This window comes from Microcebus murinus, chromosome 4, assembly GCF_040939455.1.
Source record: "Microcebus murinus isolate Inina chromosome 4, M.murinus_Inina_mat1.0, whole genome shotgun sequence".
In the NCBI taxonomy this organism is placed as follows: Eukaryota; Metazoa; Chordata; class Mammalia; order Primates; family Cheirogaleidae; genus Microcebus; species Microcebus murinus.
The window spans coordinates 102,183,797-102,244,744 of NC_134107.1; the positions used below are offsets into that span (position 1 = coordinate 102,183,797).

The window sequence follows — 60,948 nt, forward strand, 5'->3', positions numbered from 1 at the left end:
CTTCGGTATATAATATTTTTTCTTATGTAAATAGCTTTGAAGAAAACTAGGAAACTGCAAAGAAGTGAAGTGAAAAGAAACTACCCACTAATCTCACCACTATAAGACAACCACCATTAACATTTTGGTATTTTTTCTACCTTTTTCATTAGTGAGTAAATTGAAACTAGAGGTTCTGACTTCTTGTTTAGAATTGTTTCAACTATATGTTATCTATAACTATGTTTATATCTATATATGTATATATGAGATGTACATAGTTGTGATCATATTTTCTATATATTTTCCTATATTAATGGTCTAGTAAGAATTTTCAATTGCCACAATTTTTTAAGCAGCTTTGAGATATGATACACATACCAAAAAAATTAACCAATTTAGAGTGTGGAATTCAATGTTTTTTATTATTTGTACAGATATATACCATCATCACCATAATCAATTTTAGAATATTTTCATCACCATTAAAAGAAGTTCTGTACCCTTTAACTATCATCTCCCTATTCTCCCATCACTCCCAATAAGCAAACACTAGTTTACTTTCTATATCTCTAGACTAACCTATTGTGAACATTTCATAAAAGTTGAATCATATGGCATTATATGTGGTCTTTTTTCACTGGCTTCTTTAACATAGCATAATACTTCCCAGGTTAATCTATGTTGTATCATTTTTTAGAGCTAAATAATATTTCACTGTATGGATATATCATAATTTGTTTATACCATTCATTAGTTGATGGATATTTGGGTTGTTTGTTTTGGGGGGTATTATAAATAGCACTGCTATTAACATTTTTTGTTCATGTTTTTGTTTAAACACCTATTTTCATTTCTTTTGGGCATATACCTAGTAGTAGAATTGCTGGATCATATGGTAATTCTACATTTGACCTTTTGAGGAATCATCAAACTATTTTCCATAACAACTGCACAATTTTACATTCTTATCAAGAAGGTAGAGACTTCCAGTGTTACCACGTCCTGGCCGACACTTTTACCACATTCTGGCCAACACTTTTATTTTATATATATTTTTTTATAGCCATTCTAGTGGTTGTGATATTTTGATTTGAATTTCCATCATGACTAATGATGTTGAGGATCATTTCACATGCTTTTTGGCCATTTGTATGTTTTCTTTGAGAAAAAATCTATTCAAGTTCTTTGTCCATTTTTTTTTTACTTCAGCATATTATGGGGATACAAATTTTAAGATTGCCCCCCTCCCCCACGAAGTCTGAGCCTCAAGCGTGACCATCCCCCAGATGGTGCATGTCTCACTCATTATGTATGTATATACCCGCCCCCCCTCCCCCCTCCCACCCTCCCATTACCCAATTAATGTAGTTCCTATGTGTTCACTTAGGTGCTGCTCAGTTAATACAAGTTGGCTGGTGAGTATATGTGGTGCTTGTTTTTCCATTCTTGGGATACTTCACTTAGTAGTGTGGGATCCAGCTCTATCCAGGAAAATACAAGATATGCTATATCACCATTGTTTCTTAGAGCTGAATAGTACTCCATGGTATACATATACCACATTTTATGAATCCACTCATGAATTGATGGGCACTTGGGTTGTTTCCATAGCTTTGCAATTATGAATCGTGCTGCTATAAATATTCAAGTGCAGGTGTCTTTTTCATAGGAGTGACTTTTGTTCTTTTGGGTAGATGTTTGTCTTTGTGTGGTTGCCTTGTAAGAATATGCATTCTCAGATACTAGACACTTATCAATTATATGATTGGTAAATATTTTCTCTCATGCTGTGAGCTGTCTTTTCACCTTCTTGATAGTGGCCTTTATGCACAAGTTTAAAATTTTGATAGAGTTCAATTTATCTATATTGTCTTTTGTTTGTGCTTTTGGTGTCATATCTAAGAAACCATTGCCAAATCTGAGGTTATAAAGATTTAACCATATTTTCATCTAAGAGTTTTATAGTTTAGTTCTTAGATTTTAGATTTATGATCCGTTTTTTAGTTAATTTTTATAAACAATGTGAGGGAGGAGGTCTAAATTCATTCTTTCGCTTGTGAGTATTTAGTTGTACCAGTATCACTGAGTGTCCTTGGCTCCCTTGTTGAAAATCTGTTTGCCATAGATATACATAGGTTGATTTAGTTCTAGAGTCTTAGTTCTATTTCACTGACCTGTAGTCTGTCCTTATTCCAATTCCACAGTGTCTTGATTACTATGGTTTTTTGTAAGTTTTGAAATTGGGAAGTGTGACTCCTCCTACTTTCTACTTCATTTCAAGATTGTTTTGGTGGGTCCTGTAATTCCACACAAACTTTAGAATCAGCTTGTTAATTTCTACAAAGAAAATAGCTGGCATTCTGATAGGGGTTGTATTGATTCTGTAGATTAATTTGAGGAGAATTGTCATCTCATTAACATTAAGTCTTTTAATCCATGAACATGGGATATTTTTCCATTCATCCAGATCTTCTTTAGTTTTTTTTTTTTTTTTTTTTTTTTTTTTTTTTGAGACAGAGCCTCGCTTTGTTGTCCAGGCTAGAGTGAGTGCCGTGGCGTCAGCCTAGCTCACAGCAACCTCAAACTCCTGGGCTCCAGTGATCCTGCTGCCTCAGCCTCCCGAGTAGCTGGGACTACAGGCATGCGCCACCATGCCCGGCTAATTTTTATATATATATATCAGTTGGCCAATTAATTTCTTTCTATTTATAGTAGAGACGGGGTCTCGCTCTTGCTCAGGCTGGTTTTGAACTCCTGACCTTGAGCAATCCGCCCGCCTCGGCCTCCCAAGAGCTAGGATTACAGGCGTGAGCCACAGCGCCCGGCCTCTTCTTTAGTTTTTTTTCAGCAATTGTATTATAGTTTTCAGAGTGCAAGTCTTTTACTTTTTTGGTTAGATTTATTCCTGGATATTTATTCTTTTGGATGATAAGAAGACAAATGGAATTATTTTCCTAATTTTCTTTTAATACTTTTCATTGCCAGTATATAGAGATTGATTTTCATATATGGATCCTGTATCCTATCTTGCTGAAATCCTTTATTAGTTCTAACAGGTTTTTAGTGGATTCTTCAGCATTTTCTATATGCACAACCATGTCATCTGCAAATAGAGATAGTTGTACTTCTTTCTTTTCTATATGGATGCCTTTTAGTTCTTTTAGGTTTTTTTTCCCCCTTGCCTAATTGATTTGGCTAGAAATTCTAGTACGATGTTGAACATAAGTACTGATGGCAAATATCCTTATCTTCTTCCTCACTTCTGAGTAAAACAGCTAGTCTTTCACCAGTACTTATGATGTTGGCTCTGTGGATTTTTCATAGATGCCATTGATCATGTTGGAGGAGTTGCCTTTTACTCCTAGTTTATTGAATACTTTTATCATGAAAGGGTGTTTATTTTGTCAAATAATTTTTCTGTCTATTGAGAAGATCATGTGGTTTTTGTAGGTTTTTTTGTTTGTTTATTTTTTGATATGATGTGTTATATTAAGTGATTTTTGAGTCAACCAAACTTGCATACCTGAAATAAATCTCCACTTGGTTATGGTGTATAATTCTTTTTATATGTTGATAGATTCAGTTTGCAAATATTTTATTGAATATTTTTGTATCCATGTTCATAAGAAATATTGACAGGCAGTTATTTTCTTTCTTTGTTGTGCTATCTTTGGTTTTTGGTATCAAGTAATCCTGGTTCTATAAAATAAATTGAGAAGAGTTACACTTTTTCTTGTTTTGGAAGAGTTTTTGAAGAATTGATATTAATTCTTTAAATATATTTTTAGAATTTAGTGGTGAAGCCATGTGGGAAGTTTTTTGATTCAGTATCTTTATTTTTTATGGATCTATTCAGATTGTCTAGCTCTTATTGTGTCAGTTTGTGTAGCTTGTATCTTTTTAAGCATTTTTCCACTTCATCTAAATGATCTCTTTTGTTAAAATACCATTGCTTATACTGTTGTTTTATAATCTTTTTTATTTCTGTAAGCTTGGTAGTAATGTTCCCTTTTTCATTTCTGATTCTAGTAACTTCAGTCTTCTTTCTTTTTTTCTTAGTTAATCTAGCTAAAGGTTTGTCAATTGTGTTGATTCTTTTAAATAACCAGTTTTTGGTTTTATTAATTTTTCTATCATTTTTCTATTCTTTCTCTTTCTCGTTAATTTCCATTCTAATCTTTATTGTTTTCTTCTTTCTTCTTACTCTAGATTTAGTTTGCTCTTCTTTTTCATTGTTTTAAGGTGGAAGTTTAAGTTATTGATTTAGCTTTTCTTTGTATAGGCATTCAGAGTACCAATTTCTTTCTAAGCATGCTTTAGCAGCATTACATATGTTTTGGTATGTTGCTCTTTATTTTTTTCTAATTTCCCTTTTTATTTCTTCTTTGATCCATTGGTATTTATTGTGCACCGTTTAATTTCCAATTATTTATGAATTTCTCAAATTTCCTTTTGTTATCAGTATCTAATTTTCTTTCTTTGTGTTTGGGAACATAGTTTGGATAATCTCGATTCTTTTAAACTTCTTGAGGTTTGTGTTATAGATTTGCATGTGGTCTATTCTGGAGCATATTCCAAGTGAACTTGAGGAGAATCTATATCCTGTGTTGTCGGGTGTAATGTTTTATAGATATCTGTTAGTTCAAGTTGATTTATAGCGTTAAGGCTTCTATTTCCTGTTGATCTTCTGCATAGTCATTTTATTTTATTTTTTTTATTATTATTTTTTTTTAAATTTTTTAATTTTTTTTATTTTGGCATATTATGGGGGTACAGATTTTAAGGTTTCAATAAATGCCCATTTCCCCCCCTCCCCCCTGCATAGTCATTTTATTCATTATTAAAAGTTGAGGTTGTTGAATTGTCTATTTCCACCTGCCAGTTTTTGCTTCATATATTTTGCTGTTCTATTATTAGATGCGTGTGATTATAATTTTTATATCTTCTTGATAGATTGACCCTCTCTATCAATAAAAAAATCCCTCTTTAACTCTGATAATATTTTTTGTTTTAAAGTCAATTTTGACTATCATAACAGTATAGCCACTTCAGCTTTCCAGTGATTGCTGTTTGCATGCTATATCTTTTTCCATGCTTTTATTTTGATTCTACTTGTGTATTTGTGTCTAAAGTGTGTCTCCTGTAGACAGTATGTAGTTGGATCATAATTTTTTGTTCAGTTTGATAATCTCTGCCTTTTCATTGAATTTTTAATCCATTCACATTGAATATCATTAATATAGTTGGATTTACCATTTTACTTTTTGTTTTCTGTATGTCTCATGCCGTGTCTTTTTGTTCTTCTATTTCTTCTTTACTTTTTTCTTGACGTTAATTTCAAATGTAGCATTTTAATTCCCTTAATTATAATTTTACCATATTTTTTAATATAGGGTATATTGTATACCTTAATGGTTGCTCTAGGGCTTACCATGTTATATCTTATTACAATCATCTTCAGATTTATAATAACTTACTTCCAGAGAAATGTACAAACATTACTCCTATATATTACTCATTTCTTTTCCTCCCTTTTGTGTTACTATTGTTATACATATTACATATATGGATGGTATAATTCAACAATGCATTATTATATTTATGATTTCATATAATTTTATGTCTTTTAAAAGAAGTTGAGAGAAGAAAGGAAAGCAAGTATGTATTCATAGTTTTTGTTATAATAAACTTCTTGCTTATTATTTCTGGTTCTCTTCATTTCTTTCTGTGGATTCAAATTACCACATGGAGTCATTTCCTTAGCCCCAATACAGCTTTGCTCCCACCCACCTCCCTTTTACTATTTGCTCCCACCCACCTCCCTTTTACTATTATTGGCAAGAATATTATATTTATATGTTATATGGCCAATAATGCTTTACATACATATTATTTTATACAACTACTTTTAAATCACTTAAGAAAAAGGACATAGCCAGGCGCGGTGGCTCATGCCTGTAATCCTAGCTCTCTGGGAGGCCGAGGTGGGCGGATTGCTCGAGGTCAGGAGTTCGAAACTAGCCTGAGCAAGAGCGAGACCCCGTCTCTACTATAAATAGAAAGAAATTAATTGGCCAACTAATATATAGAGAAAAAATTAGCCGGGCATGGTGGCGCATGCCTGTAGTCCCAGCTACTTGGGAGGCTGAGGCAGAAGGATTGCTTGAGCCCGGAGTTTGAGGTTGCTGTGAGCTAGGCTGACGCCATGGCACTCAGTCTAGCCTAGGCAACAAAGTGAGACTCTGTCTCAAAAAAAAAAAAAAAAAAAAAAGGAAAAGAAAAAGGACAAAAATGTGCATTTATACCATATTTATAATTACATGATTACCTTTTCTGGGCTCTTTGTTTTGCACGTGGATTCAGACTGCCATCGGGGGTCACTTGTTTTCAGCCAGAAGAACTTTATTTATTCTTTCTTGTAAGGTAGATCTGCTGGAGACAAATTCTCTCCACTTTTGTTTACCTTAGAGTGTCTATTGCAGCTTCATTTTTGAAAGACAGCTTTGCTGTATATAACATCTTGGTTAAATTTTTCTTTTTTTGAGCACTTGAGTGATGATTATCCCACCACTTTCTGGCCTCCATTGTTTCTCATGAAAAGCTAATTGTATTGGAGTTACCTCATGAGTGATGAGGAGCACGTTTTCTCTTGATGCCTTCCACATTTTTTCCCTGTGTATGGCTTTCAGTGGTGCATTTGTGGATTTTCTTTGTGTTTATTCTACTTGAAATTCATTGAGCTTTCTCAATATGCGGAGAGTTGATTTTCAATAAATTTAAGATGTTTTTAGCTACTATTTCTTCTAATATTTTTAATGCTTCTCTTGCTCTCATGTGCTTTCTCTTTCTCTATCCCTCCCCTCACTTCTGGCATTCCCATTAAACATATGTTGGGTTGATGTACTGAATGGTATTCTACATTTCTAGGAGTCTCTGTTCATTGTCTTTATTATTTCTTCCCTGTGTTTTGGTTTCATACTCTGTTGATTTATCTTCACATCTGCTAATTCTTTCTTTTGCCAGTTCAAATCTACTTTGAGCCCCTCTAATACATTTTCCATTTCAGTGATTGTTCTTTGCAATTGCAGAATTTTCACTTGAGCATCAGATAACTTCCATCTCCTTACTAATATTCTCTATTTGGTGTGACATTGTCATCAGACCTTCCTGAGCTTCTTTGGTCATGGGTTCTTTTAGTTCTTTGAACACATCTATAATGACTACTTTGAAGCCTTTGTCTGTTAAAATCTGACATCTGGTTGATCTCACAGGAAGGTTTTATTTTTTTGTTTTGTTTTGTTTTGTTTTACTTGATTCTTTTCTTGATGTATAGGCCATGTTTTCCTGTTTATTTCTATGTCCAATAATATTTTTTTTGAAAACTAGACATTTTAGATAATATGTTTTGGCAACTCTGGATACTGGTTCCCACTGGATCTGGTTGGGAGCAGAACTCAGTTCAAATACCACAAACGCTCTATTATTACCAAGTTATGGGAGATTTTCTTAAATAAATGCTTCTTTATTTGCTGTATATACATAGGACCATTTTCAGAGACTTTAAATGGTTCTTTATTATTAATATGATTTTGATCAGTGTTGGGTTTACAGAGCTCTTCAAGCTGTCATGTCGGAAACTCGTCATCGCCACAAAATATTAATAAGGAAGGGTTTTAAAGCTGCATGATATTCCATTTTATCAATTAGTACAATCATCCTTATGATTCCTACATTACCAAGTTTTAATTTGATTCTAAGTGTTTCACCATTAGCCATAACCCTACAGTAAACCCTACCATATTTGTGTTAAAAGATTTTTCCACCTTTCAATTATATTTTTAGCTGTGGTATTACTGAGTCAAAGAACATTAGCTTTTTGTTCGTTTTATGCATGCAGCCAAAATACTTTATGGAAATGTTATAGCCACTCCTAAAAATAGATGTTCTCGTTCCTTATGCAAAATACCATCATAAAATTTGTTAAATTAATAATTTGTTGTTGAAATGATTGTTTTTGCTTCAAATGAAGTAACATGTTTTATTTATTTGAATATCCTCGTTAGTATAAAATCAGCCATTGACTTTTGTCAGTTTTTAATGGGAACTTAGGACTTTCTTATTTTATGTTCTTCATAAATGAATTTAACATGTTAACTTCTCATATGTGTTACATTTTCATTCACTTTTTAATTTATCCTTTGCCTTCATTAACGACATGTTATGTGTAGAAGTCTTTTTTAATGTAATCTAACATCAATCTTTTTTTTCTCTTTCTTTATTGCTTATATACTTAGGAATTCTTATAACTCCTCTCTGATGAATATTTAATAACAAGTTTTCAGGTTTTTTTTTTTTAAATAAACTCATTAAATTACCAAAAAATTTTATATACTTGATTACTATAATATAATATAGTGGAAATATAATTTATGTCTCTTTATAACTAAACTTTTGTCTTGTTTAATATTTTAATCCATTAACAATATTACTCTATTGGTAAATTGCTAGAACAAACTAAATAGTTATTAGGATCATACTTTTTAGTATTTGCTTGGATTTCATTTGCTTGAACTCTATTCAGAGATTTATAACTATTTTTAATTACAGATTAAGTGATGTTTTTGGAATTAATTTTAGTCTCAGATTTGTTGCCTTTATAAAATGAATTGGATAAACATACTAATTAAACTTTGTGTACTCTAGAAAAAAAACTACAAGAGGATTACCTGTTTCTTGAAATAGCCTATAAAGTCATATGATTCTAATATGATTTTTATAAGTAATTCTTGAAAAATACTTTTCCATTTTTCATGAACCTTAATCTATTGAGATTTTCTATTTCTTCTTGAGTTGCTCTTGTGACTAACACATTTCTAATGAAAATTTCCATTTTATTTAAATTAGTGGCTTTCATATTTTAGTTATATTAAATTACCTTGAGTCTGTGGGGCTTAGAAGCTATAAATTAGAAATGTAGTTTTCAGAGTGTCATCCTCCTGAGATTCTGATTTGTGAAGTCTGAAGAAAGGGCCCCAAATCTGCATGTTTAACAAGCACATTCAGGAGATTAATTTGGGGTCTTATATTTGTCAAAATAAGGACATTAATATTTTTCCTTTGTATCTGTTATCATATTCTCATCTTGCTGTTTTTTTTTCCACTTTCTCCATTTTTACATAATTAGATTTGTAGAAAGTTTGCCTTTATTCATTTCTTTCCTGAAAGAAAAACTTTTGAATTTATTTATCAGTTCTCTTGATGTTTGATTTTGAGGTAAAAGATGTCTGCTTGTATCTTGGCTATTTATTTCTCCCACTGTCATTGATATTTGTCCATCTCCCTATCCTGCTGGGTCTTTTTCTTTGCATCATGTTATAAAAGCATTTATAATATTTTCATCCAAATGGTTAATTTTAAGGAGTTTTAGATTTTTTTAACTCTTTAATGGTTAGAAAACACAGATAACATATTTTAAATTTTGGAATTGGTTAAAGATTTTCTGTATCCTAATACATGATCAAGATGTGTCATTGTCCATATATGCCAGGATAAAAAACAGACTTGTAATGTACCAAATTTTTAAAACCAATTTAAGTTTTATAATTAAATTTACAAAAAATTTCACAACTTATTTCTTTTCCATTGCTTTATCATTTAGCAATACACCAATACTACAATGTTTAATTGCTTTAACTTCCTAAATTAATATATATATTGGTAATTTGGAGCATGTAAACCATTAACACTATTGAGGGGGAAAAGCCTTTAAATTTTATTATTAAAATTTATGTTTCTTAAAATACACCACAAATTTATATTTGTTAATCTTGATATTAGAACATTTCAAACATTTGAACATTTCAAACTACATAAAAATATGATAAACAATATAAAACAGAGGGAAATTTGTTGACAGCTGACCTATAAAACACTATTTCTTATATTGCAATTTAGCAATAAGACAGCTTACACAGCTCTCCAGAAAACATACAGTGTTTTCAGTGGAGTGTTATCAACAAAAATCAGCACAATCTCACACAATGTCTCCACATAATTGTATTTCTAAATGAGTATTTTTTTTAACCAATTGTTTTTTCTCTAAACCTATTATCTCTATGACTCTCTTTCCTTTTACTAGAGACCAGGTCTTTCTCACCTTTATTATTCACAGTACATTATTGACAGATGTTTTCTCTTTGTTTGTCCTATATGCCTAAGGGGCCACCTCCTTTCCCCACTCAATCTCCAGCTTCTAGCTGTGTTATATATAAGGAGCTGCTGTCCCCAAAGGGCTGTAGAAAGAGACATTGGTGAAAAGAGTGAGTATGGGAAGAGGGCACAGTGAGGGTGGGGAGTAAGGATGGATTTCAGGGGTAAATGATAGGTTTTTCTTCCTTACTCTTTCTTCCTCCTTAACTTGCATGTTTGACCAGAGGTCCATTCATGCTTCTGTCATGATTTTCTCTCTTTCAATATCTCTTTGTCTCTCTTTCTGCATTCCTATCATTGGAAATTTTCCCCGGACCCTTTTTTCACAAAACTATATATTATTATTGGTTATATATTATTGGTTTCTGATATTATTACAGGTTTTGAACATCCTTATAGGAATTTTAAGTAGGTGAAATTTTATAAGACATGGTCAGTCGTCAGATCAACTCATAACTTCACCAAATAGAAACATGTTATGGTAAAATGTACTTCCTCTTTGTAGAGTCTCACTTTTCAATTTATTCCATGTTATTTTTGGGGAGAAAGATGTCAGAGTGTAGAAAGCTTGCTATTATTAATATTTAGAGAGTAGTTTCCCTGAACTCCCCACCAGATGCCCTGTGTACAGTATACACTATTCACTTAAAAGAATGAAAAGAGTTACTTATTTATTTTACAAAATATTATTTTTGCATTATTTGTGTTTTAACATATCAATGAATTAAGTGCAATAAATGAAATTAAATTCACTATAGTTTATTCTGATGAAAATGGAATTGGAGGAGCTACATGACACAAGCTAGCCTAATCACCCTCTCTCAATTTGTGAGTATCAATTTGAGAGATAAGAATCTCGATTCTAGTTTCTCTTCTTTCCGAAGAAGAAGCCTCGCGGAGCCCAGCGAGGGAACCTCACCCTCGCCCAGCCCAGAACCGGGAGGGAGGAGGCCAGCGGGGCGTCCCCGGCAGATTTGCCCGCGCTCCTTCCCTTCCTTTCCACCCGACTGCGGTCGCAGTGACTTCCCATCTGACGCAAGGGCCGGGCGGGCGAGAGCTGACCTCTCCACCCGAGAGCCGAGCGGGAATCCGAAACCGCGCGGCCCAGCTACCGGCGGCGCAGGGCGCGCCCAGCAGCAGCACCGCCCGCGCGCCTCCCCCGCGCCCCGTCCCGGACACTTGTAAGGTTCGAGTCTCCTCCCCGCCGAGTCCCGCGCCCCGGCGGAGCCTGCACGTCGCGCGCGCCACGGCGGACCCGGAGGCGTGCTGTTTCATCGCCAAAATCCTGTGCGCCCACGGGGCCCGCACGGACCTGGACAAGCTGCTCGAGAAGATCGCGCTCCCCGAGGCGCAGCTCCGCGACTGGCTGGAGCAGGCCGGGCCGACCGCTTCGGAGTGTTGGAGACGGGCAGCAGTGCCGGGGTCACCCGGACCGTGGCGGCCAACACTCGAGCCCGGGTCTGCCGTGGCGAGTACTGCCAGAGACCCTGCGATAACCTGCATCTCTGCAAGCTCCGTCTGCTCGGCCGGTGCAACTATTCGCAGTCGGACCGGAATTTATGCAAATATTCTCATGGGGTTCTCTCAGCAGAGAACTTCAAAATCCTAAAAATGCATGAGCTCTCTGGACTTAATCAAGAGGAATTAGCAGTGCGCCTCGTCCAAAGTGATCCTTTTTTTATGCCTGAGATATGCAAAAGTTATAAGGGAGAGGGTCGCAGGCAGATTTGTAACCAGCAGCCTGGGTGTGACAGACTCCACATCTGTGACCACTTCACCCGAGGTAACTGTAGTTTCCTCAGCTGTCTCAAGTCCCACAACCCGATGGACAGAAAGGTGCTGGGGATCATGAGAGACCACGGGCTGAACGCAGACGTGGTCCAGAGCACCCAAGACATCTGCAACAGCAAGCACATGCGGAAGAACTCCCCCGGGTTGAGAGCTCCCTTCCATCGTAGAGCTGGGCGGTACAGAGCTAGAAGCAAAAGTAGAGAGCGATTCTTTCATGGCAGCCAGGAATTTCTGCCATCTTCCACTCAAAGGTCCTCCACGCCCAGTCCAGACCAGGGCTCCCGGGGATGACGTGCCTGTGGATGGCGTCACCCACAAGTTCACCTATCTGGGGACTCAGGATCGCGCTCAGCCCTCCTCGCCTTCGGCTAAAGCAACCAATCTCGGAGGAGCAGCCTCCAACTGGAAGGACCCCACACCCTGGCCGAAGGACCAAGGCACCGGGAACGAGAGTGTGTTTTCCCCAATCCTGACTGCCACCCGCCCTCCTCTCGGTTCTGCACCAACACCTGAAGCTGTGACCACCGGAAACAGCACAGGCATGCTTTACCCCAACCCGAGGGACGCGGAGGGCAGAAGTGGAACTCAAGACCTCCAGCATGTTTCTCTTTTCCATAATAATGCTGATGGAGGGGCCGCTGGTGTAACTTCCGCAAGATATTTCAATTACAACAGCACAACCAACAGTCAGAGAGAAACATCACTCCCTAGGGATCGAGATGCTGGACCTGCTTCCCGGGATCTCCAGACCACCGGCCAAATTACCGAAGGTGATACTGCAGCAGTGGCATTTGTTAACGGTACCATGTCTTCTTGGGTACGTGATCCTAGCTTAGAGAAAATTTGTCTTGACCATCTGCATGAGGGATGTCAACTCAATGAGAGCTGCGACAAAGACCACTTCCACCTGCCCTACCGGTGGCAGAAGCTCAGCGGAAAGAAGTGGGAAGACTTCGAGCACATGGAAGAGATTGAGGAAGCCCTATTGCGCCCCCAAAACTGTGTCTTTTTAGCAGGAAAGGGCAGAATCGATTTCGAGAACATGATTTGTGATTCCATGCCCATCCGACGCATGTCCACTCCCACATCTATAGGGAAGGCGGCCGACTCTGTCTTTACCACCAAATGGATCTGGTATTGGAGGAATGAATATGGCAAGTGGATTCCATACAGGGAAGAGAAAGATAACCAGAAAGGTTCGAACATTGACTCTTCATACCTGGAGTCTGTCTATCAACGCTGCCCAAGAGGAGCTGTGAGGTTTCAGGCGGGTCCACGGAACTATGAGCTGAGTTTCCAAGGGATGATTCAGACAAACATAGTTTCCAAGACTCAAAAGAATGTTATCCGAAGGCCAAAGTTTGTGTCTTCATGGGATGTGAATCAGAAGAGAAGGTGGCCCGACTATCAACCGGTGCAGACCACATCAGAGCCTTTATCTTCGACATTTCTTCCTCAGCAGGACCCTGGCTTCCTACCCTCGAATGAGTTTAAGTTGTTAGAGCTCAATAACCAGCATTCGGAATATGCCAAAATAAGTAAGCATTTTGGAGCCTCCATGAAAAATTTCAAGATTGAAAAGATAAAGAAGATCCAGAACCAAAATCGCTTAGATAATTTTAACAGGAAGAAAAAGTAGATGAAGAAGGAAGAAGAAAAACTCCTATTTTATGCAACGAGGCACACCCATGTGGACTCTATCTGTGCGAAGAATTTTAACTGGACCATTCATGAAACTCATGAACCCAAATATGGAACAGGAAATTACTTCGCAAAAGATGCCATCTATTTGCACAAAAATTGCCCGTATGATGCCAGAAACATCATTATGTTTGTAGCCCGCGTCCTGGTTGGAAATTTTATCGCAGGAGATAAGATGTACACAAGCCCTCCACCGCAGTACGACAGCTGTGTGGACACTAGTTTGAATCCCTCCGTTTTTGTCATATTTGAGAAAGATCAGATTTACCCAGAGTATGTGATTGAATATACTGAAGCAGACAAAGCCTGCGTGATCAGTTAGAACTGATGAATACAGTGTCCTAAGGATGCCATCGCCATTCTATTCTCTTACATAACCAAATTTTCCCAGATAGTAGTTAAACTTGTATATTTCCTTGCCCAGTTATCTAATGTCTTAGGTCAGTGATTCCCAAACTTTGTTATACATTGGAATAATCCAGGAAGTTTTAAAAACATTCCGGTGCCCAGGTTGCACCTCATGCCAATTAAATCACTATTTCTGAGGGTAGGTTGTATTTTTTAAAGCTTTCCTGATGATTCCAATGTGTTGGAAAGTTTGCATTCTTTTAGATGTAATTGGTAAAGGCTGGTTTCTAAATTTTCTATAATTGCAGCTACATGTCTCCCATCTACTCATTTAGTGTACAGTATGGCATGGTTTTTTGTTTTGGTTAAATTGAAAGAAAATTAATTTGGGAAATTCGAGAGAAATCTCACAATGCATATTGAAATAAGGACATAAGAAATGTCTTTCATCCTTGGATGAAAGATTGTGAACAACTGGGGAGGAAATGCTTGGGCACATGCTAGGGAAAAAGTGAAAAGTGAAATTTAAATGTTATTGTAGACATGGCTGCAGTACTATACCTTATCTCTGTGATGAAACTGATTTGTATCACACATTTCGTTATTGCTACACTTATTTGGGGGACAAACTCCATCCAGGTTGACTCCTTCTGTAATGCCAAGTGTGGCTCAGCGAGAAGCAACCAACTGGAGTTAATTGCCCATTTGGGCTCTTTATATAATTATGGGAAAGTAGACATTTTGTTGTAATTGATGTGATTACAGAGAAGACTTTTATCAGGTCCGGCTTTCATGAAATTGTCTGTATTTTGAGGGAACAGAATTGCAGTAACCAAATTTACACAAGCATGACTGATAAATATCAGTGCTTTTATAGTTGTTTGCTGCAGCAGATGAACCTCGCTAAGAAAATAGGAGCATCGCCATCCCTACTGAAGGACCGGCCTCCTAAGGACATGAGATTTGATTCCTGGTGAACATAGAATCAGAACTAGGAGAACAATGTCGTAAACCTTGTGCCTACTAAATATCTTTTATTTAATGTGACGAATTTCTAAATGTAGTGGATTATATGGAATTGTAGTATAGTTTTTAGAGAAGGGGAGGTGCTTGGACCAATATCTCTTTCCTTATTATGAATCAGGTTTTTTCTTCCAGTTTTCCTTTTCTAACATTCCTTGCCAATTAATTGTCAACATTTCCTGTTATAGTTCCTTCCAGCAGACATGTCACAGATAATTAATTAGCATTAGAGTTGATTTTATATTAGGCAGATTTTGGACCAGTAGTACAAAGATCTCCACAATTCTTAGTTTAAAGGGCTCCACCAGTAACAAATGTATACAGATTTTTTTAGAGTAGGATTATTTTCTGGGAGTCTTGCCATAAATGGTTATTCTTGGTCATATATTTTTTCATGGTATCATCCATTTTGGAGGGTTCATTTCCTGACCTTGACCCTCACACTGTAGAAGTGCATTTTATCCAACTCTTTCCAGCTGCGTTAGGCACCCGTAGGTGGATAGTTCACAGACATCATCGACTTTACACATCCAAGATGGAACTCTCAATCTGCCTCCCTCACACGTATCATTACCTGTATTCTGTGTATAGGTAAATAGTGCCACCATCCACCCATCCGCACAAGCAGAAATCCAGAAATCACCCTTAACTCCTTGTTGTCCCTCAAATACACATCTAAACAGTTCCCAAATCCACTTTTACCTCTTAAACATCTCTTTTCCCTTTTAAGTTCTTCTACACAAGCCACTCTGGCTTTCTTTCAGCCATGTGGCTCCTATTTTCACCTAGTTCAGTAGTTCTCCATGAGCACTTTTGCCTTTTATTTTTTTAAGGGCAAATACAAATATGTCTTCTTTATTATCCTCCAACACCACTTCAGGTAACATGCTCTACCTATGCACAATTTTAGAAATAAGTGAAAAATTAAATAAAACTAATATTAACATAAAAGGGAAATAAAAGGTATATAACCTGGGGACAACTATGTTAGAAGATCTAATGAAGTAGTCAGATGTTTACACCTAGTTATAATGAATAAATTTGAACTTAAAAGAAGGTAGAAAATCAGAAACTAGTTTGTGCAAAGAAGCATGAGAAAATGAAAAAGCAGAAATATGAGTGGACATCAGAATAAAAAGTAGGAATATAACAACTTACTTGCATATAATAATATCTATTTGTATATGATAAGAGACAGAATGAAGTTACCTTAATTGAAATACAGATAGTATGCAAGAAAATTTGCAGATTGCCAAAGTGGAGAAAATGAGGAAATATTATATTCTTGCAGACGAGCTGTCGTCATACATGAATGTCTCGTGAGACATTCAAAATTCGTGTAGGGTGCAAAATAATTTCTTATTGTGAGGAACTGTCCAACGTATTGCAAGATGTTCAGCATACTTGGCTCTCACATGCTAAATGCCAGTAGCACCCACGTCCCCACCCCCAATCATGGTGATAACCACAAACACCATCAGACCTATTCAACCTTTGTAGAGGAGATAGTTTGTAACATCCTCTTTGCTGTCCTGATATTATTCATAAATGATAAAATCTACTTGAATTTCTTTAAAAATCAATTTAATGCCTTAACTCTATTATAATGGAGAAATAGAAGGTAAGAAATTTGTAATGAAAATAAAATGGATTTCAATATTTAAATGCACAGGCATGACTATGCCATATAAGACCTGAAATAGATTTACTCTTGCTTACAATGAATAGGTTTGGACTTAAGAGCTGATCAGAGGCTGCCTCCTGTGAAGAAGTACAGGAATATGAATGATTAGAGGTACAGGGGACACTAGAAATAAAACTAGTTATTAGGATAAATCACAACATACCATATACCTTATCTGTATGTGGCAAAGGAAATAAGAAAATGTCCTTACTTAAAATAAGAATAATAGGACAAAACCAATTACAGGTTGTCTCAGAGGAAACAAATGAATGAAACTCTCTCAGACAAGCTGTAGGGTCCTACATAAATGTCCAGCAGGACATTAGAAAGTTGTTTGGGGTTCAGAATAATTCATCCTCGTGTGGGACAAACCCCTCTGCAGGACATCTCTTGTCCCTGCAGCATCCGCTCAATGCCCATAATAGTCCCCCACTGTGATGGGAGCACCACCAACCCCTCAATCTCCTAAATACCATCAGGATAATCACTGACCTAGTTGATGTGTAGCACCCTCAGATTAGGCAAACTGTTATCTGTGAAGAAATAGAAAAACTTAAACCGTTGTGTTTTGTACTTTACACCTTGCTTTGTTCATTTTAAGTATCTATCCCACCTGAAATTTCCTGCTGTTTGCATTGGAATGCAAGCTTCCGAAGGGCCAAAGCTGTCTTGTCCACTGTGCCACGCCTGATGCCCAGGCTCGCTGATCCATTGGCTAACTCTGTTGACTAAATTAAGCTCAACTCTGTATATTTCAGTTGAGTTGTATTGCTTCTTGTTATTCACCTGAATTTGAACTAATAAAAAGAAAGAATGAAAAAAAAAGAATCTCAACCATTTGCCACTGTTTAGCAGTAATACAACTAGTTTCTTCTTATTTTCTTTTTAAATCATAAGCAGAACCAGTAACTGAATATAAAATGAATGTGTTTTTTTAAGCCAACAGTACTCAGAAGCTCATAGTATAATATTTATACATGAAATGGGAAGTTTCCACCTTTGAGAAGCACCTGAAGTATGACATTGCAGAGATTTCAGCTTCTGTTAACTTCAGTACTTATCAGCCTATTTTATTCTAGCTTTATCAGGAGTCTAATATCGCCTGTTTGCATCTGCATAAATCCTTAGTCCCTTTAATCCTACAGTGGCTCTCATCCTGGTTAGTCTCAGTCACCACCTTAAATACAAGCCCTCCCCTAACTCCATCCCTAAGTTCTGCACCTTCTTCCATACTCACATGTTCAAACTGCTCCGTGATTCTTCCACAGGGATTCTCCCATGCACTAATATCCTCTTTCTTAATCCTTCCTATTATCTTCCGCAAAAGCTCTTGGGACAAAGGCAATGCTGTCTATATATACACCAAATCCTGTTGTGTTTCCTTGGACCCAGGTGAAGAGGGTATGTCTGAGTCCTCCATAGCTGCATCAGAATCTTACTACTGGGTTCCGGCGGGTGGGGTGTGGCCTGAGGTGCTGCAAAGCGCTCTGGAGGAGATGGCTTCTCAGAGCAGCCTGAGTGACCTTCCTCTCCCCTCTCCCTCTGACCTGGGGACTCTGGAAGCCACTGGAGCAGTTTCCCATTCCATGTAAAACTTGTCATAACCTAGAAATAAATCTTTGTTGCGCTTATCCACTAAACTTTTAGATTTACTTGTTATCATGGCATAGCCTATTCCATATTGGACTAATATAATTCTTGCATTTTTTTTTATAAATAGAGATTCATACATACCTACTTTTTAGAATGTCATCTACACTTTCTACTTTAACTAAAAGATTCTTCCTTTTAGCAGAATTTTTATTTATTTTATCTGAAAATTCTGTATGTAGCAAAAAATTGGATGTGATATTGCTAGGCAAGATAATTGTTGATAGTATTAATAACCTCTGGTTTTTCAAATAACCCATAAATGCAGATGTTTATGTAAAGTTTACCATTTTTTAAATTATTGTGACTAACATAATAGAAAAAATAAATATATTATCCATGCCCCACTTACAGAGAGTCAGGTTTGAGCTTCTTTAGTTCATGACTCCTAGTCTTCAGCAAAATCTTTTCTCCTGTGGAAGTCCAAGCACCTCTTCTATACTAATCCCTTCAAATCAGCTACTTTCACAATGATGCATGAATATTCACTGAAATATCTGGAGCAAGAGAACATTACTCCTCCAACCCAAGCCTATTCCAACCTTAGGTGAGTTCAGAGTCTTCAGCAATGACCCATGAATCACCCGAGCCTCAAAGCTCTCACCCACGTGCTTTCCCTCTACTTCATTTCAGGATCCCCCACCCAGGGCCGTTCCCTAGATCCTGCCATCACTCTTCCCTGCCCCAGTCTGAAGTTTCAAACGTGAGCATCCCACTCTGACTACCACCTTGTCTTCCAGATCTGTCATTCCTTTCTCTCACTAGACTTTCTCCCCTACCTCCTTGACATCTCCTGCTCGTAAGTTTTTTGTTTTTCACTGTTTTCTCCTGACTTCACCTTCTTCTCTATTCAGCTTTGAATATGTAACTCCCTTGGTTCCAGTTTCTATGTATTAGGCATAGGTTTATGGGCCCAGTCCCCTCTGTCCCATCCCTTCAATGCCCTCAGCCTAATATCTCTCAAGAACATGCTCTCTGCCAGCTGTTCACATACTTACCACAAAGAAAACTCTGACCAAAGAAAATGTGTTTAAAGCCCTTAGTAGAAGAGAGTCCTGTTTTTCTGTCTGTTCACATGTGTGATCACTCCTTTCATACACAAACTTTAGCCACATCAAAATACTAAATCTTTGAATGAGCTATTTTATAATTTGTGTCTATATATTTTTCCATATGTATATCTTACTTCCCCCTTTTTAGGCTCCCATAAATAGATAAGATACAACAATCAAAAAATGGGGCTTGGAGACCAGAGATTGTGGCTGCAAATTCTAACTTCATCACTCTTAGTCTTAGTTTCACCATCTGTAAAACAAGCATGATAATTCATAGACTTCTGGTTGTTGTAAGAGTTAAATGAGATAATTTGCACCAGGTATCTTATAGACTATCAGGCCTATGGTAGACTCTCAAAAAGAGACAACTTTCTATCATTCCCATTCTTACTAGCACAGCTTGATTATCTTCTATTCTGAGAAATTTTCCCTAATCCAGCCTAACTGCTTTAGTTTCTTCTTGCTTTCTGTCATTGTGTCTAGTACATAATTATTGTTGAACTTAAAATAGCAATTTTAAATTTGTTGGTAAACCTTCCCTAGTCCACATTCACATAAACACTATGCTCTGAGCTCCTTGCGGACAGAGAGCTACATTAGAACTCTGTATCTGAGGAGTCTAAGTTGCTAAATACATTTCTAAATTAAGTGGAATTAATTGTACCTGTATATAACCATCCAGCTTTGTTTTGCTTTTCCATTTCACATTTTTTCAGGTCCAATACTCACTATCAATGCTATCCTTAATAAATTAAATTGCTCACAGTGCAAAAGTACACAGTACACACCTTCACACATTTCTTTCAGTTCACAGACCAAAGTCTGAGACCTTACATGAAACAGTGGGAGTAACCAAAACTTTGTCTAGCCACATTCTCCCGATCCCAGGGTTGCATTTCCAGTGCCAGAACTCATTGGTTCCCATGTACACATTTAGCTCTGTGTCACAGCTGAATCTGAGGTTGTGTCGAGTAGCTTTTCCCTGCTCCTTGACCCCAGCTCAGGTATCCTGAGTGGTGGTGGTGGGTCTACATATTAAAGGGACTGGCTCCATGCCAGGGTTCTACCTTGTTTGGGAAACAGAGTAGAAGGGAATAATCTGATATTCTGAGGGAAGAAAAAGGTAGAGCAATGATTTCCATTTCTTGTGTTAATACTATTCTTTTTTTTAGCGTATTATGGGGGTACAAGTGTTAAGGTTACCTATATTGCCCATGCCCCCCCCACCACCCTCGGGACAGAGCCTCAAGAGTGACCATCCCCCAAACATTGCACATCTCACTCATTGTGTTTCTATATACCCATCCCCACCTCCCCCCTTCCACCTGCCTGACACCCAATAAATGTTACTCCTATATGTCCACTTAGGTGTTGATCAGTTAATACCAATTTGATGGTGAGTACATGTGGTGCTTGTTTTTCCATTCTTGAGATACTTCACTTAGTAGAATGGGTTCCAGCTCTATCCAGGAAAATACAATAGGTGCTATATCACCATTGTTTCTTAAAGCTGAATAGTACTCCATGGTATACATACACCATATTTTATTAATCCACTCATGTATTGATGGGAACTTGGGTTGTTTCCACAACTTTGCAATTGTGAATTGTGCTGCTATAAACATTCGAGTGCAGGTGTCTTTTTTGTAGAGTGTCATTTGATATTTTGGGTAGATGCCCAGTAGTGGAATTGCTGGATCAAATGGTAGATCTACTTGTATCGCTTTAAGGTATCTCCATATTGCTTTCCACAGAGGCTGAACCAGTTTGCAGTCCCACCAGCAGTGTAGGAGTGTTCCTATCTCTCCACATCTACGCCAACATTTATTGTTTGGGGACTTTTTGATAAAGGCCATTCTCGCTGGAGTTAAGTGATATCTCATTGAGGTTTTGATTTGCATTTCCCTGATGATTAGAGATGTTGAGCATTTTTTCATATGTTTGTTGGCCATTATTCTGTCTTCTTCTGAGAAGTTTCTGTTGATGTCCTTTGCCCATTTTTTGATAGGGTTGTTTGAGTTTTTTCTTGCTGATTTTCCTGAGTTCTAAATAGATTCTAGTTATCAGCCCTTTATCGGATGTGTAGCTTGCAAAAAAATTTTCCCATTCTGTGGGTTGTCTGTTTGTTCTCTTGACAGTTTCTTTGGCTGTGCAGAGGCTTTTTAATGTGATCAGGTCCCATTTATTTATTTTTGTTGCCGCCGTGATTGCCTTTGGGGTCTTCTTCATAAATTCTTTGCCTAGGCCAATGTCTAGAAGAGTATTTCCAATGTTTTCCTCGAGAATTCTAATAGTTTCACACCTAAGGTTCAGGTCTGTTACCCATCATGAGTTGATTTTTGTGAGAAGTGAAAGGTGTGGGTCTTGTTTCAGTCTTCCAGATGTGGCGATCCAGTTTTCCCAGCACCATTTATTGAATAAGGATTCTTTTCCGCAGTGTATGTTTTTGTATGCTTTGTTGAAGATTAGTTGGCTATATGAGGATGATTTTGTATCTGGGTTCTTGGTTCTGTTCTACCGGTCGATGTTCCTGTTCTTGTGCCAGGCCCAAGCTGTTTTAATGACTATATCCTTGTAGTATAGTTTGATGTCTAGTAAGCTGATACTTCTTATTTTCTTTTTATTGCCTAGGATTGATTTTGCTATACATGGTCTTCTCTGATTCCATACGAAGCGTAAAATTATTTTTTCTATATCTGTGAAAAATGGTGATGGTATTTTGATAGGGATTGCATTGACTCTGTAGGTCACTTTGGGTAGTATAGACATTTTTAACAATGTTGATTCTGCCAACGCATGAGCATGGTATATTCTTCCATTTGTTTACGTCCTCTGCTATTTCCTTCTTCAGTGTTTCATAGTTCTTCCTGTAGAGGTCTTTTACCTCCTTAGTTAAATATATTCCTAGGTACTTTATTTTCTTTGTTGCTATTTTGAAGGGAATTGAGTCTTTGATTTGGTTTTCACTTTTACTGTTGTTGGTGTATATGAATGCCTATGATTCCTGTGTATTGATTTTGTATCCTGAGACTTTACCAAATTCATTTATCAATTCAAAGAGTCTCTTGGTTGAATCCTTGGGGTTTTCTAGGTATAATATCATGTCATCAGCAAAGAGTGAGAGTTTGATCTCTTCCGCTCCCATTTGGACACCCTTAATTCTGCTCTCTTGTCTGATTGCTGTAGCAAGGACTTCTAGCACTATGTTGAATAGAAGGGGAGATAGTGGGAAGCGGATACTTGATATTGATACTTATACAAGTACTTGATATTTGTCTGTTCAGGAATTCTATTTCTTCCTGTTGAGCCTAGGGAGGTTGTGTGTTTCTAAGAAATTGTGCATTTCCTCCACATTTTCCAGTTTGTGTGCATAGAGGTTTTTGTAGTATTCATAAATTATATCTTGTATCTCCATGGCATCCGTTGTGATTTCTCCTTTATTGTTTCAGATGGAGTTTATTAGAGATTTTTCTTCTCTGCTTTTTGTTAGTCTAGCCAAAAGTGTGTTAATTTTGTTTATTTTTTCAAAGAACCAACTTTTTGTTTTGTTGATCTTCCATATGGTTTCCCTGTTGTCAATTTCATTTAGTTCTGATTTGATCTTGACGATTTCACTTCTTCTGCTGGGTTTGGGGTTGGTCTGTTCTTCTTTTTCCAGCTCTTTGAGACGATTCATTAGGTTGTCTATTTGTGATCTTTTCAACTTTTGGGTATAGGCATTTATGGAAATGAACTTTCCTCTCAGGACTGCTTTAGCTGTGTCCCACAGGTTTTGATATCTTGTGTCTCCTTTGTCATTTAGTTCAAAGAATCTTTTGATTTCCATCTCTTTTGATTTCCATCTTGATTTCCTCGTTTATGAAGTGATCATTCAGCAGAAGGTTGTGTAGTTTCCATGACATTGTGTAGAAATGAGAGTTTCTGTTAGGGTTGATTTCTACATTTATTCCATTGTGATCTGAAATGATACATGGCATGATTTCTATTTTTTTAAAATTGTTTGAGACGTGCTTTGTGTCCTAGGATATGGTCAATCTTAGAGAATGACCCATGAGCTGATGAGAAGAACGTATATTCAGTGGTTTGGGGGTAGAATGTCCTGTAAATATCCATTAGGCCCATTTTTTCTAGAGTTCTGTTTAAGTCCATTATTTCTTTGTTGATTTTCTGATTGGAGGATCTGTCCTGTGCTGTCAGTGGGGTGTTAAAGTCTCCAACTATTATGGTGTTGTTGTTTATTCATTTGCTTAGATCAAGTAGAGTTTGCTTTATGAATCTGGGTGCACCTAGGTTGGATGTATATATATTTAGAATTGTTATGTCTTCTTGTTGAACTGTACCCTTCACCATTATATAATGACCTTCTTTGTCTTTTATTACTTTTGTTGATTTAAAAACTAAGTTATCTATAATCAGCACCACCATGCCAGCTTTCTTTTGGCTTCTATTTGCTTGAAATATTGTTCTCCACCCCTTTATCTTTAGTCTAACTGCATCCCTGCAGGTTAGATATGTTTCCTGAAGGCAGCAGATTCTTGGCTTATATTTTTTTATCCATTCTGCCAGCCTATGTCTCTTGAGTGGGGAGTTCAAGCCATTCACATTTATTGAGATAACTGATAGGTGAGGCAGATTTCTGTTCATTATGTTGGGTTGAACTTTGTTTTCTCTCTTGAGCCATTGTGTTTCTTGGCTTTGATCTCTAGCTTTTGAGTAGATTTGCATTCGTGAGTGTTTATTGAGCTGATCCAAATGGAAAGCACACGCCCAAAGAGGAACACCAGCCCCTCAGAAATGGACATTATCCAAAATCAGACCACTAAAATGACAGAAGAAGAATTTCGAGCATGGACTGTAAGAAAATTCAATTATTTGCAAGAAAAACTGGATAATCAACACAAAGAAAATGCAAAGGATTCCAGGACCTGGAAGAAAAATTCACTAAAGAAATTGAAACAATGAAGAAAAATCTAACTGAACTGGAAATGAAGAATCAATTTAAGGAACTACAAAACACAGTGGAAAGCCTCAAGAACAGGGTAGATCAAACAGAAGAAAGAATCTCAGAGATTGAAGATAACACCTTCCAATTAAATAAATTAGTCACAGACATAGAACAGAGAAACAAGAGAAAAGATCCAAGCCTACAAGAGGTGTGGGAGTATGTGAAGAAACCTAATGTGAGGGTTATAGGGTTACCTGAAGGAGAAGAAGAAAACACTGAAGTGTTGGATAAGCTCTTTGAAGAGATAATAGAGGAAAATTTCCCAGGAATGGGTAAAAATCTCGATATATAAGCTCAAGAAGCTCAAAGGACCCCTGGGAGACTCAATGCAAACAGGAAGATGTCACGACATGCAGTCATCAGACTGACCAATATGTCAACCAAAGAGGCCCTTCTATGAGCTGTAAGGTGAAAGAAGCAAGTAACATGCAAAAGAAAGCCAATCCGAATAACGTCAGACTTCTCTACTGAGACTTTACAAGCAAGGAGAGACTGGGGCCCCATTCTAACTCTCTGAAACAAAATAACGCCCAGACTCGAATCTTATTCCCTGCAAAACTAAGTTTTATATATAAAGGAGAAGCCAAAACATTCTCAGATAAGTAAAGACTGAGACAATTCACCAAGACAAGACCAGCCCTTCAAGAAGTACTCAAAACAGTGTTACCCACGAATCAGCATAGTACTATTCTTGATTTTGAAATCCCAGCCTTCAGATTGAGCTCTGAATCAAGGTGAAATACCCAGTGTTGGCCAGCAGATGGCGCGATTGGGCATCAACAACTATACTCATCTGGATACTGACTAGGTAGCTTTAAAGATCCTGTGACTGAATTGTCAGGGTAAAGAATGGCTGAAATAATAATTAAAACTCGTGAGACAGGTCAGCGATGCTCATTATTTCTGATGGCATCACCATGTGCTAACCTCTTTCTAAAGAAACAGCTTCAAATAGCCAGTCAATTACTATGATTTTTAATTTTGGTGCCAGTAGATGCACAGCTCTGTGTGCGTAACAGCAGACGGCGGATACATGAGGTAATTCAGGCAAGAGACAAAGTCTTGATGGAAATGTGGCTGGCAAAGGTCACAGGCCCTGCATTATGTTTACAGACTGCAAAAGAGCCAATGATGCTAAAGCATGTGACGTCTTTGCTCACACCTTCACTATTCCCCCTCTCAGCTAGTGCAGAAGAGAATTGGACATTTTTTTTCATCATGGGAAGGGGCTTGATTTCCTTTATTAAGAAGTACTAAGGATTAATTTTAGCATAGGAAATTGAGCTATCATAACATGATTCAAGTTTTATTTTTAACAAAATGAAACAGAATAAAGAAAATTCCCTAGCTAGAGGATATTATGACGATTCCTTGACATAAAGGTTGATAAAATTTATACTAAATCTGACTGAAAGTTTTATGATGCAAAAGGAAAGAGAGAAGCACATGTCTTTTTGTCTTATTTAGTGTCACAAGAAGAAACTGAATTGTTTCTACCTTTTTCACACCCTTTCCTTTTTCTGTCTTCTATATCCTTATAACCCATACATTTATATTTTGTTTTGCTTTTCCTAAAATATCTCTGACATGTATTTTTCCTTCTCTTCTCCAAGCTCAAAATGCTAAGTAGACTTTAAATTGATAGAGGTAAGAAACAACTTATTTTCTCCTTCATTTAAATTCCTGGTTGTAAGTAAAAATATGCTTTTATGGTCCTCATTTTTAATTTGTAGAAATTTTTCCTGCTTTTTTTTATTTTCTATATTTAAAGTTGTAAGGTGCTTTCTGTATTACCTTGCTAAATTCCAAAACTTACCCTTAAAAATTTTACCTTTCTATTAACAATTTCTAGTTAAAGGAATTTCAGAAAAATGAAAGGAACAAAAGGTTTCCTCTTCCTATAATGGTGGTGATAGATACCATTAAGAATTGTCAGATCTCTTTTGCTAAAATGTTAAATAAAAACATCCACAAAACTCTGAGGCTTGAGAAAATGTACTATGTTGTACTTGGGTTTTCTTTTCCTTTTTATAAAATTGTTCTCATAAAAGTTGCCTTAATAATTGATACTTCCATGTCACTGAAGGAGCTCATGGAATTTCATCCCAAAATATGACTCATTGATATAAAGAGTATTTTGAATTAAAGGCCCTTAGAAGTCAACAGGCATTAGAAGGGGCTTTCCCTGTATCTACATAAAAACCAGACAGACCCATAAAGAACAATTGTCTTTTCTTCCCCTCCAGGTTATTTCAATATCTATTCCAGGAAAGATGATGAAGTTAGCAACCATGGCTGGCCCAACCCATTTTAATAATAATACCTGTCTCTAAGGTTAATTTAATTTCCAAAGAAAATCATTTACAAGTCAATGTGTTTTCCACATCCATTCATTCTCCCAAATATTTATTCACCATCCTTAGTAATGATTTACTGCCCCTCAACAGAATTACCTATACTCCTCATCTCCTCTTCATCTCTAAAATGAGGGTATATAAACTTCTGTGCCCAACTGGAATATTGGATAATCCCTCTGTGATTCTCCCCATGTTCACAGTAATAAATTCATGATCTCTCTTATTAAATCTGGCTCATTGTGAGTTGATCTTTCAGTGAACCTTGGGGGAGGGGAGGTAAAGGGAAATCCCCCCCACATTACCCACCTGGATTGGAAAAATTGCTCTATGTCTTTTGAAACGTAACTTTGTACCCCTAAAATGTGTTTTGCTATCTGGTTGCTTTAGTTCATAATTCACTGCCTTAGTTTCATTATTTACACATAAATTTGCATTTTTCTGGAAGTATAAATACTCCAAAGAATTTTTAGGGATGGAATTCTTTTCCTTTTCTCCCTTTATTATAAAGTTAATATTAATCTACCAGACCAATGTGTTTCTTATTTAAACAAAGGGTGTGGAAGTCTTTGTCCCTTTTATATCAACAAAAGTCATAATAAGTGACTACTGGGCCTCACAATCCCTTCTCCTTTCTCTCTTGGAAGAACATGAGTAACGGTGTGAACAAAGCTCCCACTGCCTTCCCCTAACTACCCCCCCCCATAATGTCTTCTTAAATATGTATACCTATGGGAAAAGCTACATCAATGGGAAAGAACTCAAACTCTGTAAAATAATTTAAAGAGGTTTATTCTGAGCTGAATATGTGCCACCATGGCCTGGAGAGCCAACCCTAAGAAGCCTTGAGCAAGTGGTCTTGCCATGGTTGGGTTACAGTTTGGTTTTATACATTTTGGGGAGACCAAATGACTACTAAATTGTTATCAGTGGTTATTTCTGAATAGAGGGATTTTCAATGAATTAAAAATGTTTTTATATTTTCCTTTATTGTTTATCTTTACAAATTCACCATTAGCACATTCCAATATAAAACATTAAGTAGTTTAGAAAAGAAAAAACATAATTCTCTTGACTGAATCTTCTAGTAATGATTCTCACCTTATGTAATTGGAATCTACTGAGCCTACATGACAGACCTCGATGAAAGAAAGACAAATTTAATGAGTTCTCAAAATACTATTAAAAATAAAAATTACAGAATAAAAAGAAAGACTTCCAAGGGACCATATAAGATTGGAATTGCAGGACGGAGAAACAATAGCACACCTAGCTCTAGAATTTCATAAAATTAGGATATAACACCTAAGGAAAATGCTGAAAATTATCAATGTTTTTTAAAAAATTGGTCTTCTACCTCTGAATGATTTTCAGAGCTAAATAATCTCAGCACTTGTCCTGGAGGCTGCATCAGAGGAACAAGCACAAGTAGGTTGAGTAGAAGGAAAGAGGAGTTTATTATTTTGCCAAAAAATGAGGAGGATGGAGACTCCTGTCTTAAAATGCCATTGTCCTAATCATAAGTAGAAATACAGAGCTTTAAAGGGAGGGTTTTCAGTTCTAGACCATTGTCATTCAACTATAGTTAATGATTCTGATCATCCTGTCCCACTTTGTCCCATCTCTACCAAAGACAATCCTGAAAACAGTCCCATGACCTCTGTAAAGGACCTCAAAGAGTTAAATTCAGCCTGCCCTTCAGCTAAAATACCTGTAGCAATGGACAATAATTCTTAATTAACCTTTGATTGTTTCAATCGTTTCAATCTGTGTAATGTATCGTGTAGTTAAAATTTTACCATGATTGCTGAATCTATAAGAATAAATAAATGAAATAAAAGACTGAAATAAAATAAAAGAAATGCTGAAATAAAAGAATGTATTTTGGTTTGGGCTATGGGCTAATGCTTTCTGCTTCTGTAAACCTGCTTGCTTAAAGATTGTTATCGAGGAGGGTCCCAGACCCTGCAGCCATGGAAAACATGATGTAATGCTGTTCCAACCCTTGTGACTAAAGTCACGTAGCTCCTAACTTGGGTCTGTTTAAAATCTCCCTGCTTTTTCAGCTTGGGATTGCTATCTGTTCCTCTTCTGTGCAGGGCAGGAGTAGTCGCTGGCCAGCTAATAAAGACTCACAATTTGGCTCAATTTGGTCTGAAGTGGTCATTTCTCACACTCTGCACCATAACATTTGGGGGCCCCAGCGAGATTATGCCCCAGTACAGGCACCTGGTGACCACCGGTGTCCAGCGACTGAGTGCAGGATCAAGTGTTTAGCCTATGGGAGAATGAGAGACATTCCTCAGCCCCAGGCAGTGGCCAGATCACGCACTGGCCACCACCACCTCAAAGGCAATCAACATTTTTCTGGACGAGTGTTCTGGTTCTGCTCACAGGTGTCTGGTCTGTCTGTTCTGTGGTGGGGCCTCTCTGTTTACCCTTGGGAGCCTGGATGCAGCTACAGTCCCAGGGTCTGGTTCCAAGGGGTGAGAAGTTACCTGGAGCCTTGGGTTTCTGGTTCAGAACTCTGATCTGAGGTTCGGTCAGTCCCTACCTGGCAGGGACACACCGGGTAGCCTGTTGTCTGGAACTTGGTCTCTCTCTGTTGGTTCTGTGTCACGTCTGAGTTTTATGTGTAGATTCTGAATTTGAATGGATTATAAGGAGGGTGGTAAGGAGTGGGCCAGGTGCCAGGTGCAGGATAATCCAGAACAGGAACTTGAATAGGGCCGGCCTTGTTGCCCCTATTGCCAAAGGACCAGTGGAAGGCTGAGTTGGAGAAGTTGGAGAAGTCCCACCAGTGGCACTGGTGGCCCTCCAAATAAGCCCTCGAGAGCCTAAGGTAACTCAGTAGAGGCCCTACTAAAAGCCCGTCTGAAAGATGGCTTTCCAACTCGCCTGTATCCCTGTACCAAGTGCTATTGCCAGGTCCCCCCAGGATTTGCTTCTTAAAGACAGCCTCCTTCAACCCTGCCATCCAGCTTCTGGACGATGCCGTCAGAGCCGCTGCATAACTGCCACGGGATACTGGAGTCCCTTATTAAGGACAGATCTCACCGATCATCTCTGGCCAGACCCTGATGAGGAACTGTACACAGATGGAAGCAGCTGCCTGTCTGAAGGAGTCAGGTATGCAGATGTGGCTGTAACTGGGTTATTTGGACACAAGCCTTGGGGCATGGGACTTCAGCCCAACAGGTGGAACTCACAGCCCTAACCCAAGCCCTGCAGTGGGGAAAAATAAGACTGTCAACAGCTACACGGAAAGTAGATATGCATTTGCAACAGCACACGTATATAGGGCGCTCTACCAAGAGCCGGGCTTTTTAACCTCAGGGGGCAAGGAGATAAAAAAAATCTGAGTACTAGCCTTACTAGAAACCATCTATTTACCAAAAAGGTGGCCATTATCCACTGCAAGGGACATTAAAGTGCTGACTCCCCGGAAGCAAGAGGCAATGCTGTTGCTGACGCAACAGCTAAGGAAGTCGCACAAAAACCAGCCTCTCCAGATCCTCCTTGTTCTGCCAGAACAGCTCCTGCTGAATTCTCCGAGCTACACTGAAAAAGAAGTTACAACAGGAAAAGCCCTAAAAACTAGAACTGATTTGGGAGGTTGGAAAATCCTCCCGGACAATAGGGTCTTAGTCCCTGAGCACCTGGGACAAGACCTAATCAGGCAAATACATCAAAGACCCGCCTTGGTAGCACCAAGTTGACTGAACTTTTCCAGAAGGACTATATTCCCCGGCTCCTCCAGATGGCCCAGCAGGTGACAACAAGATGTCTCACCTGTGCACAAGTTAACTCAGGTAAAGTGACTAATCCTTCCCCGGGATCAAGTTAAGGGGGCAAGCCCCGAGAGAGCAGTGGGAAGTGGGTTTTACAGAAGTCAAACCAGGTAAATACCATTACCTGCTTGTGTTCGTTGACCCTTTTTCTGGATGGGCAGAAGCTTTCCCTACGAATTCAGAGACAGCACAGAAAGTTTTGGAAAAGTTACTGACTGAAATTGTCCCCAGATTTGGCCTCCCGCTAACACTGGGGTCTGACAATGGCCTGGCGTTTATCGCTAAGACAACTCAATTGTTAGTTGAGAAATTGAAAGTTAAGTGGAAGCCACACTGTGCTTATAGACCCCAGAGTTAAGGGCAAGTAGAGAGAATGAATAGAATCATAAAGGAAACATTAAATAAACTAAAAAACTAGAGACTGGCGAAGACTGGGTGAGACGCACTCCTTATGTTAAAGGCCTAACCCCATATGAAATCATGTTGGGCTGACCGCCCCTGCTTATTCCCAAGCTGGGGTTGGACAAGATAGCAGAGTTAAATAACCATTCCCTTCTTAAGTCACTGCAGGCCTTTCAGTCTGGTGCCCAGCAGACCCGAGACCTTATAAAGGCTGCTCATCATGGACCAACTAATCTTCCCCCAGAAAAAGCATCCTTCCAGGTCTCCAGCCCGGGGACCTTATCTGCATAAAGAAACTGCAACCAGCTACCTCGGAAGGCAGGGGAATTGGACCCCTAGAAAGTTGCTGGAGAGAGTCACTGGATCCACCACTGGCAGATCAAGAAAGCACCCCGGGATCAACTTCCTGAGAAATGGATCACCCGGCTCACCAAGGACCCACTAAAGATAAGGCTTTCCGAATACTCCTGGGGGTTCTCCTAGTGGCTTGTTTGGACCTAGCTAGTAGCACCCCCCACCAGCCTATAAATTACACCTGGGTGCTTACTAGGACAATTGATGGGGCTTCTATAGCCCAAATCTCCACCCTATCCCAGCCCGTCTTCCATTTTGACCTCTGTCAACTGTTTGGGAGGAGGTGGAGAGGGGCTAACACAGGTGGACTGCTATGTGGAGTTCATCTGGGAGACTGCAGCTATGGATGTGGGACCCCAAGTCGAGAACACAGATTACAGGATTATCGATACTATGCCTGCCCAGCCACCAGGCCCCAGCACTGTCGGGCAGAAGGACATTATCATTGTGCCAAGTGGGGCTGTGAAACTATTGCATCCTGGGTAAATAAAGACCCCCATATCTCTTCCACTCCAGGTAAGCCTGGCTGCTCTGTCCTCGGGTCATGCAACCCTGTAACCATTAAAACTCACCAGAGGCACACTCAAACCTGGGCTTCAGGAAAAACCTGGGGTTTTAGGCTATATGCCACTCTGGGAGGATACTGTGACCCAGGAATTCAATGTACCATTCAGAGGTTTACCCCAGCCCGGCAATTAAACCCCAAAAGACCTAATCATGAGTTATACCTCGGACCTATGCTCACAACCCCATCAAAGCCCGCTGGCACATTAGTTACACCGTCTGCCTTGACCCTTCGGAGCCGTGATCTTGCACCTGTTCCCTGTAGACAGCCTCTGCTTAAGTTGTTAAGTTCTGTTTATAATTATATAAATCAGACCAGCCCCAATATAACCAAGGACTTTTGGCTCTGCCTAAATCCGGAACCCCCTTATGATGTAGGAATTGGGACCAACCTTTCTGTTGGCCTCAAAGAGACTGATATCAGAAATTCAACCTCTGAGAAAGCCCAGAGGCAATATTTATGCAAATGTTGCCAAAAGCCCAAATTAACCCTTGAAGATCTGCAAGAGCAGGGGACTTGCATTTGTTCCTTAGATTTTGTCTTAGCCCGATTTCCCTTTGGGGACTCCTGTAGCTCAGTCATAAAAGTAGATAATTCCACAGACCTTGAGCTTAGATCACTCCTTATTAACCCTGAAGGCACTTGGTTTGCCTGCACAACTGGCATTGCCCCGTGTGTGAGAACCTCTGTCATCTTACAAGAAAAAGATCTCTGCATTCTTGTTGTTCCCCAGGTATACTATTATTCTGGAGAAAGTGGAAGAGAGCATTTGCAAGTTTCAGCCCCCTTCCTTGTTAAAAGAGCTATACCTGCCTTAGTACCTCTACTCGTAGGGTTGGGAATCGCAGGATCAGCAGCCATAGGAACCTCTGAACTCATAACAAGTAATCAAAATTTAAAAATTCTAAGCCAACAAATTGATCTTGATCTCAGTGATTTAGAAAAATCTGTCAGTCGCTTAGAACACTCAGTAAATTCCCTTGCGGAAGTAGTTCTGCAGAACAATAGAGGCCTAGACCTCCTGTTCCTTAAACAAGGAGGCCTGTGTGTAGCTCTAGGTGAAGCATGCTCTTTCTACCCTAATCATTCAGGAGTAATCAAGAACAGCCTCTCCCAGATATGTAACAGGTTGAGAGAAAGAGAAGAAAGCCAAAAAGCAAACAGTAATTGGTATAAAAATCCCTGTTTTTGGTCTCCTTGGCTGACTACCCTTTTGTCGGCCGTGGTGGGGCCCTTAGTTCTACTCCTGCTAGGTCATTAATTGGCCCATGTATACTAAATTGCCTTCTGTCCTATGTAAAGCAACGCATCCAAAGCATAAAACTGACAGTTCTCAGCACTCACTATCATCACATCTGTGATGTGGAATCAAGGATTTGATTCCCACTAAAAACCAGTGGGGAATGTAAAGGACCTCAAAAGTTAAATTCAGCCTGCCCTTCAGCTAAAATACCTGTAGCAATGGACAATAATTCTTAATTAACCTTTGATTGTTTCAATCATTTCAATCTGTGTAATGTATTATGTAGTTAAAAATTTACCATGATTGCTGAATCTGTAAAAGAATGTATCTTGGTTTGGGCTATGGGCTAATGCTTTCTGCTTCTGTAAACCTGCCTGCTTAAAGATTGTTATGGGGGGGGGGTCCCAGACCCTACAGCCGTGGAAAACATGATGTAATGCTGTTGCAACCCTTGTGACTAAAGTCACGTAGCCCCTAACTTGGGCCGGTATAAAATCTCCCTGCTTTTTTGGCTTGGGATTGCTCTTTGTACCTCTTCTGTGTAGGGCAGTAGTTGTCACTAGCCAGCTAATAAAGACTCACAATTAGGCTCAATTTGGTCTGAAGTGGTCATTTCTCGCACACTAAATCATAACAACCTCCACCTGCCAGGACTGGGCATCCACCTGGCAGTTCCCCTGAGCCATCTCCCGTAGCACAAAGAACAAAGGACATTCCCCTGCTCCTCCCACCTGACCACGGTTTGAGGCAGGGGAGCAGGTTTTAGTTCTCAAAGAGAGTGGGTAAGGTTTTAAAGAGACAGAAAACATTTTTGCCTTTTTTTCAAGCCATTCCCTCTGTTACATTTCTGGTTCAGTAATTTATTCCCTTTAGTTTGCTATTCAGTTATCTTTCATGTTAAATTTATTACTTGAATATTTTAATAATATTTCTATTGGCTTCTTTTTATAACATTTGCTTGCCCCTGTTTCAGGATTTCCTGTTCCTGTTTCGTGACAATATTTTCTCTTTTGTTGCCTCTTTTATTCTTTTATTTTTAAATTCTTTTAGATGTTCTATTATTTCTATTTCTTAAGCTATAAATTATTCTGATATTTGAGTTTGTTGCATGTCTTTTAAGATGGTTGGTTTTCTTGAATCTTTGATAATAATCCTGTAAAGTTTGAGAATCCTGTAAAGTTCTCAGCTGTGAGTCCCCCCTGGAGAGTGATGATTCAGTAGTGCTAACCCGGCCCTTACGAGGTGTGGCTCTGGCCTGCAGCTTGCTTTGCCAGCGTAGTTCTGGCCCCAGTATTGTTGAACAGCTTTGGTTTTCAGCCTCAAATGAGTGCTACTGGGGCCCTGATCCTGAATTGTTGTTGTTGTTGTTGTTCATAGTCTGAGAATAGAAAACACAACACTCAATGTGCTTTAATCCTGTTCTTTCCCTCAACAACAACCATCATCGTTAACACAGAAGACTTATGTAACCAAGTGCATGGGGGCTCTTCCCCATACACCAAGTAAGCAATCAGTTCTGCTATGGACACCAGCTGGGTGTCCTCCAATTCAGTTCTGACACTAGCAGCCCCGTGCTTCAGACACCAGTCTGGATCCCTGGAACTTCCGACTGACTGGTTTCAAGTTGGGGTTCCTATGATCCCCTTTTTCGGTTCAATTAACTTGCTAGAGCACCCACAGAACTCAGGATAACAACTTACTTGTGTTTACCAGATGATTATAAGGCATATGACAAGGGTGCAGATAAAGAGATGCATATGGTAAGGACAAGGGGAGGAGTGCAACGCCTCCATGCCCCCTCCCGGGCACTCCAGCCTCCAGGAAGCTCCAGGAGTTCATCTGTCCAGGAGATCCCTGTCCCTCCTCCTTTCCTGCAGACTTCATTGGATAAGCATGATTAAAACACAGACAGCTGTGTCAAATGTGATTGGACAAGAAGGGTATGATCTAACACTGATAGACTGAGTGAAGAAACCCAGCAAGGACTGTCTGTGGAGACTCTTCCTGGCCTCTCTGTGCAGCATTCTGTCCTGCAGGGTAGGGGCAGGATCCTCTCTGGAATGAGGGTCTTAGGATCCACAATCAGAAAGGCAGGAAAATATCAGAGTCCTGCCTTGGGCTGGTGAAAGGAGGGCAGGAAAAAGCCAGAGAGAGATTCTGTTCTCTGAGGCCTGATCCTGAAGCCTAAAGTGCCCCAACATTATAACAAAGGACTAACAGGGACTATGGGAGTTATGAGTTAGAAACCGTGGACAAAAACATATATAAAATAAAATCACAATAGAGAATTATTTTTTCATGTTTTCAATTGTAGTTATATATTTATTACAGTTTTCCTATAATTTCTCTGTGTTTAGAGAAAGAGATCAAAGTTTCAGAATGCATAAAACTTACTATTCTAGACTCAGAAGCCCCAGTTTTGTTTTTTACCTTGTAACCTCATAAGGTTTTGATACTTTTACTTTTCTAACACCCAGTGGTAAATTCTTTGGAATTAAAAGGAGGTAGTGGGTATGACTCACATGAACATAAATACCTGGGAAATGTGTGCCTTTTTCAGATTCTCTCCCCAAAGAGAATAAAGCCAAAGTGAGAAAAAGTGAAAAGTGAGAGTTGGGAATAAAAGTAGATAGCAGGTTGATTCTACAGGTCCTTCAAATAATTAAAACAGGTGTATAGCAAGCAATGCCAGGATCAAGAAGTAGACACAAGATATCAATTATCAGGAGGCCAGCTTGGGTCCCCAAGAAAGATTATAGAAAACATAACAACTGTGTTTGGTCACAGAGCTTTGAGATAATGCAATGTGTGCCTTAGAGAGATAAGAGGAAACTGGCCTGCATTTCAATTCAACATTCAATATTTGATAAGATATCTCACTTTCCATCTTATTATCACTTATCACTGAGGACTTTTTGTGTCCTTCATGTCACTTATGATTAAGAAAGTTTTCATTTCTGACTGCTATCTGGTTTTGTTCCTTACTGGATTTTCCTCAAATAATTAAGTTCTTTAGTGATTTGCTACTGTTGACCCAGTAAGTGTCATTAACAGGATCATATTTTTTACCCTTCCTTAAGCAGATACAATCTAGTTTCCACTGAGAAACTCTACTGACAGTGTTTTGATTGGGTGATAGGAAGAGAGAAAGAAAATTGAGAGCATAGAAAGTCTAATCCTGAAGCTCTCTTGCTTTATAGCTCTGTGTTCCTTAGGACAAAGCCTAACTTAAACATTTACCTTCCCTCTTCCTTGTCTTGTCATCTTCTGTAGGCACATATTGGGAAAGGAAAAGCTTTATCTAATAGTTCCTCTCAATTGTCACGGTGGAAGTTGTTCCCTCAGGACTGTGTGTCCTTCCTGCTGCTGCTGAGCTGTTAGGGCCCTCTGACCATTTCAACACCTGGAACTCCTGGGCACAGAGCCCGGAGAGACTGTTTCTCTTTCAACATGGGTTATCTGTGGAGCAGACAACGTGGGTGAGATGGCACCATTAGAGCTCAAAGGATGTCACAGTCTGATAAACAAACTCACAGACACTCTTAATCAATACTGAGCTTGCATAGCTTCAGGCCAACGTTGGTGCAGGATAGGAAGCACAGCTGGGCAGCGTGTGCGCTCCTGGTGAGAATTTGTACAATGGCCCAGGCACAGCCCCCAGCCCCCACTGTGAAAGAGGAGAGAGAAGGTGTGAGGATTCCTTGGCAAAAGGAAGCTGGCATCCCTTGTTAATCACGCGGATCCTTCATGGGCGTGTGGCCCGCTCTGTCTTGCTGCAGCTGAATCGCATTAACTCCATCATATGATAAAGAATCTCAACAACTAGCAGCTTCAATTGCTCTGAGAATCCTCAGAACGTTGAACAGAACACGGCAACCTTACAAGCGTGCCTCGTTCATGATGGGCTCAGTGGGTTCTTCATGCAACCAGTGTGATCTGTCTGGACATCTCGGGGTCTGGAGGGGAGTTTGACAGGACAGCTACTATGGCCCCTCCTCTTAGGGAAACAGGCCACACTTCCCCTTCCTGTTTCGTTTCCTTTATTCTTTACAATATCACTCACGGCTTGTGAAGATATACCAGATGTTTCATTGGATGGGGTAAAGAGAATTATAACATATAAAATATACACTTCAATATTAGTTTCTTTTTATAGTACAAGAGAAATTCACCTAAGAAGTTAAACCCATTGCAGAGGAGTCTCCACCTATCGGATGTCTGTAGTCCTTAATCCTGAGTCATTCCCTTCATCCCCACATCTTTCTGAAAATCCTTCTTCTAACTCTGTCCTATAACTAGGAATGAAATTTCTTGAAAGCCTAACCCCTTCCCATTGTTATGAGTCTTATCCCAACGTTCATCACCCCGCCGCCAGCAGTACTCACTGACATCTACTAGTTTGTTTCAAATGTTCCTCTTTGCTTACTTTAGTGTCTATAAGCTACCTGTTTAACCACACAAATCTCCTGTGGGAAAACATTCATTTTCAGAATCAGCACAGTCTATGTGGATGAGGAGAACCATGTCCAAACTATGATAATTTGCAAGATTGCCTCCCTCACAGTGGAATCAGTATTTTGCATTACTAAGCAGAGCACTATCAATTTCTTTTCTACATTTTCCCTTTCAATTCCTCCTTTTTATTGTACATAAAAATAAGCAACAGGCTTAACAGCAAGTCATGCACTTTTTAATTGCCTCCTACTAGCTGTTTTGTATGCATATAACTAAATCATCAGACACCAGTGGTGAACATTTCAGTAGCAGAAGTCAACATGCATTAAGAAAACCAAAAAACCACATTTTCTTTAAACAATATTTCTTAAATTTTTCTCTTATTAATAGAAAAGAACTGGATAGGAGATAATCTAAGATAATTCTCACTGTATGAACATGAAGAGATGCTATCCTATTATGCCAATCAAGGTGAATTTTTTTTCTATATAGTTTAGCTTTATTCCAAAAACTGAACCCTGCCTTACTCAGTAATTCTCCTTAGCTTTTGCTTTATGTACAGGAATGAGAATTCTGGTTTAATTTTTAGTAAAGTCTCTTCTAAAAAATGTTTGAAATTTAGTATTCTAACATAAGGGAGATAATAATTTTTATTGAATGTTTTGCAGTGATATAGGCTCTCTTCCCATGCTTTCTTCATAGAAATCAGAAAAGAACCAAAAGTTGTTTCATTTGGAGGTAGATCAAATAAGATAATAGAGATTAAATATCTGCTATGCACATAATAAGCTATCTATTCTTTTAAAGCATGGGCACTAGCATATTTTCACAGTAGGACATGAAATTAAACAAAGTGCTATTTAAAGCATAGGTTTTTGAAAGCTGCTAATGAAAGATATTCAAGATTCCTCTAGAAGTTCTAAAGCTTCTCACTTATTTTTATGAATAATGTTTGTCCTTTAAATATTTTGTTTGGAGCTTGTTTCACACCTATGTGTTTCAGGCTAGAGATCGGGGAGGTCAACAAAAGGGTCACACAAATTCAGCAGCTGAATCACAGAATCACAGAAGTCTCTGGGGCTAAGCTTCTATTCATGGCCACAAAGAATTGCAGTCTGGTGGGAAAGCGTCATGCATGTCTCTGCTGAAACAATTTTTGGTATGGCAATTTTATTGCGAATATAAGATATGGAAATAAAGGAAAAAGAAGAGGGTGAAAAAAAATACCAGCATTGGGAAAAACCTATCCTCTGGGTTTATGATGTGTTTGGATAGGTCACAAGTTAACTTCAGGAATTTTATGGTAATGATGGTCAGAACTCTTTGGCACTGGATTAGGGGAACTATAAAATGAGGGTCAGGATCTTGACACATAGTCAGCAGCCTCTCCAGCATGCTTTGGTGAGCAGTATATGCAGCTGATGCATCGTGGTGATCAGATAGCCCAGTGGCTGACCAGTGGCAGCAAGCTGGTGACACTGTGTCATTGTGTACAAGAGGATCTTGGGGCAGCATAGGCAAGGAGAGAAGAAAACATGAATAGCAGAATGCGGAAAATGGACAGCCTGTCTCTACCCCAAGGATAAAGCAATCAATCGTTGAAGACAAACTCATGTCAAACAGAGAGAGATTTTTCAAGAAAAAAAAATACATGTGTGTGAAGTCCAAAGGAACGAACAATAGTCCCAAATATAATGTTTACATATTTTAATGATTACAAAGATAAGATCAGGATAATAAAATATAGTTAGCAGCTCTTAGCCACTCGCAGTAGAACAAACTGGATATTACCATGTGATTTCCTGTTTTAAAGAATAGTCAATACAGGATATTGATGAAAGGAAATTTTTGATTAATATAAAGATCTTTCTAAATAAACAGCCTGTGGAGATGCACCGTGGAGAGCCATGGTTGAGCAATGTACTCAGATGGTATTATGAAAAGGTGGTACCAATCAGCGTGGACAGGTGGCTGGACACAGGCCAGAGTAGAATTCCTTTTAAGGAATTCTAGAATTCAGACTGGAATTCCTTTTAAGAGGCTATCAGTGTGTGATCAGGCTATGGTATGGGGTGGTGGCAAAGGAGGAAGAGTAGATGCTAATGGGAAAAATAAAACATTTAAGAAATAGAGTAGTGGAACCTAATGGATGATCTGCAGAGTGGGAGTATGAAAAGGTGAAGGTGCGCTCTTAGGTTCTGACTTTGGCATGTGAGCATGTGGTAAGGTCATTACTGTAAATATGGAAGAGAAGAGGAGAGATGCTAATTTCTCCTGGGTAGTATCTTATCTTGGGTCTCATCAAAAGGCTGTGATGATCAATAGAGTATTACTCTCTTTGTAGTGTGTTCAGCACAGAACTTAGCTTGGCAGGCACTTGGAGAAGATTTTGATAGTTCTTTGTATATGTTAGGCTCAGGCTAGGAAGAAATTTAAATAAAGTTATCAACTCCGATTTCATCAATCCATCCATTCACTTGTAAGCAACTCGGGCTTTGTGAAGTATCCTAGCAACCTGACAATAGAATAATGTAACAATGTATACTGAGGGAGCCTAATCAATCACCTTTCTGCCCACTATCTCATCTCTGAGAACTAAAAATTGATGAATAAACATAAGAATACAGCTGAGGATCAAAATAAAATGTTAGTTTTATTGATGATAAAGCTGGATTAAGAATGCAAGAGAATATCATCTTTCTCTCTCTTCCCCTAAAACCTTGGAACCAGCAGCATCTTCACTGGCCCTCCCCCTCTGCAGGGGAGAAAGCAGGACGCTGACTGAATTCAGCCAGCTTGTTGCCAGGCAACTACAGAGAACTGCCTGAATCATCCAGCAGTCTATCCTAATGGGCTCTCTCTAGAACACAGCATAAATTAATTTAATATCAAGGGTACACTTCACTCTCAGCCAAAATGCATTCTCTAATCAATTTCTCACTCCAAATTATGTCTAGTCATGATATTCAATGCAGCTCAACAGAAGAAGCTGTCAAATGAACACTCACGACAGTGTTAAAATATGCAAAATAATATAATGCCAACAAAATAAAACTGCATATGAATATCAACTCTGAATATAAATTTTTCTTATTATTAAATTTTCAGAAAGACATTAAAGTACGAATATAAAATATGACTTTTTGTATATGAAAGTCCAAAGAATTAAAAGTCCAAAATTTCTCCTCCACAATTTCATTGTCTTATTGTAAGGACAAGTACCTTATTTGTTGGTCATAGTTCCTTCTTGTATGGCTAATGTCTAAATTCTCTCCTGATGAAATAGGCTCATGTAGTACTTTCAAATTTGAATTGCTCCAACATGAAATCTCTTAATTTCCACCTTCTCAAGTGAAAATGTACAACTTTCCCAATACCAGCCCAGTACCTAAAAAATTAAGAATAAAAGAAAATTCCTAGTCATACAGTAACATTCCAAACAAAACAATAATTTTAGGATCCAGTACATGATATAATATCAACCCAATTACTGTTGCAAAAATCATGTGAGAGAACTAGTGGTTCTGGGAGGTAGGAATGTACATAGAGACAACGTGAGAGAAAGGAGAAAATCTTGATATCAGCTCTGTCAGGGTGCTCATCAGTCTGTGTAGGTTGCCTAGAGCCTGTAAACTGAGTCTGGATTTAGAATTCCATTGTAATCTCTTATGGAGAAGGTCATGTGGCATTAGGCTGCCAAATCCAGGAAAAGAATTCATCTGTAGATACATCTTTCTATCTTTTGTAGACAAATTTCAGAAATTCTTGTTGTTTGAAATATTCAGAAATTTATAGTGGTGAGATCACAGTCTCCAGGTTTTACTCAAGGCTCCCTTCTTCCTTTAATGTAAGTTTCATAAAGGTAGGGCCCTTTCATTTTATTTACTTCTGTACCCCCAGATCCTAGGTATAGGTCAATATATATGTGCTGAATAATAACACACAACCGAGTATATGCTTAACCTATTAATTTTCATTCTTTTTGAGGCTTATGTAACAGCAATTATATATGAAGTACAGTCATTCTAACTCACCTTATAAACAGGATAGTCCACATTTATAACTCTGAAAGCAATGTTTATGGCTTCGTACTCTCTCCAATTAAAATCTCCTTCATTCTACTGAGATGACTTGCTCTATATTTGATTTTATCACATATTACTCAGTATCCATACTCTATAAATATTCCAAAACCATTTAGAGGCTTACCATGTAACTGTTTCTTGGATGTTTAAGTGAGTTTTAGACAAAGTTATTTCATATCATGTGCTTACAGGTGATAGTTTAGGGAAAAACCATGAAGATTTAATATTAAGATTTTAATGGCAAGAGCTACAATGTTATAGGAGTGTTCTGGTAGCAGGCCATTTGACTTCAAAGATTTATAGCTAGTACAGAGTACAGGACAATTATGTTTTGTAGAAAATATAAAATTCCACACCAACATTTGTTGTTTTGGAACTTTTTGATAATAGCCATTCTCACTGGAGTTAAATGGTATCTCATTGTAGTTTTGATTTGCATTTCCATGATGATTAGGGATGTTGAGCATTTTTCATACATTTCTTGGCTACTAATCTATCTTCTTTTGAAAACTTTCTGTTCATTTCCTTTGCCCACTGTTTAATGGGGTTGTTTGATTTTTTTTCTTGCTGATTTTCTTTTTCTTGCTGATTTTCCTGAATTCTATATGCATTCTAGTTAACACCTCTTTAACAGATATATAGCATGCAAATATTTTATCCCATTCTGTAAGTTGTCTATTTGTTCTAGTGGTAGTTTCTTTGGCTATGCAGAAGCTTTTTAATTTGATTAGGTCCCATGTATTTATTTTTGTTGTTGTGATTGCTTTTGAGCTCTTCCTCATAAATTATTTGCCTAGGCTAATATCTGTAAGAGTTTTTCCAATATTTTCTTTTAGAATTCTTATCTATCATCAGTTATTTTTGTAAGAGGAGAGAGGTGAAAGATGCACATCCTGTTTCACTCTTCTACATGTGCCTATCCAGTTTTCCCAGCACCATTTATTATATAGGGATTCTTTTCCCCAGTGTATGTATTTCTCTGCTTTGTCAAAGATCAGATGACAATATGAGGATGACTTTATGTCAGGATTTTCAGTCCTTTTCCATTGGTCTATGTCTCTGTTCTTGTGTTTATACCATGCTGTTTGGATTACTATAGCCTTTGTAGTATAGCTTGAAGTCTGGTAAATTGATTCCTCCCAAATTTGTTCTTTTTGCTTAAGGTTGCTTTAGCTGTACAGGATCTTCTCTGGTTCCATGCAAAATGTAGAATTATTTTTTCTAGATGTGTGAAAAATGATGTTGGTATTTTAATAGAGATTGCATTGAATCTGTAGATAACTTTGGGAAGTCTAGACATTTTAAGAATGTTGATTCTGCCAATCCATGAGCATGATATGATTTTCCATCTGATTTGCCATCCTCTGTTGTTTCCTTCCCCAGTGTTGTGTAGTTCTCTCTGTAGAGTTCTATCATCTAAAAGTTCTAACACAACAAATATTGACATGGAGGTGGAGAGATAGGAATACTCATATATTGCTTGTGGGACTGCAAACTAGTACAACTTCTATGTAAAGTAGTATGAAGATACCTCAAAGAACTAAAAATAGAACTGCTGTTTGATCCAGCAATCCCATTACTGGGCATCTATTCAAAGGAAAAAAAGACATTCTATAAAAAAGACATCTACTCTCAAACATTTATAGCAGCACAATTCACAACTGCAAAGATGTGGAAACAACCCAAGTGCCCATCAATACACAAATGAATTAATAAAATGTGGTATATGTATTCCATAGAGTACTATTTGGACAAAAAAAAATAATGAACTACCTATTGTATTATCCTGGATGGGGCTGGAGCCCATTATTCTAAGTGAAGTAACGCAAGAATGGAAAAACAAATAACACATGTACTCACCATTAAATTGGTACTAATTGATCAACACTAATGTGTACATATGGGAAGTCATATTCATAGGGTGTCAGATAAGTGGGAGAGAGAGGAGGGGATGGATAAATCCATACCTAACAGAGGCAGTGCATGCTGTCTGGGGATGGGCATGCTTGTCAGGCAGTGCAAAGGCAATTCATGTAACCAAAACGTTTGTGCCCCCATAATGCTCTGAAATTAAAAAGAAAGAAAGAAAGAAAATATGAAATTCCAATACAGCATTGGTTGTTGTATAGATTGTGTTCTATCCTATAATATTGTGCTGAGATTGATGAGGTATATCACCCCTGGGGTGAAATAGTTGGTAGCACATATCACTGAGCTAAATAAATGACTGAGACAAAAATCTCAATCAATGAAGGTTTATTAAGCCAAGATTTTGTGGATGCTCCTGGGAAAAACACTAACTGCAGGCAAGCTGTGGCTGTTTTTCTGAAGGAGAGGTTGGAAACTTTAGCACTTTAACGGTGTAAGGAAAGAAGAAAAAGTGGGGTGGAGGGTAGGGTGGGGTGGGGATTGAAGTGGTGCAGTTGATGAGGAAGTGGTTACATTCCTGTGAGGTCTAAGAAATCCACATTTGACATAAAATAAGGGAGTGAAGGAAGCATCAATTACATAGATGTCCATGGGCAGGCGAAAGAATGTCTGATTCTGTCTTACCTCCTGTTCTGTTACCTGTAAGATAAACTTGTGATTCATTATTAATATAGAATTGAACAAGCTTTAGTTTTAGGTGCTAGGCATAGGTATAATTTGCATGTCCCTACTTATGGAAGGTTAGCAAGAAATTCCCTTAATGAATGATCTGTGGGACCTGTTCTTCACAGGTGCCCGAGGCTTTTACCTTCTCTTTTGCGTAAGGAGATGAGGTGGTGGACCTGAGACTTTGATTTTCTTTTTATAATATGTATAGGAATTGTTGAGTTTTATATTCTAATGCACAGTCTGAGAGGAGTTTACAATGTTTCCAGAGGCTCTGATGTAAATTTATTCATTTCTATATTATCATGAACAGCCTTGTGTTCAACTGTGAGATTTAAGTCCAGGGAACTTGCATCTTTAGTCTTGAAAAATGTTTCCAATCTCTCTATAACATATTCTGACTGTGCCACTTCTCTCCTATATTCTTAAAACAAATAAATCTTGTTACTTGTTTGACTGATGTACTTGCCTAGTATTTCATATCTAATATTTGCAACAGTTACTAAAAATTTGGTATTTGTCCCCGCTGCAAAATGAATGAAGGAAGACAAGTGGTTTGAGGAGAAGAAAAGAGAAGTTTATTAATTTGCCAGCAACTGAGGAGGATGGTAGACTCTTGTCTTAAAGTACCAACATCCTCCTTATAAGCAGTAATACAGAGCTTTTAAAGGGAGTTTTCAGCTTTGGGCTATGGTGAAAAGAACCTTATGACCTCTGCCTAGACAATTTCTTTGAGCCATCTCCTGTGGTGCAAAGAACAAAGGACACTCCTCTGCCCCTCCAATTACTGGCCTTGGACAGGGACGCAGGTTTTAATTTCTCTAAAGAACGAATGTTGGGGGGGTGTTTAAAGTGACAACTCAGAAAACATTCTACCTTTTCCAGGCCACTCCCTCTGTTATACAACTAGCTGACAAGTGAGTGAAAGAGGATTTTTTTTTTTTGTTAGCTAACTGAGCAAAGATTTCATGCTAAGAAACAAATATTTCTTTTTGTTCCATTATAATCTCCCATTTCCCTTTCCTTCCTCTATCCAAACTCTGATTTCTCCAACCATATAAGTGGGTCTACAGTTATGAGACAGCCATATGAAATCACAGAATTAGTATTTCAGAGTCGGGTGGGAACTTAAAAGTCATTTAGTCCCATGGAAGCATCTTCCTTTGATATATTTTATATCTCCTCTCCTATAAAGGGACATTCCTCCCTTAATGAGAGATAATGTCCTAATGTGATCATTTTAGCCCATGATTTCAGCTGACAAAGCAATGAGATAGGTATCATATGCTTTATTCAGTTTTTTATAGAGTGTCATTTTGTTATAAATATATAGGGGGAAAGGGAAAGACCGTCCATATGGTAGAAAACCAATTAGTGTAGTGAGAATGGTTCAATTGGAAAATCATTATTTGGCAATTATCATAATAATAGATTCAGACAAGAATCACTCATGGATGCTAAAACTAGCAGGTAAAAATTTTATGAGAAATAGGATATTTACAGAATTGCAAAGTGCTCCTCTTTCCCCCCAAATCATTATTAATTAGGAATACTCTTAGCCTGTAAACAGGACCTTTGGGTGAAAAGTGAAGCAATTGGGAGAGAGGAGAAAGAAAGGACTAGATGGAATTACATTTTAATACACATTAGAGGAAAATTGCTGTGAAAAATTCAAAGAGATTTTCTAAACCATTGTAACTTTACAAGTGTTATTATTTTGTAGTATTGCCATCTGTTTCTGACAAGTGGTAAAATAATTAAAACAACAGTGTGTACACGTGCACATGCGTACATGTGCATATTTGCATGTTCAAAGAATGGAAGAATGGAGATTATGAAATACAGTTTCAGCATTTGCCTGCCAAAAAGGGAAGAGCGGGAAAGGAAACATGGGCGTTCAAGGGTGGAGTGATTGTTGTGTTTCCCAGTTAACAGAACATATAAAATTATAACAACCTTTCTATAGTTATGGATAGTTATGACATTTTTTGATGTTTATGTTAAAGAGCTAAGTGAAAATTAAGCTATTATTAATATTACATTTTATCCTTTAAGATTGACATGTTTAATATTCCAATCCAATTGTTACTTATCTGAAAGGAACTTCAGTGTCACTAAGTTTTTTAGAAATTGGATTAGTGTCTATTTTATTTCTAGTAGAGTGACTAGCTGGTTGCTTCTGAAGTACATTTACAGCATCTCACAGTAGAGATTCTTATATAACAAAGTGCTGGTCACTGGAATGTACTGTCACTGGAGCCCAGTTAATATGTTCTAATAGTTCACTGCATGCTCAGGATGATGGCTTATAGTTTCCACCTGGAGAACTGATGTTCAATCACTCGTGTTGATAGACAAGAATTGAAGGTAAGAGAAGGGAAGTAATAATAATTATTCCATTATAGAGTGCTGTTTTACTTCTAAAATATAGCTAACATTTTTCTTTTCCTTCCTTCCTTCCTTCCTTCCTTCCTTCCTTCCTTCCTTCCTTCCTTCCTTCCTTCCTTCCTTCCTTCCTTCCTTCCTTCCTTCCTTCCTTCGTCCCTCCCTTCCTTCATCCCTCCCTCCCTTCCTTCCTCCTTCCCTCTCTCCCTCCCTCTCTTTCAGTCTTTCCCTGCCTTCACCCTTTCCTCCCTCTCTTTTGTTCTTTCTTTCTTTCTATGTATTATTTATCCTGTATTTCTTTCCCAAAAGGACTTAATGTAGCTTACAAAAAAAGTCATACATAACTGGCAGGTAAAATATAAAAATAAAGAAAAATAAAATCAGAAAAAAGCAATGAGAATATGTTCATTATAAAATTTAACATCATTTCTATAAATAAAATTTACCTATTTATTTCCCTCAGCATTATGAAATGCAGAGATTAGAGGAAGCAAAATAAGATGCATAGATGTTATATAGATCTTATTATGAGAAAGGAGGAAACATATATTTGTCCATAAGGAAGCAAATTTATTATTGTTACCTGAATTTAAATGAAAATTTTAACATGGGCTTTCTATGATAGAGACAGACATAAATCAACATTCCTTTTTTTCCCTAATCTTTTTTGTTATAGTCTTTCAGGGGTCTAATAATGCAGGGGAATATCTAGACACCAAAGGAATCTGTATACCAGCAAACTCTTAAAATCACACAAGACTACATGCTATAAATATCTTACCTTGAACATTACTTAAATCACTTTGAGCTTTGTTATTGATTAGAAGAAAATTGGAGATTATGTTCTGTAGTAAAAGGTAGGGTTTCTTGATTGTTTTTCTTTCATTCTCATTTCCTTCTAAATATAGATGAATGCACTTTTCATTCAGATATGAGAAAGAAACTGTATTCTCCTAACTCTTTCAAACTTTAAAGAGCTAAGAAAAATTTTGGGGGGGGGTGTGGTAGAGGGGCTAGAGATGTTGGAAGAGAATCCACACAGCGTAAGAGTCAGTGCATTGTCTGCCAAGTGACCATAAGAATGATTTTCATTCTAAAGCCTTGGGGACATATGAAAACAGACATATTTTAAAACAGCAATGTTAAGTGGTAGATTGGTTTGAGGTACATTCCATTTCAATATGTCTTGGAAGCTGCAGATAATAATTTTTCTTAGGAAATGGAGAATCAAACTTTTTCCAGCAAAGATTTAAATTTTCTCATTTATTTTGCAGTGAGAAGTTTCTCCTGGGAAACACATTCCTCAGGGCTGATTTTACATCCTTATTCCTCAGGTTGTAGATCAGTGGGTTCAACGTTGGGGTTACAAGATTATTCAATGTCTGAACTATAGCACCAAGCAAGGGACTGGGATTGGGTTGTAGGTAGATGATGATCACTGGCCCATAAGCACAAAGAACTGCAGTGATGTGAGCACTGCAGGTGGAGAAGGCTCATTGCCTGCCCTCTGCTGAGTGAATTTTTGATATGGAGATCCCAATGCAAGTGTAGGAAACAAGGACGAGAAACAAGCAAACGAGGGACGAAAGACCAACATTTGTTAAACTTACCCTCTGCACTAAAGACGTGTCCTCACAGGCCAGAGGTAACACTGCAGGGATATCACAGAAGTAATAGCCCACCTTATTCGAGCCACAGTAGGGTAACTGGAAGGTGAGGGAGGTTAGGACAATGGCGTGGACACAGCCACCCATCCAGGTCCCTGTGGCCAAGATGGAGCACACCCTGTGGTTCATGATGACCGTGTATCTCAAAGGAAAACATATGGCAACAAAGCGGTCGCAGGCCATCACCGTATAGAGGAAACACTCAGTACAGCCCAGGAAATGGTAGAAGAAGAGCTGGGACACGCAGCCTGCGTACGAGATGGTGTGGCTGTTCCCCGAAAGGTAGAAGAGCATCTTAGGAGCAGTTGTCGAAGAGAAACCCAGATCAAAGATGGAGAGGTTTCCTAAGAAAAAATACATGGGCACGTGAAGCCGAGAGGAGGAGATGATAGTTGTGAGGATGAGCACATTTCCCAAGAGTGTGCATAAATACAACGAGGAGAACAGGAACGAAAGGGCCGTCTCTAGGCCCTCTGTCTCAGGGATTCCCAGCAGGAACTCAGTCACCACTGTGAGATTTCTCATTTTTATGGAAGAATCAATTCTTGGGTGTCTGTGAAAAGAAATGTGTGGTTAAATTATTATGCATGTAAATTAGCCGTATTTAGATCAGTGAAATGAGAAAACAGCAAAAGATCTGAATATTTACAGAGTGGTGCTTCCTGGGAGAATTGTCTTGATCTGCCTGCTTCATCCTGCACTGGATCTTTCTGCAGTGCAGGTTCTAATTGCAAACACCTCTCATTAATAATCTCACCAAGAAGCCTCTCACAACTAGTTTACTATCTTCCATTCTTTGAATACACTGTTAAATTGCATTGATTCCAAATGCTACTTTGTGATTCTAAAGGGACGGACCTAAATACTTAATGTCTGTATAACAAACCAGGTCTCTTCCAAATTTCTCATATTCATCTAAGACAAGTTGGTGACATCAACTCTGAAGAATTCATTTATGATTATGTGAAACACACATATGAAATATAAAGCATCCCCCATTGTCTCCTTGGATTTGAGGATCAACAGTGAGAAACTAGCCAATAGAATGGTCTTGGGTAACTCTTAATGAACAAAAATTACCAGGCCTTTATTCTTTGGAGTCACCATATCTTACTATACACGAATAGCTAGTAGCCTCAGTGCAGTCTCTAAAGTCTGTAATTGTCTAACCAGACCCAAGTTAAGCAACTCCCCAATTTTGTGGCAGTGGAAGGTACAGAGGTAGGAGTAGTAAAATCTCCATTCCAAGTTTCATATTTTTAAAAAATCTGGTACATTTTTCTACTTCTTTTAACTTTTCCAATACAGTGAGATCTCTATAGTGAGATCAACATATGTATTCTAGTACCTAAGACCCTATCTCTGTCTCTATTTAGTTACATCTATTGATTTCTCTCTAAACTATCTATTTTTTTCCTGGTGATTGTGAGGGGAGGGAGGGAGTGGGAGCCCAGATAAAAGTGAAGGGCAACATTTGAGCACTTACCTGGCAAGCAAGGAACATAACTGGCTGGTGCTAGTGTCGTGTTCCCTTCCTTCCCCAGCAGCAGGAAGGAGCTTCCCGTGCCTCAGTTCCCATCAGCCTGCAGTCTGCATGTAGGTATCCTGAATTCTTTGTTTTCTCAGTTACTTTAAAATAGAATGTCACAAATTTAAATGTGCTTTAGCTTCCTTATGGTAATTTCCTGTCTCACTCCAGGAACTGCAATAATTCCCAAACACAGGAGATTTTAAAAAGTTTTGGTCTTCCTTTGGTCTTCCTTACCCCAAGTTAAGAACCTATTGAGCAAGGGAGCGATTAACTGCTATACTTGGTATAATTGGACCTTAGAAATAAATGAGAGAGAGAGAGAGAGAGAGAGAGAGAGAGAGAGAGAGAATCTGATTATTATAATTTCCTTTGTAAAAATACTTCAGTGGAATAACAATTTTTAAAAAATTCATTTCACACATACATCACACATATTTATGGGATATTTTTATATTTACTGATTTTTTCATGTGTATGTGTTGTTTTTATGAATAAATTAAACCTTATATTACTACATAGTGCCAACAGGGTTGACTTATTGCAAGCAGTAGTAACTGGGGTAGCTCAGAGAATCAAAGAAACCATGAAAAACTAGGCCTAGGAAGGGCAGGGACTGGGGCAGCCCCAGGGACATGGCTGTTAAGAATTTATGGAGCAGCCTCCGGGCCCCCATCAGAGGCTTCAGCCTCAGATCAAGATTCAAATCTGATTTCCTTGGCTGATTCACATGTCTACCCCTGTGACCAGGGACAGGATACAGTGGGATGGAGATGGGCAGTTCTCCAAAGGGTAGAGAAGTGGGGAGACACTATTGCCAGGAGAAAGAGGGAAGAAATGTGCTAAAAAGACAAAAATAATTTTAAGCTATCACTTGCAGTATCTGTCCTATACTACTTGGCATCTATTAAAGCTTCCAAGATAAATGCATTGAATACTCAACAAATACTGGGGGAGTAGAATACCAAATTCCTCAGATGCACTCACTTATTTGCTTATTTATGCATACATGAATTTCATTTATTTTAATAAATATTGAGTGCCATTTATATGTCAGGCACTAATTATTTGCCAGGAGAGATAGAAAGTTGGGGGCAGGAGGAGGTAAGTCAGACATAGTCCCTCTGCTTAAAAAACTTCTAATCTATCTTGAAGAAAAATAATATTTTACAGTCTTATTTAAAACTCAAAACTCTGATGAAGTTTTCTACAGAAAAGGAAAGTAAGGTTCAAAAAAGTCAAATAACTTGCCCCAAATCATGATGTTTACTCTGGAAGGAATTGAGAGTTGGTCTTTTCTTTAGGACTTTTGACCATAAAGTTTCTATTAGGTTTACTTAGAGTGGAAACCCAAAAAGTATGTATAGGACAGAATGCAGTTAATGGAAAACTTAGGCTTGTAAAACAATAGCCCAGGAGTCCAGAGAGTCCAAAGGTTGTAAATCTAGCAGCAGCGCTGGCATTCCTATCCCCTCTGATAAGGACGAAGCTACTACTCCCTCCCCTATCTCTGCAGGTGTCAATCACACCCCCCCAAAAAAAAACCCTCTATAAAACCCAAAGCTTTCCCCTCCCTCATGGTGGATGCTCTTTTGGCCTCCACCCATCTGCACCCAGATGTTCAAAATAAACAGCATTTTGCTCCACGTGAGGCTTCGTGTGTCTCCCTCTCAGCTTCAGATCTAACAGTTTCCAATTGTGTAGTTTCAGTGTTTAGGGAATGTTTAGGTAGTTACACTGTTCTAAATACATCTGGAATTTTTACGTAAAAAGTAAACAAGGATTTTGTTGCACATCTAACTAATGATGAAAGGATACAAAAGTTAATTTTGCCATCCTAATGTTTTCAAGCATGACCTGAAAAAATAATTTGTGCAAACAAAAAAGATGACAAATAAACCTATAAATAGAAAGTGAAATCCCATTACATTTACCTTGGTCTGGTAAAAATTTATTCGGGGAAGACGGATGTCATGGACTATTTTAGATGGTCAACCAGAATGTTTTAGAATTAAGGTGGCATGTGCTTAATTAATGTGATGGTCAGAGTGAAAATACTCATGTTCTACATTTTCAAAAGGTCAAGGTTCTCAGCGGCAATAGCTATTACAAAATAAATAGTGATAAGATCACAATAGGGCACACTTTAAAAAAAATAACTCAAATATATTCTCGGTTTTGCTCATATTTCTTTTCCTACAGAAAGTGTGGAGATGTTCCAGAATTATCATAAGTAAAAAAAATATAATTGTAAGTTGTATTTTGTCAACATTTTAAAGCAAATGTTCGATGTTTGATTAGGTCTTTGTGCTAAATGTAGATTCTATTTGTGTCTTGAGCATGTCAAGTATTTATATTTATATTTCATAAAATTATGAAGAAGTTATATTTATTTAGTTTAACTGCCAAATAAAAATTGTACACTTTTATGGTGTGCAACATGTTCTGAAATAGGTATACATTGTGGAATGGCTAAATCATGCTAATTAACATATGTATTACCTCACATACTTATTTTTTGTTGTGAGAACACTTAAAATCTAGTCTCTCAGCCATTTTCAAGTATTCAATACATTGTTAACTATAGTCACTGTGTTGTACAGTAGATCTCTTGAACTTACTCCTCCTGTCTAACTGAAATTTTATACCTTTGACCGACATCTCCCCACCATCCCTGGTAACTGTCATTCTATTCTTTTTCTTCTATGAGTTCAACTGTTTTAGATTCCACATACAAGTGAGGCCATGTGGTATTTGTCTTTCTGTGCCTGGTGTATTTGATTTGATAGTGTCCTCCAGGTTCATCTATGTTGTCACAAAGAAAGAAAGGATGTCTTTCTTTCTTTTTAAAGGCTGAATAGTATTCCATTGTGTATTTATACCACATTTTCTTTATCTATTCATCCGCTGATGGGCACCAAGGTTGTTTCCATGTCTTGGCTATTGTGAATAGTGCTGCAGTACACATGAGAGTGCAGATATCTCATAAATATACCGATTTCAAAGAAATATCACTTCTTAAATTTGTGTTTTATTTTACACAGCAAATTCATGTACTCAGGATTTTTATTTTCTCCACCAGATGAATGTTTTTTTTTAATTTTTAATTTTTATTTATTTATTTTTTTATTTCGGCATATTATGGGGGTACAGATCAGATGAATGTTTATTAAGGAAGTTATCATGCAAAAAAACCACTTTACTTTTTAGGAATTTAATTTATTAAAGGCTATCATATTCACGAAGGCTTACGATGCATACAGCCCTGTGCTCAGTAACAAGGATCATGCAAAAAACTAGGTGATGGAGGGGTATTGATCTAGGCTCTCTGTGTGGGACAGAGAAGGGTACGGAGTAAGGAGAACTAGTAGGGGGAGAAAGTTACTCTCCCTCTCTCTCCTGTGTCAGCTTTCCCTCCTGTGACAGATGGGTAAATCAAGTAGCTCCTGTACTACAGTACATACAGGTTCTGTTGCCTCCAATTCAACCAAGAAAGAAGAGTCTCCATTGGGTTCAGTTTAAGCCACATTTCCACTCACCATACCAGAGAGCTCTGTGATGGGGAATGTGGAGATCTTGCTGGTCTTTCCATACCTCACTTGCTGGTGATTCCTGCTTTCATTCTTTGTGAATCAGAACCTAGGAGCTGAGTGGAAGTCTTAGGCTCTAAAGCCATGTCAGTAGTCATTCCAACAGGGAATGGGAGAAATACCATGAAAGAAAAGTAATAGAATTGCTAGCAGATGCTTGAGGGAGGTGATAATGAATTTGTAGTGTTGCAAAACTGCCTGGCTTGTGATTTTTCTCTGGAAAAGCCTAGCAGGGTGCGTGCATGAGTGGAGCAGGCGGATGAGCTCACTGAAGACTGGGCAGGGAGACATGATGGAGAGAAGGATTTGAGCAATTTGGAACTAATTTTATTAATGAAATTAATAAAATTTAAAAAATTTATTTTATTAAAAAATTAATAAAATTAAGAAATCTGAACTCAATAACTAAGTAAAGCCAAGAAACGTACCAAGAAGAGAGAAGATCATGTGAATGAATTAGAGGTTTCAGTGAAGTCAATTAAACATTTATGGGGTCAAACGCTTATTAGCAGCTACCATGATGGGCCCAAAGTGCCTTGTCCTGAAGAATAGGAATTAGCTGTGGTCTCTGCCCCAGTAGATTACTCTAGTAGATAGAGACATTAATCAAATAATCATACCTACAAATTATAATTAGTTAATGTGGTAAGTGCTAGGAAGAGAAATTCAACAGATTGAAAAGTTATAATAGGAGAATATTTGTGTCCTACTCATATTTCTCTTTCATGTCAGTGAGTACATATTTACATCATGATTTGTGTGGCTGGGTGACGTTTCTTCAAGGTAGGGGTGGACTTCCCTGACGGGGATACAAAAAAAAGTTATCCCAGCTGAAATCTGAAGACCAAGAGTGTAGGAAAGATAGAGGCCAAAAACCTTTTTAGGTGGGGTAATAGTTTGTGCAAAGACTTTGTTGGAAAGGATCCTAGAATATTTGAAGAACCCGAGGAAAGATAGGAAAAAACTTGAGATAAAGCTTGAGAGGCAGAAAAGCAAACTACGCCTCAGGGCTCTGTTGGTCACTTTAAAGATTGTGGTCTCTATATTAGAAGGCTCTAAAACTTTACGGCAGTTTTAAGCAGAAGTGTGTTTCAGTATTTTGTAGGAGAGCGAGAGAATAGGAGAGGCAATCCTAGCTCCCGTGGGGAGAGCACCTGGGGGAAGCAAACGCACGTTCAGGGAGACAGATAAGGAGGATCATGGGCTATGGGATTTTGAGGTACTTGGTCAGGAAAAAAGAGAAAATATAGTCTGTAGGTCAAAGAAATACTACTAGGAATGTGTGTAGATTGAGGCCCTACTTTATCTCCATGTGATGATATCAAAACAGAAATTCCTTTTTTGCATTTTAAGTCTCTGTACCGAATGTGCATTAAGTAGCACACTTGGATTCTAATTATCAGGAAAAGCCCCCACACAATGTCTTCTGGGAACACACAGATCAGGACCAGCAGAGGAGGGTGACAAATGAGAATGAGAATAATGGAACCCCACTCTGTGCGATTAGAATGTTTTCTTACAAATGAGTTTAGGCATAATCTCTAATGCCTCACAAATTCTAGCATAATAAATACTAAAGCATGGGATTCAGAAATGATTGTCTAGTTTTTTTCTCCTAAGGAATTACTCTGGATTTCTTTCCCTTTTAAAACTTTCTGCTTTAGATAATCAGCCTCATTTGATCCCATACTGAGATCCTATATTGAGATTCAAGATTTACCCTTCTTGAACATAGCTTTCTTAAAAAAGTTATAAACTCATTGCAAAAATAATAAAAGCAACACAAAAAGTATAATTAAGATAGGAAAAAATTCCCCAGAATTATATTGTTCATTTGTAATATTTGGATACATACACCATTTTAATTGTCCGTTTATATACAGACACATTTCTATGGAGATGAACAAAATAAGATAAGAATTCACAATCTTTTTAGTTCTTTCAACTGCTATAGGAATTCTGTCTTTGACTGTCAGATCCCATAGGTCTTTATTTTATAGAATCAGTGTATTGATTGTATTGATATTGGGAGAATTGGAGCAGCTAGGAGGGAAAGATTAATGAAAAATAGAAAAGAAAGAGTCACTTGTGGAAAATAAAAAGAAGGGTTAGAGAAAGAGAGCTGATAAGGATAAATTCAAGCCAAAGTTGGCTAAGAGAAGGGACTTTTGGAGGGCTTTATCTTCAATTTTACTTAAATAAGGATATATTTAAATTGGGGCATGTTGGTATTCTGTATCCTAATTACTTCATTCATGTTTCACTATGTTAATCAATATGCAATTACATCATAATTTGAATGGCTAAGTGGCATTCATTCATTTATTCAATAGTCCTACACTGGAAGTTTACTATGTCACTGAGCTATGTACTGTGGATAAACAGTAAATAGGACAAACATAGTCCCTACCCTTATGCAACTGTCCGTTGTCTGGAAGAGAAGTCCATTGAACAAGTAAGTATCTATATGGTGAATATCTGTCCCTAAATACTATCCAGACTTTACCAGATATCATGGCATGTAGGTTCTCCCACCAATATCCAGTATTAATAGAAAGGCAAACTAATGTTATTACTACAGTTGTTTGGATCTAACATATCATCTAGAATAGACGTCTCCAAAGCGTAGGAATACTACTCTGTGAGATCTTCGGCTTTTGCCAGTCAAGTTAAGAGGGACCATAGAATTCTCACTTAGCACCTCAAGTCATTTAACTATGCTTGATTTACCTTCCTTTTGTCCTATTTGTCTGGTGCTTTTTGTAAGGGAAGCAACTTATTTTTAAATTAGAGATTTCTAACTTATTGTTTTCTCTTAATGGTTTTACATAGGGTGAGAACTGGAAGCAAAAATGGAACACAAAACTACACATAACTAAAATGTCATGAAAATTAAGAGCTGGTGTCTCTTTGGGATCCCAGGTAAATAGTACTTCTTCTTTCTCCTTGGATTCTGAGAAAATTGAGAAATAGTTATCAACTCCAGTCTTGTTAGAAGCCAAGTTGGAAAATGTACCTTGATGAGAGAACAAAATAAGCATGTTGATTGAATTTCATAATTAGGCCATCTTCAGCAACACTGCATGGGAAGGTTTTCCTGCTGTCTTTACACTAAAGAGTGCTTTGGGATTTTAGCAGCATGGTGCAGTAGAAAAAACATAACACAGTAGGAGTTACAAAGGGTTTGGCCACAGTTGGCTTTACCATAACTACATGTGTTATATAGGCACAACACTTATTGCTATATCTTAGTGCTACCAACTACTGATGAGAACAATGGGTACTGGAACATAATAAATTAAAACACTAGTAAAGTCCACACAGCCATCCCTCAGTATCCTTGGAGGATTGGTCCAGGCCCCCTGTGGATATCAAAATTCAAGGGTGCTCAAGTCCTTATTTAAATAGTATAGTATTTGCATATAACCTACGTGTGGCCTATCATATACTTTAAACAATCTCTAGATTTCTTATAATGCAAATACAATGCTTACACATCACTTCATTCAAGAGGCTTCAATGTAGTATGCATGTGGGGCAAATTCAAGTTTTGCTTTTTGGAACTTTGTGGAATTTATTTTCTGGATATTTTTGTTCCATGGTTGGTCGAATTCACAAAGGCGGAACCCATGGATATGGAAGGTCCCTTGCATACAAACATAGTCTATATAATGCTTATTTTACTAGTTATTCACTGAACAAGTTCTTTATATCATGAGCTCTGGAGAGAGATAATGAAGCTGAGTAAATTGCCAGGTGGGTCTTTTAGGGCAGCCACAAAGTGCAGGGGTTAGGAGCAGGGCATTTGGAGCTAACTAGATCTGAGTTTGAGGTCCAATTTTCTACTTAATATGTCACCTTGGATTCTTTACTTGAATTCTGTAATTCTCAAAGCTCTTTTCTACAAAATGTAGAAAGTATCAGGGTTATGTTCGCTTCATAAAATGTGTTGGGGAGGATTCCATCCTTCTTGATGTTGTGGAATAATTTCTGCAGGATAGGCACCAGTTCTTCTTTGTAGGTGTGGTAAAATTCAGGTGTGAAACCATCTGGTCCAGGACTTTTCTTTTTAGGAAGGTTTTTTTATTGCTGTTTCAATTTCAGTACTTGATATTGGTCTAGGGGATGGACATGCTTGAAGCTCTTACTTGAGGGGGGAGCGGGGCATGGGCAATATAAGTAACCTTAACACTTGTACCCCCATAATACGCTATAAGAAAAAAATAAAATAAAATAAAATAAATAAATAAAAAAATAAAAGTTCTGTACTTAGAATAAAAAAAGGAAGTAAATGTAGTAGTGTAGAGTGTAATTTTCATATCACTTTCCAGGGTGATATGAAGATTATATAAGATCATATGTGAGAAAGGTTCATCACAATGCCTGAAAGACAGATCATGCTCTGGAAATGGCAGCTAACACTCCTATTAACAGGACCAAAGAACCAAAATGCTCATAGGCAAGATATAGGAAAATTACATTCTAAATGGAAAAAAAAAGAAATGAATGTTGACTTGGCACAGAGAGGAACTACTGAAGGGTACGTTTGGACTGTCAAATATCCTTTCTACCTTCAATTAAGCAAAATTGGCTGTCTGCCATAGGAATAAGAAATCTGTCTCCAGCTGTTTCCTATGCTCCTTGGATTCCTTACTCAGAATTAAGGCACAAAGAATATTATTAATTCTTTGAGTTATTTATAAGGTCTCAGGGATTACAGGGGAACACAAACATAGGAAATCTTATTAGGCAACCAAAATATGCTTTCAGAGGAAGCATTTTCTAATATGCACTTTTTTATTTTAGAGGAGGAAATAGGGGATGATTTTAAAAGACAACAAGCTTCTATTATAATATCCATCATAAAATCCATAATTTATTCCCCAACAGCAAGTACAACACTTTAGAATACCTTCTTCAGGGACCTTTTCACTTCCTTGTTCCTTAAAGAGTATATTAAGGAGTTCAGCATGGGTGAGTCAATATTATTTAATATTTGCACCACAGCACCAAGCAAGGGCTTGGGTGTGGGCTGCAGATAGATGACGATTACTGGTCCGTAGGCACACAGGATTGCAGTGAGGTGTGCACTGCAGGTGGAGAACGTTTTCTGCCTGCCTTCTGCTGAATGGATTCTCAAGATGAGAATCCCAATGTGAGCATAGGAGACACAAACACTAAACAGAAGCATGAAAGCCAGGAGGCCAACATTTATGGAACCCACTCTCTGTGCCAGGGCACTGTCAGTGCAAGCCAGGGGTAAAACAGCAGGTATGTCACAGAAGAAATATTCCACCTGATTGGGGCCACAGTAGGACAACTGGAAGGTAAAGAAGGTCAAGGTGGTGGCCTGAAGACAACCCACCAACCCCGCTGCCATCACCAAACCCACACAGACTCCAGGTTTCATGATGAGCATGTACCTAAGTGGGTGACAGATGGCAACAAAGCAATCATAAGCCATCACAGAATAGAGGCAGCCTTCGGTAGAACCCAGAAAATGATAGGAGAAGAGCTGTGCAGCACATCCTTTGAAAGAAATGATTCGGCTCTGGCCAGAGAGATAGAATAGCATCTTGGGACAGGTTACAGATGGAAACGACATGTCAAAAATAGACAGGAGTCCCAAGAAGAAATACATGGGGTTATGAAGGGTGGAGGAAGAAACGATGGCTAGAAGAATGAGTGAATTTCCAAGCAGGATGAAGAGGTAGATGAATGAGAAGATAACAAAGAGCACAGGCTCCAGACCCTCTGTCTGCGGTATTCCCAGTAGAATGAACTCATTCAGCAATGTGTGGTTCCTCATGTTGGTGGAACGGTGGTCTGGGTGTTCACAAAAGACATGAAGACATGAATGTGGAGGCTGATTGTGGTAGGTACAGTACCAATATATTCACCGGCACCCATCTTTATTTAAGCATAAAGATAATGTTGAAATTAAGAGTTAGGAATTCTCCCAAAGACATTTAGGGTCTAGTGAAGCATATGTAGATCTTCACATCTTGAGATACATTCCTTCATGAATACGGATACAAAGCAAAAGAAAATGTTAATATGGTGAAATGCTAGATAGGCTAAGAGAACAACGAGCTCAGTACTGAAGAGATGAACATAATGAATGTACACAACAGTGCATGCCCTAAAATAGACCAACCTGCAAATCTGATCCTCCTGATTCCTTTCCAGAACATTTCTACAGCTACTCAAAGATGTGGTCAAATACCCTAATTATTCATCAAAGGTCAATTGGTCACCCACACTTCTGACAGGAACAATGGATTGAGATACAGTGGCATGAACATTAATATTTGGGTTATATTAATGCCAATTTAATTGAATATATTTTGAAGTTTTAGTATTTTCTTCTTTGGAAATACTCATTTGTCTGAAAAAAATTAACAGTGACTAATTTGTTTATTTTCCAGGGGTTTTAAATTGTTTAGAGATTAGCTGCTAAGATGCATATTACATTTTAGCTTTTAGCTTTTAGGTTTTAGTGAAGTCACATCATATATAAAGATGGAAATATGAGATATTTAATCTTTACTAACAAATGGGATTTTTGAAGCCATAGCATAATGAAACTAAAATATTTCAATTCTGAATTTTTTGTATGTTTTATGCCTTATAAAAATTTTTATTTTTCTGTGGTTAGAGCCCTTAACATGAGATCTACTCTATCCCTTTGCAGATTTTTAAGTGTAGAATACAGTGTTGTCAACTGTAGGCACAGTGGTGTACAGCAAGCATATCTCTAGAACGTATTCAGTTTGCATTAGTGAAACTTTATACCTATTGATTAGTAACTCCCCATTTCCTTCTCTCCCCTGCCCATGACAGCCACTTTTCTGCTCTCTGTTTCTGTTAATTTCACTATTTGTTTTATCTCAAGGGAAAAAGTCAGGTAACTGGATATGCCTAGAATATGTAACTGCCACTGGGTTGTGCTGTGGTCAGCTGCCACAGTGCTTGAATAGAGGTTCCTGTGAATTACCCAAGAAGACAGGATGTTTTCACTTGCTGTTTTTACTTTCATGACTTTTTTGTGGGACCCAAAGTATATGAAAATTATCTAATTATAATTGCCCTGATCTCTATTCACAATTCCTGGTCAGTTTCTCTGATTCTCTGTTATAAGTAATGGTTATTGATTGATAATTTTATTCTCCTAAAAACTGGAAGTAGTAAGATAGATAAATATTATCCATATATATATATATATATATATGGATATATATACACACACATCTATATACCCATACATATACAGGAAATGCTGATGGAATTGAGTTCAGGTGCCATTAGACTACAAGATATCTGAGAGTAAAGACTATAATTTGTCATTGAAGCTGCAGCATTTATCAAAGTGCCTGTGAATATCTGGCATTTAAATATCTGTTAGGAGAATGAATGAATGAAAGTTGGACATTAATGTATGAATATACTGACTATACATTTTATGAAAAGATGATGTCCATTTTGT

The 60,948-nt window shown here is 38.0% G+C and overlaps 2 protein-coding genes and 1 pseudogene across 2 annotated transcripts; 1 reads left to right on the forward strand and 2 right to left on the reverse strand.

Annotated features, from left to right (window-relative positions):
• Nucleotides 1-10,342: 10,342 nt before the first annotated feature.
• Nucleotides 10,343-14,159, forward strand: LOC105866509 (zinc finger CCCH-type antiviral protein 1 pseudogene; annotated as a pseudogene).
• A 33,129-nt stretch (nucleotides 14,160-47,288) lies between these two features.
• On the reverse strand, nucleotides 47,289-48,886 carry LOC105866529 (putative olfactory receptor 10D4). The gene is given in 1 exon segment (XM_012755899.3): nucleotides 47,289-48,886. A coding segment is annotated over 1 exon segment (933 nt). The 5' UTR covers nucleotides 48,870-48,886; the 3' UTR covers nucleotides 47,289-47,936.
• A 9,479-nt stretch (nucleotides 48,887-58,365) lies between these two features.
• LOC105866530 (olfactory receptor 10N1-like) lies at nucleotides 58,366-59,332 on the reverse strand. The gene has a single exon (XM_012755900.3). The coding sequence runs from the start codon at nucleotides 59,269-59,271 to the stop codon at nucleotides 58,366-58,368; it is 906 nt and encodes a 301-aa protein (XP_012611354.3). The 5' UTR covers nucleotides 59,272-59,332.
• Nucleotides 59,333-60,948: the final 1,616 nt, after the last annotated feature.

Excerpts from the sequence above, each read along its gene's own strand:
- LOC105866530 (XM_012755900.3), bottom strand. The coding sequence starts at position 59,271 with ATGAGGAACCACACATTGCTGAATGAGTTCATTCTACTGGGAATACCG.